This window comes from Lissotriton vulgaris, chromosome 12 (genome assembly GCF_964263255.1).
Source record: "Lissotriton vulgaris chromosome 12, aLisVul1.2, whole genome shotgun sequence".
Lineage (NCBI taxonomy): Eukaryota > Metazoa > Chordata > Amphibia > Caudata > Salamandridae > Lissotriton > Lissotriton vulgaris.
In genome coordinates, this window is record NC_141700.1 from 309,016,681 (window position 1) to 309,088,769 (window position 72,089).

Consider the following 72,089-nt stretch of genomic DNA (forward strand, 5'->3'; position numbering starts at 1 on the left):
ATGCTAATGGTTTTCCCCTCCTGTGCTGATCCTTATCGAACCCCATTGTTCATGGCGAGCTCAGCTCGTCATAAGCACAGCTCATGAGGAGCTGAGCTCGTCATGAGCAGGGAAGGGGTTAAATATAGCAGCCTCATTTCTTTTACATACTATTATATACTAGACATTTGTTCATTTTCATAGATTTAAGTATAAGCACTTCAAAATATCAGCCTAATGAGGCTAAATAATTTTTAGCTGCTATCTCAGAAACAAAAAAAATGATGTTTTCTCTTTATAAAGAACTTTAAACTTGGAAGGATTTAGCAAAAAAGCTAGAGCTCCCTTAGCTTGAAACTGTGGTATCATGTGTCGTAAAGGCCAGTGCTGTTGAACCGTCGCCTGCCAGTAGTCAGGGCGAACAAAAAACTCAAAGCCCTTCCTCTTTCTCTTTCTGTCAGATCTGGCTAAATCATACAGAAGTTCTAGTAAGAGAAAATTATTTAAACAAATCAAAATCGCCCTAGGTTTCTCTTCACTAGGATTACTGTCAGTGCGTTTATGAAAAGGAAAACGATGGACTCTTTGTAGTTCTCGTTCCCAATCCCATTGGGTTAGATCAGGAAATGCCTCTAAAAATAACTCCTGCACAAACTTTCGAATATTGTTCCCCTCAGAACCTTCTTGAATACCTAAAACTTGGAGGTTATTTCTTCTTCCTCTGTTCTCCAAGTCAATTAATTTCCAATTAATGTCATCTCTAAGGGCAGTTAGTGCTGCCACCTCCGACTTTTGTTGCACTATTTCATCCTCGACTGTGGATATTCTAGTTTCTGCTTCGGCAACCCATGTAGCCAGTTCAGTTGTTGTCTTGGTATTCCGACGCACTGTGTTCTGAAGTTTGCAAATTGCCCCATGTACACGTAGAGCTTCTGCTCTTGTCTCCTCCCGATGTAATGTAATCGCTTGGAGAATGGTTGCAAGAGTGATTTCAGATTCATCTTCCAATACCAACTGACTTCCTTGATTCACTTGATGGACTTTAGTATCCTCCATGATTGCAGCGGTATTATCATGCAGCCCTGCAGGCTCTCTAAATGTTAAAGTTGCACCATCCTCTCCAACCAAAGCAGAATCAGAATGAAGGGGGGCCAATAAAGGGGACCCATCATTAGCAAATTGCTGAGTAGGAGGTGTTCGTGTCACCGGAAGGCAAGTTGACAGAGAGACCCTTCGAACCGTATTGACTCCCGCAGGGCTACCCCCTTCCTCCTCCAATGGAACAGAGCTAGTTAAGCTCCTATCATCAGCCCAGTCATTATCAATACTATCAGTGCCTGATAAGTTGGATAAATCAGACATTGAAAAGAGTTTACCTGCAGAGTCCCCAGAGTTTGGATCTGTAATGACTTGTCGAAAAATACCTGAATCAGATTCGTCAGTACCCAGTTGTGAAGATATCTCACCCTCCTTCCTGACTAGCGCAGCCTTCATTTCCTGTTGTACCATTGCACACTGTTGAGGTTGGGTAATTACAGCGGGGTACGTAGTTACAGCGGGGTGATTTACTGCTTCTACTGCAGGAGTTTTGTCCTTAAGCTGAATTCTCCTTTTAAACATACCCGGTATTTTAGGATTGATACCGTCTGTTTTATTAAAGTTGCTTGCTGAATTACCAAGATCCAAAGAAGAAGATCTACCTCTTTGAAGCGGATTGCTGGTTGCCGCTACTGGGGTATTAGCACTTACTTGGGACTCTCGAGTATCCAAATCCAAGTCTGCCCTATCAGCAGCTGCGGCAAGCACACCAGGAACTGATACTGGAGGTAGAGCTGATGTAGCTGCTGTTACCATCGCTGTTACCATGGCAGCCCGAGTACATGGGCCCTTCACTCTGCTGGTCAAGACAGACCCGGTGGCGCTCTTAGGCGGCATAGCTCGTAAAGCGGCAAAAAACAGAAACATGGTCCAGGCCTGGTTTTCTGCGAGCCCAGTAGCTGCTTGCCTTAATAACTGTCTGCAATCCACCCGAGTCAAAGCCAGCGGGAAAAGCTGTAAGAGCCGTGACCCACTACAGCGTCCCAAAAATTAAGGAAGGTCCGAAGAATGTAGAAAAGTGGATCGGAGCACCCAGCGCAGGTAAGTCTGTCGGGTCTGGTGCAGCCGCCGGCAGCGCAGAATGTCGTTCAGCATCCCTCGCTAAATCTCCAATAAACTCAAATTTAGTTCAATTTAGTTCAAAGTCCATTCAGAATCTGTTCTCTTCGATTTCTCCGTTTTCTCATGGGTCACAGCATCAGATAGCCAGTGGGGGGGGAGCGGACGAGGAGCAGTGGAGAGTCTGTCTTACTCGGGCAGAGAAGCGTCCTCCATCTTGCCTCTGTAGCATTCCTTTTTCTGATCTGATATTGAATGGGCCTATGGATCTCCTGAGGATCTAACAACAGGTAGGTTTAATTATCTTGGAGCCTCAAAAGCTGGAACCTAAGAACAGAGCAATGTTTTGCTGTAGGGCGAGATTGTTGTGGTAGGGGATCAACAAGAAAGAGAGATTGGTAAGGAAGGTGAGACACGAGGAATGGGCAGCTTTGAGGGAGAGTTAGAATGATACTTCAACTTCTTCAGGAATATGTGCTTGTGTTCCTCTCACAGAGTTTGCCACATGGCGAAAGCAGTAAAGAACAGCTCAGTATGAAAGGACAAAAAAACAAGTCTACTTTTGTATAAAAAAAAGTTAAGAATCATAGAAATCCCCTTTTACCATTACACTTTGATTCTTCTTTGGTCAGGGTGGTGCATACATTCAGAAGGTGTAGGTCAGTACATCTATCAGAACTTTTAAAACATTTCAGAATAGAACTGAGAGGGGTCAATTTTCTGGAGGATATCAGTTTTTTCTTCTGCATTTTATCTCCATGTGTTTTATGTTTTGTTTGACCAGTACTATTTTGGGCTTGCCAATTTTTGTCGCTGGCCTTAATTTCCCCTCCCCTGAGTTTGCTGAAATGTACATCTAGAGATCGTAAAGATAATTGAGAAAGTTATACAGAGGGGATCAGAATTTTCTGGGTTTAGAAAGTATGAAAAGAGGAATCTCCTTGCAGATCATTTAGTAGATAATAACAAAATGGAATGCAAGAAAGGTGTGTTTAGGAAAAGAAGAAAAAGAGGAAGAAGATGGCTGAGAGGAAATAGTATTCAAAGAGAGAAATTACATGTATAGAAGCAAGGTGCAGGAAAGAACTTGATCTCCACTTACGATGAGGCCCACTGGACTGTGATCTCAGAAATAGCCTGTGGAGATAGATAAGAGATTAAAATGGAAGAGCTTACAGTGTCAAAGGCTGTGGAAAGTTGAATGAAAAGAGAGCAATAATCTGTAGAGAGAGACTTAGGTGAGGAAATTAGTGGGTAAAAGCAAAGCAATTTCCATGAGGTTGGCAGAAAAGCAACCCAGACTGAAGTGGCTAATGGAGAGAATTATTTTTGAAGTAAATGTTGATTGAATACAATCAGTTCAAGTAGTTTAGAAAGAAAAGGAAGAAGGGAGTTAGAGTAGTTCTTTGAAGGAGAGGATGGGTCAAGATAGAACCGGTGCCATCCAAGGCCTTAGTATTTGTTGAGGAGCCGGTACCCGTTCCGACAGGAGCTGAAGCATCCTGTGGTGGCTCTAAGACTGCAGACCTCAACATTGGAATACGCTGAGGACACTGCAGAACATGGGCCATTATTGGGTCCAGTAAAGCATCAATGTCCCGTGGCACTACTGATGAAAGTGTTAGACAGAGGTCCAACATGCATTCTTGTCCACAGAAAAGGCATCGGAGGACAGGCAGAATACAGTCAATCCAGACTGGTCTGAAGGACAAGAACCAAGACTCGCTCAGTTCTCGAAGATGAGGCATGCCCAAATGGATTACCGTGGGATCTCAGTATTGGTGCTCCAAGAGCGTTTTTTCCTTCTCATTGGTGACTGCGACGTATATTGCTTATCAGAAAAATGACAATCAGGATACCTGCTATTCGGAAAAGGATCGGAGGAAGCCCTCCGAATATGCTTCCAAATACGGAGTTTATGAAGTTGGGAATTACTCTGAGGATTGTCTGAAAGATGCTTAACAGTCCTGAACCTATGGTCTTAAATAGCATCAAGTATCTCCCATTTGAAAGGAACCTGAACACTGGATTAATCACAGCAACTGGGGACCCTTTCAAGTGACAGGATAAGTTAGCAACTGAACCATTACTGTCCTGTGAGGCATCATATCCTGGCATATGAGAGATCCACTTAGGAATTCTCGCAGTTGGTACCGCTAAGGAACACTTCCATGTCCATTCCTGCATCAACATCTGTATGGTAATTCCAAAGATTCCTTAATGAATTCCCGACCCATTGCTTCATATCTGCCTGCCTGTTGTTCTAGGCAATACTGAAACTGGAAAGTTGTGACCGGTAATGGTGTATGGCCATGGATTTACCGTTCTGTTAATAGTGACTCTGCCACAGTAAAAGGTAATTTGTCCAGTTTTTCAATTCTTCAGCATTGTATATTTTGCTCCCCTTTGTGCCATTGTTATCTGCTTCTCAGTTAGATTGTATGCAGAAAATATGGACGTGCTGTTGATATATCACCAAGGCACATAACCACTGCGCAATGATTGTGCATCCAGTTTAATAGCATAATAACTGGGATTGTCCATGCTGTAGTATGGACAAGTCTTGTTCTAGTATATCTATAGCAGAATATACAATGTTGCCCAGTGAATAAATCCTGGATGTTAATGTAGTCATACTGTTGTCAACTACCGCTAAGGCCTTTTCTAAGGTTAATTTGATCTGTTTCACAAAGTCTCCCCGCATCTTCTTGTTGAGAGATTTTCAAGATTTCATTATAGACAGCGTAATAGAAACATTTCTGACGTGGCTTTTGTGAACCTAGTTAAAAATCCTTAGATGCACCTCATCTGAGAATGAGGATAAGTGCTGTTTCACGTGGGACAGTGTTGAAGCTTTTAGGCAATTGAGGCACAGTTCCCCAACTGTTGTTGTAATCCCTGCTTGTGCAGAACCTAGAAACTTGTGTGCAGCTAGTAATAAGCCTAATCTGCGATCCATGTTTGGTATTACTCTATACCCCTCTCCTAGAATCTAAACATATGGAATGTTGTTTGCATCTAACTTGTAGGAATACTTGAGTGGAAAACCTTTCAGTAAAGCTGGGCTGTTGTTGCTTGAAGCAATGACAGCTACCATTATCTGTCCGCCTATTCTTGTTTTTGAACGAGTGATTGCAGCTACAGCAGCTGTACTTACTGCCCCCTTTGTGGCTTCATTGGCCAATGAATTCCCATCAATGTGAACGCCATCACGTTGGTGACTCAGCGTGTGTATTAGGTGAGCTCTTGGAGGATCTGTTTCCAATTCAGCTATCTCTTCCCATAGCATTGTATGAATAATTGTGCCACTTTTTGAGTCTTGAAACCCATTTTGTCCCCTGTAGTGAAAATACTCATTGGATGACTGGACACAATAAAGAGAATCACACACAATCATTGTGGGGAATCCTCGATCCGTATTTATTAGTGGCAGTAATAGTGCTTTTAGTTCTGCCAACTGAGCCATGCAGTCTCCTAAAGAATGTGTCTTCATATCGCTGGGATAGAACTTGCGATCCTGCATATGACCTTTCACAATCACACAAGCTGCGCTGTATTACTGTTTACTTCCTATGACCCGCTGAGCTGATCCTTCACTGTAAATAATATATTCAGACTGACCTAGAGGCATTGTTTCATTTGGTATGGGATATTCTTGTTCATACTGCAGAAATGCTTGTGTCATATAAGGCTTTAGCTACAATAGGAACTGTTTGTCCTTCAAGCTTAATAAACCCTTCCCACTTTAGATGTCTCTGGGGAAATATGAGTAGGGGTCTCTGAGAATAGCTTTGACTGTTAAATAAGTACGAAACCAACGTTGGCGGTGCCATGTTGTGAAGTTTCTATAAACCTATATAGGATCTGCGTGTTTAGACACCATACACTGTAGCATTGGTGTCCAGACTGATTCTAGACACCCCCACCGGGTATGTTAGCCTGTATACCAGCTAGCTCACAGTACCACAAGAAACCCATCTTACCGAGGAGAGATTAGTTCTTGGCAACTATCAAACATGACAACCCTGATCCCTCAGGATTGTGGAAACAGTATTTTACTTTTTGCTCAGTCCCTCATGCTCATTTCATCTCAGAGAGATACACAGAAATTTTTCAATAAGCATTTATTGAACCAGCAAAATTCTATTTTAAAATAGGTGTGCTGAAACAACAAATAGACAATAACAGATATAAATGATCATAAGCACTAACAGAGTAAAAGGATGGTAGATTTCTACGTGCTAAAACAACGAATACAGACAAGAATATAAAATACATGACAGTAGAATACGTACTCCTGCGATGCAACCGTAAGTACATGTACCTAAGTGTACCAAGCATGAATGTGAGTTTAAAGCCAAGAATCCCTCTAGGATAAAGTCAACCCCATTACCTGAAGTGAGAGACTGTGGGACCCCATCTTGGTCTCAAGATGAACACCCCGCGAGGGATGTCAGATCACTGCACGCTGGAGTGTCTGCGTGCAGGAACCTCAGCATCTCGCGTCAGTGTGGTGGCATAGAAGTCCCTTTCTCCTCTGACTACCTTAACAAGATATGGTGTTTATATACCCAAAGTGGTACCCTCAGGGGTTCTTCCTTAGTGTGTCATATCATGACGGAAGGAAGGACCCTTGTACATAGTTATTATGCAGGAGATGGTAGTCCTTCTGAGTTTCCAAGAATCCTCATGCATAATGGATGAGGTTAGTTTGCAGGGAAAACCCTCCACCCTGTAAGCAGTACCGTAACTAGGTAAAAGCGCCGTCCAAAGAACCGTTATGTAGAGTAATGGTAGGTGAGAATATAGGTGAAAGGTTAAGTTGCTACCCGAGCCTTTATTGGGGTTCTTATATGAAAAATAACAAGAGAGCCTTTTTTTCAGAATGAAGAAGACAGAAGTATGTTTAACACAACTATGCAAGGTGCCAGAGGACAGGGAAACATTAAAGATTGTTTAAAGTGTTGGAAGTACAGCTGTGCAGCCATGGAGGAGAGTAAAGTTATAGTGGAGTGAAAAAGAAATAGTGAAGAAAGGTCACTAAGTGAGCATAACTTTTTTCACCCCAGCTTAGCTTTCCAAAGATGGTTTCAAGCAAACGAAAGGCAAATGTAAGCCAAGACTGGAAGTTTTAAATAGGAGTGCTACATGACAGGATATATGCTGAGAGTGCAGGTATTATACAGAGTTAGGATTGGGAGCAAGTGGGATGATAGAGGAGGTGAGTGAGGGGATGTTGAGAGAGTGTACATCCTGATGTGAAAAATGTTGAAGAAATAGTGTGGAGAAAAATGCCATTAGAATGGAAGGATGAAAAGTAACAAAATAGATGGCATGATGATCAAAGGCAAAATGTACTTGTCTGTTTGCCCTCCCGTATATTAAAAAGAAACTTTGTGAGCTAAAATACCTTATTTCACCATCAGAATGTTTTTGTCTGCTTTGTCCTATTGGATAGCAAAGATCTCATTAGGTACCAAAGGCTCACCAGTTCTAAAAGACGTTATCAGTTTTTGACACTGACAACCTTTTAAGTCCCAAATCTCTCCATTTACCTCCCGCATACAATATAAAGTGAGCTGGGGTGGCTTCACAGATTGGAACTTCTCTGCTTTGAGGTGCCTCTTTAGAGTGGAATTGATTGGGCTTAAGTGGATTAACACCGTTTAGTCCATTTACAATTTTTAGATTACACCATGTCAGGCAGATGCCAGACTCAGTTTTGATCTATTCATTTTTTAGCTATGAAGAAAGCAGTTGAATATTGAGTCCCATCCACAAAGTTTAACATCTTGCCATCAGGCCATTTGATGGGTGCATGTCCTCTTATTCTATAGAGGCACGAAGATCAATAGACACACTTCTAAAGGCAAAATCCCAAAGCAGCACATTTGAGCAAATACAAACAATGCTAGAGAGGGGAGTAACCATCCTGTTAAAGGTGTAAATGCTGCTGGGCAACAGATCAGTCACTTATGGGCCTTTAGCTACGTAATATATGGATATATGTGTATAGAGAATAAAGAGTGCTGTAATATTTATTACGCTCATATATTGACCTGTAGAGTACGGTGGAAATGTGTTCAGGATGTCAACAAAAAGACCATGAATAAGCAATGGTTTTCAGGTGACAGTCTGAAAAGCTGTCATACAAATTCACCATTTACACCCTTCTTCAGGCTACCTCTTGCTAGGATTGATCTGACTTGCCAAGCTAATAGAGTTCTTTCTATTGTAGCTGCTTCAACACCCTCCGCATCCTCTGCTCGACTTCAAATGGAAATCCCTGGAGTCAAGGTAGAAAGTCACCCACGCACTCATCACCAGCAGACTGGCCTATGGTAAAGCACTCTACACTGGCATCAACAAATCCCTACTCCTCAAACTCCAGACAATACAGACCACCGCCGCCAGACTTGTCCTCTGCATCCCCTAGCATGAACACATCAGCGAACACCTACGAAGACTCCACTGGCTCCCCATGGAGAAAAGATCACCTAGAAAATTCTCACTCATGCCTACAAATGCCTACACAACAACGGACCCAAATACCACAACGACAGAATCAACTTCCATGTACCCAAAAGAAACCTCCAATCCACCAACCTTGCACTGGCTGAAACCCCACGCATCCACTGAGTCAGAGCAGGCAGAAGATCCTTCTCTCACATTGCATCCAAGACCTGGAACGAGCTACCAGCAGACATCAGATGTGCCTCCTCCCTGAACACATTCAGGAAGACCCTCAAGACCTGGCTCTTCAGCTAAAAGATCTGCGCCACCCCCTCAGTGCCTTGAGACCCTCATTGGTGAGTGGCGTGCTTACAATTCCCTGATTGATTGATTGATTGATTGCATTGTTTTGTGGTTCATGCTGGGATCTCCCTCTGTTGTGCCAGAGTCTCAGTTGTTTTACAGCATAGGCTTTACAAATGGATCTATGGCACATTTCCCCAGAAAACCTGATTTGACATTTGCAGAGTGGTACTCCTCTTTCCTGAAAAAATAGCTAATTGTCCTCACAGGGGCAACTAAAGAGGTGAGCTAGATCGCAATTGGATTTATCACAGACAGCACAATCCAGGCTCTGCTCAGTTTAGAGTGCAATCGGATGAAGACTCATCACATGCTACAAAACGAATTGTACACCGATGCCTAGGTCCTCCATGAAGCATCGGTGATTGGGAAAATAAGGGCCTTGAGGAGATGCAGATTGCCAGGAAAGTGGTGCAGGTTTTCAAAGCACTCTACCATGCAGCACTTTTAACTGCAAAAATGACCAAGTGGGGCCGGAGATGCATGGGTAATAAGTAGTAATACATGAAATTCACCTAACTTTCTTTTGAGTAATTATGTGAAAATTCAACAAAATGAGGCAAAATTAAATGTAATTCTGCAATATAAAAATCTGAAATGTTGCAATATATTTTTCATGAAATACGTCCTTGCCTTAATATTTGATTGAAAGGTGAATTTTGCTCTAAAAACCAATAAGACAAAAACACAATTGCCTGAAGCAACAGCTGCTCGTAATCTTGTCATTTGCATTTTTCTTCCACTTAAAGTCTGCTGCAAACAGTGACATAGTTATGTGCTTTGGCATAATGGCATAACATCGAGAATTTTGTGTAACAAACAACACACATTTTCTAAACATTCTGAGAATTACGCGGAAGTAATTTACATTTTGCCTGGGCCTACTTAGAAGTGTGGGCCATTAGTGTTAAAACACCCCGGTATATCTTGATTAGTGTTGCTCCATACAAGCCTTCCACACTTCAAACTATACCCCCACAACATTTGGCTGCATAGGACCATTGAAGACATATGAAGAAAACCACCAACCAGAACGGGGTTAGAGTCTCTGGCGGACGAGGTACTCTACCACAAATGTAGTGTAATACATTGTTCTCCAAACTGATGTTCTACCCCCTTTGTTTAGAGTCGGACAGACCATCATGTTTCGATGACTCAGCCAGCAGAAACCTTACACTTTCAGCCTGATGGACTTGGGGCTGTCAATGTAAGTACATCAGAGTGTTCACCCTATTTAGAGCATGTGGTCTGATATACGTTTTTCTGTTTGGAATCACCAAATAAATACTGAACACAACAAGGAAAATTAACTTGAGAGAAAACTTCTCCTTTATTCAGAAACATTCTCCTGATTTGTCAGCTTGTTTTAGGAAACAAAGGGGCATATTACCAAGCAATAGCGATAATTATCGCTATTGCTTGGTTAGAGACAAAAATTTACCGCTGAGCTGCGGCGATTTTTACCGCAAATAAACCTTGGTATTACCAAGGTTTATCGCAAATGCGATAAAAATCGCCGCAAATGAATGAATATCGCTGAAAAGTCAGCGATATTCATGCATTACCGAGCTAATGCTCTTAGCCATGTTATCCACCTACCATTGGATAACTTGGCTAAGAACTGCTCAGGGCAGGTGTTAGCTTTTGGAGATATTCACGCTTAGCGCGAATATCTCCAAAAGTTGGTAATAGGAGATAGCGATGTTAGCGACTGTTTTCAGTTGCTAACATCTTGGCACGCCCACTTTGCATATCATTAGTGATAATTATCACTGACATGCAAAGTGGGGCCCAAGATGGTCCCTATCTCCTACTAGCTGTCGCTAACTGGTGTTAGCGACAGCTAGGTAATAGGGAGATAATTTTATCTCTGCTTTCTTGGCTTTTAAAGCCAAAAAAGCGGAGATAAACCTCCTTGATAATATGCCCCAAAGTTTACTGAGTGTCTGCATAAACTTGGCATCCCCTCACATTCTTTTAATACCTGATGAGGAACTGCCCTTGTGGCTACTCAGCTGAATGGAACGAAATCGCCACCAGACAGGCATAGATCTCCGAATATAGCAAATTACAAGCCACCTGCCATAACTCTAAATGAGGCCCACATTATTTTTTCACTACTGACATCATTTCCTTCAGAAATGAACAGTCAGAGCTTACTGTCTGACCTGTTAAGGGTTCATGACACATGGCTCACGGTTGATCCTGGCTTTACCTGCTCATGATGTAATGTACTGCCCTCCACAGGTGCAATGGGATAAGATGATGATGGATACAGTGACGAAAGGAGGTAATTGGAAGCTTACTGCCATTACGTTGCAGCAGCTACTGGTGAATTGTGTTCCTGCAAATATAAAGATTGGCCCTGGGACTACATTGCAGAGCAATGGTGGCCATTTTAGCATCAGTCAGCTTCACCGTAGCCATCTAACAATTATGAGTACTACCTGCAATCAGGGATGAATTAAGTGACAAACAGCTAGACATCATCCATTGTAGAGTGTTGTTTGTGTTGCTATTGCACACTTTGACACCACTAACCACTACACTGTTAGGGGAAAAGTCTCCCCCATAAAATATTTCAGGTCCAAGAGGAGGGGGGAAAGACAAAGACAAACTAATATAATACCTCTATTCCGACCTATTTACTTTTAGTACGACATGAACAGGTTCTAACAAGCCAGTACCCCACATTGATTCTACAGGCTTAACAAACTAACCAATTTTATTACTTTCTTTATTTTATTTATCGCAAATTTTCTTTAAGCATTAAACACTTTTTATGCCTGTTATTATGTTGATATCTTTTTAAATACATGTCAATAAAACTTTACGCAAGCATAACGTTTTATTGGCATATATTTAAAAAGATATAAAAATAATAACAGGCATAAAAATGTTTATGCTTAAAGAAAAGAAAATAAGGAAAGTAATAAAACATGTTCTTTGGTTTGTTAAGCCTGTAGAATCAATGTGGGGCACTGGCTTGTTAGAACCTGTTTAGGTCACCAGTAACCACTACATGCACTGACTCTTGGTTACCAGCTTTCACTCACTCATTCATATAACGAAATGACATTTCCAATATTTCAACCTTATTTTACATTTTAGAAAATGCAAATGATGGTGGAGCGGAGATGGAGAGAGGTATGGGAGGTAAGAGGGTGGCGCTGTTGCACTTGTAATCCCTTCCAGTGATTTTTTTCAAAAGAAGAGGTGTGATTTAAGGGACGATCATGTTTGATTTTTAAAGAAATCAAAATAACTTATGAAATAAATAAAATGTACCTTTATGAAACTGTATGTGTTACAAAGTGGATAAATACATCATCTATGCATAAAAATCGAAGTCTTTTTGTGGATCTTAGGAGAAGAAGTTTGCAAACATAACATGTAATTACTCCAATGTAAAAAAAAGTGTAGTGTTGAACCACAAGCAAAAACCTGCTCGGGCAAAAATGCCACCTCAAAGCTGTCCGTGGAAATTTACTGTTTACCTCCAGCATAAATGTGGGCAGAGGGTAAAACCAATATTGGAAAAGAATGGCGATGCAAACTGGGAAAATGTCATAGCTTATCTTTGAAATAAAGTGCATCATTGGTATTGTGGTTACCACATCTCTCGCTGTACTGCAGTTTAAGATAATTATAGTGACACACAAAAAGGAAAAGCGCCTTTTCAACAAAGTAAATATATGTTAAGAGTCATCTCTGAAATATGCCTTATAGTCCCACAGAGCTTATATGCTTAACGAATAAAAAGGTGGCAGACAATATATTTGGGAAAGTGTGTCCTCAAATTCGCTACATTTTTAAAATTTATTTTCATTGTGTAGGTTTCTCAAAATGAAACCCTTCATTTGGAAACATTCTAGTTAAACAATTCAAAGTTATTTTCCATTAAATTTTAAAAACCTAATTTAATAGTGAAATCAGATTTTTGAGAACATTAGTGGAAAAGTGACTAATAAAATATACTTTCTGTTGCCTTAGATAAATCTGACTCATAATCAGTTTTGCTTATCACCTTACCTTCAGAGGACAATACACATGCTTGGCTATAGTTGATGATCCTGCTCTCGAGAGGACAGTAGTCTGGTCTCTGGACCTTTGAAGAAGGGGTTCTGTCTATAACTTGCCAATTAACAGGCAGGGATTACCCATCTATGAGAGGGGTAGGATTAGTTGTTAGAACAATGGGCAGCCTTCACACTACGGCGCTTATTTACAAGCCCCTTGCGCCATTGAGGCGTCATTTTTCATGTGGGAAAAGGTGATGCACCGGTGGCGCAAGAGGCTTGTAAATAAATAAATAAGCCTCTACATGTTTGGAACTGGATAGTTAAAATGGGGCTGAAAGGATCTGCTCTTGTTCATTCCTAGGGCACTTCCAGACTCTCAGGACTGAGGCTGTGTTAGGGGATAAATAATTATTGGCCCCGCTAAAGAGAAGAGACCTCATCTTAAGCAGGGAATGGTTTAGGAAGAGGCAGAGGCACTACTGATGGAAGGGGTAAGATATTTGGATTATAGGGCTTGTTTTTACAGTAGAGCAAAGAGGCAGAGGCGTATCTTCTTTTAACTTGCTCCAAGCACACAAAAAGCATGAGCTTTCCTGAGTCCATAAAGGCCTGCCTGACCCCTGAGGACTGGCTGCTTGATGAGCCCTGAATGGAGACAGACCTGGTACCTATCCCTGAAGACACAGGGCTGCAGGAGTGACCAAGAGGAACCTTCCAAGCAGATAGATACAAAGATACAAATGGTTCATAGATTTATTTCCACTTCTGGAAGACCAGTACAATATGTGGAGTCTTACATAGGGATGTCATGCCCTATGCGGGCAGGAAAACTAGGTTTATCCGACTTGGAGTTATTTTCTGAACTGAAAACAGATTCACTTTGTAGTAAAGGGTTCCAGCCTTGTGGAGCAATACTAGTCTACAGCTTCAAGCTTAGCCCTGCTAAATGATTTTGAGAACCGAAAAGTGACTGAGGACCTGATATAGAGTTTTGCTGAGTGTTACTCAGTCACAAATGTAAAGGCTATCCACCTCCACCTTATTACATGTACCATAGGTTGTTAAGCACTTATGTTATGGTAGATGGGATAGCCATCACATTTCTGATGGTGTAATCAGACCTTAAGTCTGAAGGTGAAAACTTGGACCAGAAGGAGAAAGCAAATACATCTGAGCACCAATGCAACTTAAGTGGATAGGAGATACAACTCTGATCCTCTAAGAGCTTTTGGAAACCAAACCAATGGCTTCAGTGAAAGCTCAACTATGATGTATCCATACTCAAGGAACCCTCACAGTCTTCAGCAATGATGCTTGACCCTGAAAGACCCTGACCTTTAGAAAACCAACCAAGTCTGAAGGTAAACGTTTGGACTTGGGCAACCTGCTTAGTGTCTCTGCAACCACTCCATCGCGTTCAGTCTGAAATCATAGTTAACCAACAACACATCAAGTTTTTACATTGGCACTTTACATTTTCTAGGCGGTTCTTGTCTTAAAGAATTTTTTTTAAAGATATACCCCAATCCCCATATCTTGCTTTAATAATTTTGATGTCTTTTTGCACATTATATTTTTTCTCTATTTTCATTAATTGGTCTGCCCATTGTATTTTGTTGTATTGTTGACTTTGAAATTGTTGCTACTTCTGAAACTTAATGTGCATTTCTCTTGGGGACTGCCTTTTGCTTTTATCACAGCTATCTAGGGTTTAGCAGAGATTCACAGTGACTTGGGCTGGGACTTAACTTGGGTGTGTTCAGTAAGCTGCAAAGCAATATCCCCTTTTCCCAATTAATAACCCCCTTCCTGACAATCTGGCATGAATTTTGTAGTAGAGGGAAGAGTGGAGAAGTGTGGCTCACTGGTTAGAGGAAGCAGACCTGGAAGCAGAAGTCAGCCCGGGACCAGGGTTCAATTCCCGCCTCGGCGGGGTCTTGAGTCCTAAAAAAAACTGTCCATGGACTCGACAATTCTCGCTCCGGTGCCTACTCGATTCACGGGTTCACACTCTGAGACTATGGGCAATAGCTTGCTTAATCTCCACAACTTAATCTCCACAACGGCCCCTCGCAGCGGGGATGCCTGGCTTTCACCTTGCGGATACCCTGCCGGGGTTATCTCACAGGGGAATACCAGGACGGGTTCCCTAAGCAAGCGCTTAGAAACCGCTCGGTGATTTGCGCTATATAAATTCCTGTACATTTACATTTACAAACACTGTCGGACAGGCTAATTTGAAAAGGAGGTATTTCTTATATAATGCAGTAATTTCGCCAGGTAGGTAAAAGGGACTGCAGTTTCATATAATGTGATGACATTAAAACAACCAGGCCAACTAGCCTGATCCCCATTAACTAATTGTAGCACTTATAAACACCTCTTAATCTCAAGCTTTACCCTGGCTGACCCCCAACTCTTCGCACTCTTTGTGAATTGCCGGTGTTTCGAAACTGTATTTCATTTGTATTTACCACTTTCACATTTTATCCGTTTTCATTTTTAATATTATGAATCTGTGTTTATGGTTCTTGCCAAACTGGTTGACATTTCCTGAGAGGATTCCCACCATGACTGCAATTGTTTCACAGCCTCCCCAATATTTCGAGAAGAGACCGAACCTCTCTGTATGACACTTCTTTGGAGTTTCTAATTGCAAAAAGTTTAATTATGCAGGACTCGAAAGCGTGGCATCTGATTTATTTTCACGAACTCATTCTGAATACAAATGTCAAGGTTTTCAGTGCAATTTATTTCGTTTTTTTTTTTATAAAATGGGACAGTACATTTATTTTGCTAAATGTGAGCAGTAGTACCATTTTTAGCATCATGAACATCTGAAGGAGGTGGCCATTTCTGTTTACTCCTTTAATAAGCCAATTTTGAGTTTTCTTTTCATTTTTTTAATAAGCAACTGCCCGGCAAATTGTTAAGAGACCTCTTTAATTAGATCATTAGCTTGTACTGTTAATGTTCCATGTAAAGGGCCAATAAAGCATAGTAGAATTAATAAAAAATGCCCGCTTCTCATTTAATTTAGTCTCCCCAAAGTCATTTGGAATTCCTAGGCAGAGGGGACGTGGCACACCCTATCTGAGAAACCAAACAGGATTGACAGGTTGATTAAAAGGGCATTGTCGCCTGGTCTGAAACGAAAACCAGTTGGCAGGAGAAAGCTACATTTTTTTAATCAACTTCCTTGCACACACCAGAACTGTTCTGAAATGTTTCTTCAAACAGGCACAGGCTGATCGCGCAGGCAGCTACCTCTGGATGACTCCATCATTGCACTGTTTATCTCCAGCTGTCCAAGACATTTTCTGAGGATTTTTTTCTTCTTTTCCACTCCCCTTCATACGGATGGATTAGAGCAACACACGGTTTACATGCTGCACATCATTAGCCACCCTCCCTCACTACCAGGCGAATAACAACTGGGCTCTATCACCAGGACATTCATAACACCTTGACACTTTTACAACTGTGCAGCATCCTTGCCAGAGCAATTTTCTCTTCTAACACATGGAGCTAATTCTTGGAACACCGGCTGGAAAGCTTTGCATAGAAAATGGCCCCCACTTCCCCCACCCTCTACCCTCCCTAAATGATTCAGGGGTGCATCACAGAGCCAAAGCTGAAATGAGTTATCTCTAAAACCTTTACGTTCATCATTTCGAAGGAGTGTTGCTCTTATGGAAACCTTTTCTCGCTGTCATTTGCAGGCAGATGTTTATGCAGCGGAATCTGCGCGTGGAGCGGGTACCAGAGCGCGGCCATTTTAAGACCGCTGCTTGCGCTAGGTTGGACTAATGCGCCCTGCTTAGGAGTCTCTAGGGGATTTTCCTAAAGAAGCTTACCTCAAAGATGCTAGATCCCCAATTAAAATGAATCTTATTTAAGCACCCTATTTTCGGGAGGATTATCCTCGTCTGTTCCAATTTTCTTCCTATATTCTTTTTTTGCTTTTTGGAGGGGAAGTGTGATAGCCTCAAAAGAGGAGCACCCTTCATGGATCTTTGCCGCCACTCTTATGTTTTTTAGGTCTGATTGGTGGATTATTATAAACATGGCGGAAAATACAAAGGGTCTCATTTGCGAGGCCATTGTGCCACCGTTGTGTCACTTTTGTTTATGTCCATATTTGCAAGGCCATGTAAAGTCACCCTGCATGACTTTTCACCGCCTTGTAAATTGTAAACATGGGCCCCTTTCATGCATTGCTCTGTGTGAAAGGGGCTTTCCTGCATTACTCTGCATGAAAAGGCATTCCACAGGTGTTGTTGTGGGCGTTCCCAAGAAACATCCAGGGAACCTGAGACATTCCCAGATTTACAAAGTTTTGAAAAGCTGGGAATTTGTCAGAATCCTACATCTCCCCAGTGGAGGCATAAGAGTGGCGCACAGGAGAAATACTTTTAGTTTGCGTTGTTCTTCCCATTTCAATGCTTTCTGCATTCTGCAGCATGCATTGAAAGAGGAAAATGCCATCAAAGATTGTTTTTGTGCAGGAAGGTGTCCCTTCCTCCACGTAAAACATCATCCCTGAAACACAGCCGTCCTTGTAACATGACGCAAGGCTGCCCGCGCTGGCGCATGCCGGCCAATTGTGATTCAGCGCAGGGCAAAGCACACCGATGCATCATATTGTTGTTAATACTACACATCCCAGTGCTTTTAAAATGACGCAGATCAGTGCAGCAAAATGGCTTGCAGCCCCGGGATGCATCATTTTTTTGTAAATGAGGTCCAAATTGTTTATGAAAAAAGAATTTAAATAAGTGTGCACCTGTGAGCGCCCAGCTGCCCTATTCTAATTCTCTTAGTATTATAATTAGCACTTGGGATCAAAGTCACTATACTGCGATGCAATGCGACATAGCAACGGAAGTTATTGCACTGTGTTGCATCAAAGGAGAAAGCAGTAAAGCAATATATCTACTGAGATATGGCACAGTTCTCCTCTCTGGTAGCACTGGCATACTTCTGGATGCCTAGCACCAATGTAGGCACCCTTGTGCCGCAATGCAAGCGTACCTGCAATGTGGTCAGAATAGTATTCTTAGAGGATTATGCTTCTTTAAATGTGTTCTGCAAATAGGGAGAAACAGGCAAAAATAAAGATATTTCTCCTTGTCACTCCAGTCTCTGGTAGGAACATTATTTTAATGCAAACCCATGTTTACTGGCTTTAGGAAATATCGGCTTGCTTCAAAATATATGGGTGGATGCATGGGAATGCCCATGCTGCACTGATGAATTGCCCCCCGATGCAAGGTAACGCAAGGCAGTACTATGTGTTGTATTTTGTAACTCTTGGGATAATATCCCATACAAAGCCACGCAAACCTTGAGCTACGTGGCTTGATAAATCAGAACATGGATTGGCTTCTGGGCCTCGAAGCATAAGCTTAGTAAATCTGGGCTTAAATGCAAATTGAAGAATTCAAGCAGTGTAAATAACAGTACTAAAAATATTCAGGTCAATAATATTCAAGTTTATCCTTCGCAAAAGGAATAAAAAAAAAATAAGTCCTTTTGTGTTTTTGAAGTGTCCAAACCCTTTCATAGGGCCATGGGGCAAAAAGGAGCTAGCGGGCTTCATGGTGGAGGACAAGGCCTTTTATTTTGATCTTCCAGGCCCTGATTAATATTGGTCCTGAGCAACTGGGCCAAGTACTTGACTCTCAGTAGTACCGTGGGTTGAGCAGATCAAATGTTTTGAGGGGGTAGGTAGATGTGGGGGTTAACATAGGTGCACAGCTCAAACTCCATTCAACACCAGTATTAAATGATTGTCCAGCAAAATACTTGCTTTTAAAGCGAAATATTCACAAACAATATACATAGTCCCCCGAGGTCAGTGATCTAGTATTCAATCTCACTTGACACACTGGCTACAGCCCGATCGGCGGAGCAGTAATATACCTAGTGGCCCCCCTCTGGCACAGGGGGTTGCTGAGTTCACTTCACACATGGTCTTTGGCATGATTGGCACAGCATTAATCTTTACTGTTGCCTCCTCCGGCATATGGTGTAGTCGACTTCAATTTGCACACAGGTTAGAGACCTATTAGTGCAACTACAGCTATATTCAAGGGGGATCTCTCTGGTGTACAGGGTCATGAACTGAGAACTGCACATGGCAGCAGACCAATCGGTGCATCAGTCATCTCCTCACACCTCACTATAGGGATCCAATCACCAGGACTCGCTACCTCCAAGCGCTTCCCCTGTTCCTCACTGGGTACACTGGTCTAGGCAAACAGGCAGACGCTTGTGCTCCAGACTCCATGGGTAGGTGGTCTTGGTTTTCCCTGAGTGATGTCCCCTCACACTGCTGGGAGACTGACTGGCCTTATCCTCCTCTCCAGGTCACAATAAGGCATTTTGCAGTACTTCTCATCCTTGTACAGCCTGACCGGTTGCTTGACAGTTGAAAATTTTGGAGGCCTTGAGCTCCTCTTCCTATAGTCCTTGTTCCGACAACAAATGTGATTTAGGTTCAGAGTCTTTCAGGTTTGTGATCGGGGTCTGCTTTCTATTGAAGTGCCCACTTCTCTCTCTTGCTCTTTATCCAGAAAGCAGTCTCTCACCGCAGAGGCAATTCCAAATCTGATAGCCCCACAACATGGAGGTGAATATATGTTCACTCCAGTGAAAGAGGTAAAAAGGCCTGTTCACTTCTACTGATCACTACATAGTATGCTGCAACCATCACACTCATGACATTTAACTCCCAGCAAAGGCAGTAGCCTTGCTCCACTGTGATGGAAGTACGTTGGCGCCCCACCTGGTCCCTTAAGACCACAATCCATGAGATGACAAACCTATGTCTTGGGGTACATGCATGATTTTTTTCCACCAAGGCAACAAAAATCAGCATCAGGGAGCCAGATACCATTGTAGCTGGGGCACTCAGAGAAAGGGACTTTTCCATCCCAATATAATGATTAAGCGTCAGGTTTCACAATACGGTCCTACCCTGTACCCCAGTTGAGGGGGAAATGATGAAGAACTTTCAAATATGACTACCCATGTTATAAAAAATAACAGTAAACCCCCTTGAACATGTGGTCAATAGGCTAAGTATTATGAAGATCATGGAAGCTGATGCATCTCAACTATGCAAGCTCTACTCCACAGTAAAGGTAGTGGGTTTCTAACCAGGCAGAAGAACAGAAACTTCATTAGCAGACTTTCAAGAAGATCTCCTTCTCTTCTTCCTTTTCTGAAGGTGATTGAAAATCCTTATTTTAGTCGGTCAACTGCTTATGATGCTTTGAGCTACATAAAATGGCTGGAGTGACAAAAACAATGGTCTAGAATATTGACAAGCTTTTTGGCAGCCAGCATCGAGCAAACCAGAACTATCTCCTCCTCATTCATCGTACATTAAATTTACCTTAACCAGTGCTCCCAGGGATCTCCTTGATCTCAATTCGTATTCAATATCTGCATGAGACCGCTAGCTCACACTGTTTTTCAGTTTTATTTCAGTTCCAGTTGTACAGAGATGATATACAATTCGTTATCCTAACTTAAATAAAAATACTTAGAAAAGAAGGAGAGCTACTTGTGTCTACACAGCAGTAAGATTAAAACTCTCAGAGTCTAAGATCACATGAGTCAGTCTTTCATTTAATTGGCTGGGAGAACCTAAAACAACATTTATCCTAGCAGAAGGAGTACAGAGCATTGGGGAATGATTTGAAGAACAACTTGCCATTCAGTAACAAATCACATCAGGGGCAAAAACACCATGCTTTGCCCTAAACTGGGGGAACATTTTTTTCTTCTACACCAGTTACAACATTGATTTGGTGAAATCTAGGCTTAGATACTGTAACACTGTCTATATTTCCACCCCTGTTGAAACAGAAGAAACTACAAAAGCAAGCTGATTCACTGTGTCTCAAGCCTAATAAAACTGATTGCATTACACCAGCCCTAAAAAGTCCTTCACTGTCTCCCTTTGGTTCACAGAATATAGTTCAAACTTATCTCTGCTATCTTGAAATCCTGAAAGTCCATTCACCAGAATACATGTAGGGTGAAGCCCAATGGTTGAACATTGCCTTCTCTGCAGATTCACCCCCAAACATTTTCCTTCTTTCGTCTTTTTTTTATTTCTTCATTTGAGGTGTTATCATTGATGTCATAATAATCCACGGTTCAAGTCTTAAGTGAGGTCATAAGCATTGCATGGTGGAGGTGCAAGTAACAGTTAGCTCTTCTAATTATCACTGGTGAATTTCTATGTTTTTTTAGTGCAAAATGTTAATGTTCTCACTAACGAATTCATCCAACCATTCAGATATACAACTATTTTTTACCCTTAATTTCTCGAAAACTACTGACTTATACCAAATCACAAAAACCATAATCTGCAGACCAAGATCCAACTGCCCGCCAAATTTGGTGTAATTCTGTTAATCAGTTTTTGCTCCAGCCTGTCTTAAACAAGTATATGGAAAATGTATCCGGATTTTGTGTTTCAAAACCTTTTCTCTCAACCCCTGCTTGACATTTCACCTCAAAACTACCCAGGACGCAGCTGAGGTGGATGATCTCTTTTTTTGTGTGAATGTTTTGTGAAGGTTCGTCAAACAGGGCCAAAGTTATTAGCAAACTAAAAAATTTAACCTAGTGGCAACAGCCACTAGGAAATATATATAAATGTATATATAGGCCACCAGTAGGTAGTTATAGTTAGGACATAGTTTCCATAGAAAAAGCGCTTTTTGATTTGCCTATAACTTTGGCCCCGTTTGACAATTCCTCGTGAAATTTCCAAATGTAATAGGCCACTCACTGCATCTGTTGGGTTGTAAGTTTGGGGTGATCCATAATGCGGGGGCTGAGAAAAAGGGGGTGTCCCAAAATGCTTTTTCTCAATGTTAATTTCTATAGGAAACTTTAAACACTGCTACAGACCAAACTGCTGAATGGAATTACACCAGATTTGGCAAACAGGTAGCTCTTGGTTCATAAAGCACTCTTTTTGTTAAATGGCTCAGTCCTTTATTTTAGGCCCTTGGATGGGCAATATGTACAAAAAAAAGCAAGGGGGCTCCCACCCCCATGTAGTCTCAGGGACTGCCCCCTCCACAGTGCTCATAGTGTGAAATGCGGGGGGCATGAGGCCCCTCCGCAACCCCGGGGACTGCCACCTCCTCGGGTCTATGTTTAAAAATAATGTTTGGGTGGCTCCAGCCCCTCACACAGTCCCGGGAACCACCCCCTCACTAAGGCTATTTCAAAGATGGGATGGGGCCACGCAGCTCCTCTCCTGGAGCCATGAATGGCCCTGGGCCAGCTCCAGCAATGTCCTGGGGTGCCTACCAAGGACATCCTTGAGGTCCAAACTACCCATCCTGTTACCTTCAGTAGGTTCCACACAGCAGGATTGCTGAGAAGTTGTCAGAGGCCACACACCCTTTCTTCACCTCTCTGCAAATGTATCTCCCGGTGCACTACTAGTTGAGGATAAAATCCCCTTGGCTCCAGAGGGACCTTGGGGGGCAATAAACCCTCCTGGTACCTCTTGTAAGTCCTACACAGTGGATTTCCTTAGAGCTGGAGGGAGGCACAGCCCTCTTTCTCCTCAACTCTTCAAACGTGACTACTAGTTAAAAAAATCTTGGAAATTCACTCAAAAAAACAACGGTTACAGGGACATTATAGTTAGCAAATAGAATTAAAAAAACCATAGAACTTCACTAAATATCCAAATGTTGCAGAGACGTTATAGTTAGGATCAGATTTTAATCATACAAAACCAGAGAAATTCAGCCTTTATAGTAAGCTGAGTTAACTATAACTTGCGCTTCTGCAATGCACTGCTTATGACCTCACATATTACATCAGTCATGACATGGTCAGTGACATCACTGATAACATCACTGATGACATCTCAAGCATGTGTATCTTAGTGCATCAACGTTCGCATGTGTGTGCCTGGTTGTGTTAGTGAATGTGTCAGTGCGTTTAGGTGGGTTAGCATATGTATTAGTGTCTGCCAGGGAGTGTAAATGTATGCATCAATATGTGTCTAGGTGTGTCAGTGTATGCATCAGCATGTGCCTGTGTGTTAATGCATGTGCCTGGGTGTGCAGGTGTGTGTGCCTAGCTGTATCAGTGTATTCATCAGTGTGTGACTGGGTGTTTTAGTGTATTGATCAGTATGTGCCAGGGTGAGTCAGCGTCTGCATTATTATGTGCTTGGATATGGCACTGTATGCAACTGTGAGTGTCTAGGCATGTGAGCATATGGATCAGTGTGTGCCTAGATGTGTTAGTGTATGCATCAGTATGTGCATAGGTGTGTCACTGTATGCATTGGCGTGGAACTGGTTGTATCAGCGTATGTATTAGTATGTGCCTGGGTGCGTTAGTGCATGCGTCAGTGTGTGTCTGAGTGTGCTAGCATAATTAATTATGAATATAACGTATATGTATGGGTAGTGTATGGATGGATACAAATTTAAATAGTTACCTAACTTACTGCCAAAAAAGAGGTCCTTTAATCTGTGAAAAAAGAGAGAATAAAAATAGAAGTTAAAGTTGCATATTATACATTTCTCTATTAAAGGATATTAATTTGTAAAAAAGAAAAGCTAGTGTTAATATCAGAACACAAGACATTTATATAATTCATAACAATTTTACATATTATTAAATCATGCCATATTCCTTCCTTTCACTGTTTTCAGGTTCCAAATGTTTACACTATAAATGTAGTGTGTATAGATGCTCCTTACTGAACACTAGGGGGAAAAACTGTCATATAGACTGTTAAAAAAAAACCTTAAGTACATAGCACGTTATTTCAAATTAACATTACTCTGCTTCACACTCACTACAAACATTTACCTCACTGTTTTGCAAATATCTGTAAAATAGTATAATGTTTGATCTAGATATATAATACAATTAATGTGTTTGAATAAAAGTGGAATATAAAAAGGCATATGAAGACATCACTCTCCGTAGGCCGAGTGAAGTCCTCAAATCTGGTAATCCATTCATCAACAGTGAAGCATATCAGTGCTGCAATTTTTTAATAGTTTTCCAACTGTTCTTCAAACATATGTTCTAAATATAATATTCTATGGATCCACTTAAAGTTTTTAAAAATATATAGAATATCCCAAAAATGTTTTAAGATGAATAAGATTAGCAGTGCTCCATTTTCTCTTCAGCATATGTTTGCCCTGGATTGTAGTTTTTCATCTGTATTTCCAATTTAGTGCTATCTCTGTTATTTTCTTGCACGAGTAACTACATCACGATATTTGTAATTTATTATAAAGATATTTCACTTATTAGGCCAAATGATATCTTAACTGGTTGTATTAGAAGTTTCTGAAGAGTAGCATTCCATTGTTTTAGTAGTAATCCTCCTTAGAACTTTGGTTCAAGAAAGCGAAGGTAAGAATTTGGTAGTTTACACAGTAAGCTCTGCTTGAATATAGGGTCTCCATTCTCTGCTTTGCTGCCTTACCAGACCCCAGGATTATCATTGGGGGCTGACCGCTGTGATCCCGGACCGCGGAGGGGGCTCTGTTCCGTGTCCTGTGACCCTTGCCTGCCGCACCGACTGCATGTGGGGGTTTTCCTGAGGCCTAGAACTACAACTCCCGGGCTGCCCAGGCTGCCCAGTGAGGCGCGCACCACCAGCGTCAATATCAAGCACCCTGAGGCGCTTAAATCATCATCACGCCTCCCGCAGCGCGAGGGCGTGCCCGTCAAAGCCCAGAAAAGACCGGGCTGTGCCCCACATTTTTTGATTTCGCCGCTTTACCTCACAGTGCTGAGAATAGATCCAAGTAGCGGTAAGGTTGATTACGTTGAAGTCATTATACTGCAAAGGACATACTTTTACTTTTCAATAGAAAACTTTTTTGGGACCTTCAATCTTAATACTGGAACATCATCGTTTCACTTTTTGGCTTTTCTTCATGTATTATGTAAAATGTATCTTTGTTTGATGTTTTAAAATTTAAATCCTTCTTTGTGAAGCACTTATTTGTTGTTCCTAAGCTTGTAAAGGGGGTGTAATTTACTTACTTGTAACCTACTTCACAAAGGAAATGGGGAAAAGGAAAGCTGCTGAATTAGCTTCAGGAAAGAAACAGATAGCAAAGCTAGCAAAACTAAAGAAACCACCATAAACAGCAGCTGAAAACTGCAATTTAGACGCAATCGATGAATTGATTGAGGAGGTTGAATCCATGTTGTCAGCAGGGAGTGTGAACAAGACAAACAATAGAGGTAAAATCTCCTCTTCTTATGAAAAGAAAGATAAGGGTGTCACCACGTAGCCAGAAACCCCTACAGTCATAGTGCACCAAATAAATGGTGTAGACCTAGTTCAAACACCCCACACATTGTTTCACAGAAACCAGGCCAGAATACAGGTACTACTCCCTCTCCTGCTGTAATAGATAAAGATGGTATGGAAATGGTTCGACATAACTCATTGGATAATGGGGTAATAACTGTTGACTGCTCTAATAGATTTTCGCCACTAGAGCTTAATGATGAAGAACCTCAGGGGGATTGCTTGAAAGATACTGTTGTAACCTGTATGAGCGATTTACCTGTAACAGAGGAGCATCTAAAGGATGCTATAGTGCCCACCCATAAACTGGTAAAGGCCCTTTTTGAAAAACTGAATATAGTTCAAGAGGAGGTCATGGTTATAAAGAGAATGATTGAGGCACTTACAATACGCCCTCTCCTATTTCAGATACTATTTCAATAGTTAACCTTGGTGTAAATTTATCAATGGGGAAAAAACTCGACCCCCCCCCCCCCCCATTTTTAGTAAACTAACAAATAAAATTACCAAGGAACAATCTGTGGATATCCCATACAAAGGAAAATCACTGTTACCACAAAAAGCCAATAAAAGATCATTGGAAAAGGGTGGGTTGAGAGAGAGCACAAGTTTCCGGGAATCCCAACAGTTTCTCAATAGAACACCATCATCTAGGTTCCCCCCTAATGAGAACCAAAAAAGAGATGTCACCAGGTCCTTGGACAACCGATATTTACCAACTTTCGGTTCCAGGGCAGATAATATGAGAAGTTACCCTGGGGTAAATGAGTTGAATATCATGAAGCACCATAGTAGTTATAGTAGAAGGGATGAAAAGCAAAATGTGCACAGTATTTTTTTAACTAATGTACAGAGAGAAGATAAGGACTCTCTTGTCAATAAAGTTACCCACTGGTTTAGAAAGGTAAGGCAATGCTGGTCCATTATTAGATCAGACATAAAAAATGTAGAAAGGATCCCCCAAGATATAGGGAACCTAGATGATATAAAAGTATCTTTCTGGTCCAAAAAAATCCCTGAAAATGTAATTATCATGAATTTAAGATCCCACCTCCTTTTCAAATCAAACATTTGTATTAGACAGTGTAGAACTGAGGGATATGCTGACAATTTCCAATATTAAAATATACAACCTTGTAGTGACCTAGAGGCAATAGATTGACTATCTCAATCTATAGATAGACATCCTGAGCCAATTGAATTACTTTGTTCATCTGCACAAGTTAGTCGGTACCTGCAACAAACTGATGAGCCCAAAGCTCCCTCTTTAGGTTCCAACACATTAAATGAAAGTAACCAACAAGTTGTAAATGACCATAGGGATGTTGTAATTTGTACATCTGATGTTGATCCCACAAGAGATTTAGGGCCCGATGTAGGTAAACGCGATTTTCCGATTTCAAAATACCGAGGCGGGCCGAATCGGTATTCTGAAATCGGAAAACGAGATGTAGGGGAAAAAAAGCGAATGAATACCGAATCGGTCGGCATCGGTAATGAGAATCGGTACGTTCCGATTCGGCACGGTCTGAATCGAAAAGTACCGAATCGGCTAACAACGAATCGGAAATTACCGATTCGGCTACCACCGAATCGGATAGTCCCGAATCGGCGAATACCGATTCGGTAAAAGACGAATCGGTAAAATCCGATTCGGCAATCATAGATTCGAAGCCATGAAAACACACCCATGGCGAAAAAGCCCATAGGAATGCATTGAAGGAACCGATTCGGCTTTTACCGATTCGGATAATACCGAATCGGATTTTACCGATTCGGCTATTACCGAATCGGTAAAAGCCGATTCGGCAAAAGCCGATTCAGCCAATGAGGTGGCTCCCCCTCCCCCACCCAAACAGGGAGTGGCAACCCTGGCAGGTGCAGCTAATTAAGAAGTTTCTGGAGAGTCAGCCTGAGCTCAACACTCACAGTTAGCAGCAGTGGGAGTAGGAGGTTGCCAACTGAACTGGAGAACATGGCAGAGCAGTCAGGAAGCCAGAAGTCCTCCCAGAAGAGGAAGCCGAAGTTCACCACCACCGAACTTCAGGTGCTGGTCGAGGAGGTGGTGAGGGTGCACCGCCAGCTGTTTGGCAAGCTGTCCCTCAACGTGCCAGACAGCACGAAGAGGAGGATCTGGGCCGACATCGCCCAGAAGGAGAATGCTGCGGGTGTCACCCCCAGGTCCATAGAAGAACTGAAAAAGAGATTCTATGACATCCGCAGCCTCACGAAGAGGAAGCTGGCTGACATACAGAGGCAGGCTGGACTCACTGGAGGAGGCAACAACCCGGCGCCACCCCTCACCGAGCTGGAGGAACTGGTCTCCAGCACCATTGAGAGGGAGAGTGTCAGTGGAATCGGACCCTGGACAGCTCTGCGAGAGCTACAGCTACAGGTAAGAAGCATGCGCATCATGACACACCCTACCAGACACCTCCCCATTAGACACAATGCATAGGCAAACCCCAGCACAGTACCGTCACCAACATACAAGAGACAAGCATCATGGTACATGTAGTCAGCAGAAGTTAGCTAAATATGGCAGTGCAGAATCACAAGACAGGAAACAGTGTGACACAGTGTAAGGAGATGCAAGGACATGTGGAATGCTATAATTGTACTGAATGTAATACATCGGCACTCAGTTTACAAATGCTTCTTTGTACCTAGGGGCCCCATCAGGCGGAACAACAGTGACAGCAGAGGGAGCAGCACCGTCCAACACTGCAGTCGCAGGGCCGAGCACCAGCCAGGCTGGCCAGGAGGAGGAGGAGGAGGAAGGAGACACCACAGGGCTAGGTATGGAGGGAGTCCTGGTCATTGACTACGATGCACTGCACTCCCCAGTAATGGCCAGCACACCCCCCTTGCAGTTCTCCCCCGAGAACTCCCCTACAAGGGACACCATTCCGCCTACACCAGCTCCTGCCACAACCGTGGCCTTGCCACCTGTTCAACCTGTCCTGGGAGCAGGGGCTCAGGGACCGGCCAGCTTCACACCCCCACCAGTGGCACCCCAGCCCACTCAGCAGGCCGGAAGCAGCGGTGCCCGGCGCCGTACCATCACCACCACTGCTGCACCAGCACGGGAGGGCAGTGTATTCCTGGGCCTGGAGGGACAGATGGTGAAAATTCAGAGGCAACAAGCAAGATCCACTATGGCCTGCCAACGCCAGCTCCTGCAGCACAACATGCAGATGGGGGAGTTGGTCAAGGGATTCCAGGCCGTCGTGGAATCCAACAAGGAGGTGGCAGCAGGGTTAGGCAGGCTAACCACTGCCATCACCCACTCATCAAGCAGACAGGAGGAGCATGAGCTTGTGCGCAGGCGGGATGCCCGGGTTTTGAACCGCGCCATGGGCCGCCTTGCAGCGGCGACGGCACAACTGTGCCATCGCAGCGCCAACCAGGAATCTGTCCTTAGTCAGCATACGGCTGAGCTAACTAGGGGGATGGCCCGGATCACCACTGCCATGGAGGCCATGATAATTTCAAACACTGCCTCCAATCCGGCCCTGGACCTGGGTGATGCTGGGGACAGCAGCAGCCGCAGCAGCCCGGCCAGCGCTGCGTCTGAGCCACGGAGGAGCACCAGGCGCTCCGCTGATGCTGCAGGGCATTCAGAGGGGGCTGAGGGACACCCCAGTGGGTCTGGCAAGCGGGCAAAGAAATAGCCTGGCAAGGGCGGGTGAGGCAACCAGTACCTTGGACTTTATTTTATTTACCACACTCCATTTTTTGTTGCACATCAGTGCTGTAACTGTGGTGCAACACTATTAAAATTTGTTTTTTCCAAGCAACATTTAGCTGTCTTTGCATCTGTACTCAGTCAGAAATAGTTCTCAGTGATCTCCTCACGTCTGTATCTGCCATCACTTGGCGTACACACCCCAGCTGGCTGTGTCAGTGGCACAGCTTCGTCGTCGTCATGGTCCTCGTAGTCAGACAACTCCACCTCAGTGCCCTTCTTCACCGCAAGGTTGTGTAACATTGCACATACAGCTATGATCTTGCAGCAGGTGATGGGGGTATACTGCCTTGCACCTCCACTCTTGTGCAGGCATCTGAATCTACTTTTCCAGATGCCAAAGGTCCGTTCAACAACATTCCTTGTGCGTATGTGGGCCCGGTTATACCTCCTTTGGCTGGGTGTGGAGGGGTTGAGGTAGGGGGTGAGTATGAATGAGCGGAGGGCATATGCACTGTCGCCTGGAAGAGAAAGGGGTCACATTAGACACATGCATACATGTATTCCACCTACCTACTATGTGTTATGGGGGTCTGATGATGTGTCTCACCTAAGAGGTATCCTTCTCCAAATTCGCCAGCCATCAGCCGTGCATATATGCCGCTCTGTTGGAAAATATAGGAGTCATGGGTACTCCCTGGAAATTTTGCTACCAGGTCTGTGATGGTGCACTTTGCATTGCAGATCACCTGCACGTTGATGGTGTGTGTAGACTTGCGATTGCGGTATATGTATTCGGTGTCCGCTGGTGGGCAAATCGGAATGTGCGTGCCATCTATGCAACCGATGATTTGGGGAAATTGTGCCATCTGGTAGAAGTCAGCTTTGGTTTGTAGCAGTTCTGCGTGGGTTGCAGGGAAAGAGATGTATTGGTCCATCCTGTGTATCATGGCGTCAAGGAATGTGTGGAAGAACCTTGACAGGCTGCTCTGGCTCACCCCTCCTGCTGCTGCTACACCACTTTGATAGCTGCCAGACGCTAGCAGGTGTAGGCTGCATAGCACCTGGATGTGCGCAGGGATGGCGTGTGCCCTTGGGGTGTGGTGGTCCAAGAATGGCTTGAGATCCCTGATGAGCTCAAGTATGGTGTCAGAGTCCAGCCTGTATCTCTGTAGTATCTCTGCCTCTGTGAGCATGAAGAGGGTTATCCTCTGTCTGTAGACCTGTTCATTTCTTAGCCATTCCCTCTGTCCTTCCTGCTGTAGCCGTAGCCGCCTCGCAATGACATAGAAAGCTGCCATCCTGCAAGTTGCAATGCATTTTGGGACTGTTTATATGGGTTGAAGTTGGTTACCACCTGATTGCAATCCATGGTAAATACCGAGTGAATTCTACCGATTATGAGCCGATTTCGGTGTTTCTGTGCCTCCCTACATCTCCCCAACTGTCGGAATCGGGGAATTTCCCGATCGGCGATTCCTACGAATCGGCATGTTTTCCGATTCGGCTCATGTCCGAATCGGTCTTTCTACCGATTCGGTACATGGACCGAATCGGTGATTTTCCGATTCGGTGTCACTAACGATTCGGTACATGGACCGAATCGGTGATTTTCCGATTCGGTGTCACTAACGATTCGGTACATGGACCGAATCGGTGATTTTCCGATTCGGTGTCATTAACGATTCGGTCAATGGACCGAATCGGTGATTTTCCGATTCGGTGTCACTAACGATTCGGTCAATGGACCGAATCGGTCTTTGCATCCGAATCAGTGTTTTTACAATTCGTTACATTTCCGATTTTCGGTATGTACGTATCGGATTCTTTCCCATTCGGTACTCATTCCGAATCGGTTTTCACTCCGATTCTTTATGTTTTTCGTTCCCTACATCTCGATGGCTGTTTACCGATCGGTAAGGGCAAAAAATCGGTATTTTCGGCCGTTACCGATCGGTAACGCCCTACCTACATCGGGCCCTTAGTGAGGGAAGTTGCATTAATTCAAAACACTCCTCAAGCCCCCTCACAATCTCTATTCCATCGTAGACTTAAAAGTATATCTTGGAACATAGCAGGACTTATAAGAAAAATGCAAGATATGGATTGGCAAACTTATAGTGCTATGTTTGATATTTGTTTGTTTCAAGAATCGTGGGCAACAAAATCCTTATTTAAAAATGGCTATAGGACCTTTAGCATTGAAGCACGTCAATCGGCTAAAGGGAGACCTTCAGGTGGGCTGCTAGTCTGGATAAAGAATGAAGTAAATGTCTCTGTAGATATACTATCTACTGGCTCTGATGATGTTTTGGGACTAAAACCTAACAACTTAAAAAAGTATTATTAAACATATACATACAAAGTAAGTATTGTATGTATATGTTTAATGTTTATGTCAGACCGAGAGACCCATCAAAAGAGTTAGTAATCTTTACTCGATTAGAGGAGGTACCCTTCAAAAGACCTAGTCCCAATTGGCGGCGATTTTAACTGCTGCTACGAGCCGCTACAGGGAGTGAGTTCGGTCACTGAGGTGCAAGATCTTGTAATCGGCATTCCCCTATTGGATACACTGGAGACGATGAGACCCATTGTTTCTGCTCTACAGCTGTTTAATTTAGTATTGAAAAGGGATTAAGAGCGTGTAATGGCAGAAGCCAGCTAGATATCCAGCGCTCACATACTTTTTTGAGGGGATTATCCTCCTGTAGAATTGATTACATCATGATAGGTATTGGTCATTGGGATAACGTTGAGGGATTTATTGTGGATAGTGTCAGGAAAGATAGCGATCACTTTCCTTTATGCCTAGAATTTTCAGGGAGTCTTATTAAGTATTTTTTCCATCTGGACCCGTTATGGTTCCGGATGTAATCCAGCCTCAACATGCTAATAATAGGAGGGCTCTAAAATGGCCGTCTATTTTGGGCAATGCTTATCTTTTAACATTTTTGGCCGTCTATTTTGGGCAATGCTGATCTTTGAACATTTGCATATAATACTTTTGCTGATTTTTAACACAGTATTTAGTGGGGTCATTAAATGGCCCAACGATAACTCAAACCCATCAGATGTTGATAGATACTATTTGGCCCCACTTAACTAAACCAGCTTCTGGAAGTGATAAATCAAAAACCAAGGATGGTTGTACTAATCTTTGGTTTGACTCTGGCTGTTCCCTTGCTAAGAAAAACTTGTGTAAGGCTCTTGACTCTAAAAACATCATGTTGATTAGGAAAGCAAGGGTTATCTTCACTAGCGTCCAGAAAGCTGCACATAGGAAATGGGAAGATGACTGTTGGGCTGAATTGTTATTAGCTTCCAAAAATAATGATCAATTCCTGTTTTGGAAAATTTTAGTAAATGGCTAAAAGGCAGAAAACCCGGTGCAAGATTATCATCTGGACCCTAAGACTTGGTATAATCATTTTGCCCATCTTTATGCACCTCTTGCTACTGCTAATGAAGATTCTGTAGCTACTGTTATAGGATTTTTGTCACTGAGCCAAGTACCTGCTCTTCAGTTTTCCTTGTCAGAAACCAGAAGGGCAATTGATGCGATAAAATCATCCAAGTCACCAGGCCCCAAAGAGATCCCGGGGGACATATTTAAATATGAGCCAGATGTATGGGCCCCTTATATAAATCTTCTCTGTAACAGTATAGCCAATGGCCAGCCTGTCCCTGCTTCATGGAAAGGAGCAGAGTTTGTTCCAATCTACAAGAAAATTTCCAAGAAAGAACCTACAAATTATAAACCAATCAGTCTTCTAGATATTTTACAAAATATATCCTAGATAGGCTGACCGATTGGATTATGGATAAAAATATCCTCTCCTCCTGCCAAGCAGGTTTTAGAAAGAAAACTAATACGCTAGACCAGGTACTGAGACTAGTAATTATTGCCTGGAAGTATACAAGGCTGCGCCGTGGGAACTTGTATGTGGCCTTCATTGATTTGAAGGCCGCTTTTGATTCTATTCCTAGGGATTGTCTTTGGACTAGTCTTCTGAATATGGGGGTCGCAAGCAATATTGTATTACAGCTCATCAGACTACATGAGAATACATATGCAAAAGTGTGTTGGGGGAAAGGGGGTGAACTGACAGAGGAGATACCTGTAAAAAGGGATGTGTGCCAGGGCTGTGTCCTGGCGCCAACCCTCTTTCTCCTGTATGTCAATGATATGACTACAGCACTTAAAAAAGCTAACCACAATTCCCCGAAATTGGGAGGTGAACATATCTGTGCATTAACTTTTGCCTACGATACCATCCTGCTATTGCAAACCCCAAGGGGACTGCAAATTTTTTTAGATGCATTGGATGGATATTGTAAAAAAAAGGGGCTCAAAATTAACGCGATTAAAAACAAATATATGAGTTTTAGACCACACAGATGTTTCAAAAATAAAATGCAGTCAAGTGGAGTTAGCTTGGAACGGGTGACAACCTTTGTTTATCTTGGGTTGCACATAAATTCTAAACTTTCCTGGAACCCACAGATCATGAAATCTAAAGCTGTCCTTAACCAATACGCTGGCCCAATTGTAAAAGAAAACTTTTATCAACTTCATCAAAGGCTGTGACACCTGCTTTATTAGTCTACAAAGCTAGGGCACAATCAGCTGCCTTATATGGCTCAGAGTTATTGGGAGGTGGGACCCTTGCCCCATTAACTTTAGCAGAAAATAAAATTATGAGGAGATTCACTGCCCTCCCACAAAATACCTTAGTGATACCTCTAATGTTGGATCTGGGCCTTAAACGGATTGAGCACAGAGCCTTATGGATGTCTCTTTCCTATTGGATTAGAGTATGGATAACTGAAGAATTGCAGACATATAGAAATGCGATAAGTGAATTGATTAGTCTTGATACCTCTGTCACATTTCCTTGGTTGATCCATATCCGCACTTGATTTTTGCGACTAGGTTTGAATAGATATTGGGAGCATCTGGAACAGCTTTCCCCTGACTCGAAACTGGAGTGTAAAACTACTTTTTGGAGTTATATTGATCAAAATACTGCAGTATGCCCCGGCTATGGATCGCTTACTAATCGGTTTTTAAGTTTTAAAATAAGTCCCTTCTTCGAGCCGTTTATGGATGATATTGAGCCCCTCCCAGCTAAAATACTTTACCTAAAATTTAGATACGGTACATTGCAAATTAAGAAATTCACGTCTAGGTGGGGGGAAAATCCCGAAGAGAGCAATGATTCTTTTTGCACTGAGTGTGCCTTGGGTAGACAATAAGACCTAGCTCATGTTCTATTTTTCTGTACTTGTTATGAAATCCCAAGGAGAAAATGGATTCGCCCATTGGGTAGGAACTTGGGCATCAAACAGTAAGTTGAAATGTTACGTATTCTCAGAACAGACACCTCTAAGTTGGTCGTATTTGGGTTGAGCAGATTCCTACTAGCGACCAATTCTATTAGATTAAAACGAGGTTTAAAATTCTGAAATATGAGGGAATATGAAATTATATGATTCATGGTCTTGCCTAAGTGTTGTAACCTACTTTTAACTACATCTGCTTAACCACGTGAGAAATGCTGTATAGCAGGATTTTGTAGATGTTTTATCATCTATAATGTCGCATGTAGATGATTAGTAATGGTCCTAGGAATTATGAGTTAATAAGGGTTTTTATTGTTTGACTGCATTTTTGCGAAAAATATTCCCTATAGGTTGCTGGAACTTGGGATTAATTGAAAAAGTACTTTATACTGAGGACTTTTAAAATTGCACTTTGTAAATATTGAATTTATTACTGATATTATATGTAATATATGTCGTTGTTATCCTATTTATATATGTATTCTAAATGTTATTGTTATTTTTTTTGTTTTTGCTTCGATGATTCAGTGAATCGAATAAAGATGTTTTACATAATATAAGGTCTCTATCATCACACTCTGTCCACCCAGTTGTACTTTTCATTTAGATGGTATTGTGTTCAGATGTAAAATGTACTCGTTCATGAAAGATAACAGCTATACTGGTATATGTTTTACCAGAAACTAAGATTTATGTACCTTTAAACTTTGCAATTTGTGTTTCTAATTTGTGGCCTGATTATGATGTTGGCCGTCTGACCACTGATAGCCCTTTGGTCCAACTGCCATATCATGGTACTGGCAGCTGGACCCACAGCTGTCGGACGCAAGACCACCACCTCCACCAGGATCATAAATCCAAGGATAGGGCGGTGGTCGGAGGAGTGCCTCATTGTCATTACGATATCCCCTTCCAGCAGCCTTTTCATGGTAGGAACCCAACCATGAAAAGGTTATCGGAAAAGTATGGGGGCACCAAACACTCTCCACTTACGCTTGATGCAGTCTGAATAGGAATTCTGAAGGCCTTGAAAACCTGGCTCTTTAGTTGGAATGACTGGTTTTGCGCTGTCCTCTACCTTGTTTACTGTCTGTTATAGTGCTGGGACACCCCATCTTGGGTAGCTGCGAGCTCTACAAATGCCTTTTATTATTATTATTATTATTATTATTATTATTATTACTATATGTATAAGTGAGTCTCAGAGTGTCTCATTGTGTGTATGACTAACTGGGTGAATATATCAGTGAGCACATCAGTATATCTTTGCTGTGTCAGTGTATGTGCCAGTTAGTCCTAGGGTTTCTCTATGTGTGTATGATTGAGTATCTGAATGTGTTAGTCTACGTATCAGTGAGTCTATCGATATATCAGTGTACCTATCAGTGAGCACTAGGGTGCTTCAGTGTCTGTATTAGTGAGTCTAAAAATGTGCTAGAGAATGAATTGGTGTGTCCATTATTGTTTCAGTTTATGTATTACAGAATTCCAGAATAATGCAGTGTGTGTAGCAGTGAGTGAGTGATTGTGCTAATGACTGCATCATTGTGTGCATAGATGTCTCAATATATCTAGCAGTGAGTCCCAGAGTGTATTACTGTGTAGTTTCATCGTCATTCAACATCTTGCGAAAAATTAAGAAGCTTTTGCCATACCTTCCTACCACCGCTGGCAAAACTCTTATTTCAACCCTAGTGTTTTCTCGTACTGATTATTGCAATGCCCTTTTCCTCAACGCTCAAGAAAAAGTAATTTCCAAATTGCAAATGATTCAGAACGCCTCCGCCAGAGTTCTACTTGGTATCCCAATATTTACCTCTGTCTCAAGACAATTAGTTCAACTGCATTGGCTCCCGGTGAGGAGCCGCACTAAGTTTAAGTCCTTGTGTATTGTATACAAGGCAATAAACAACATGGGACCCAAATTTCTTAAAAATTCCCTTAAGCCTCTACCAACCCCCAGAACGCTTCGTTCCAACACCGCCCACCTGCTTCAAATCTCTAGAGCAAGGAAAGTCAACTGGGGAGACAGACGTTTTAGCATTGCAGCAGCAAGATTGTGGAATTCTCTTCCTCTCAACATTAAATCTAGCCCCACACTGCTTATCTTTAGAAAGCAACTTAAAACATGGCTGTTTTCGCAATGAACTAACGAGCAACCTTAGATACAGAGCTCTGCATCTGTTCTCTGAAACACTGGTAATAGATCTAGCTCCTAGCGCCGAGACACCCACGGGTAATTGTTGCGCTTTAAAAATTACATAAATAAATAAATAAATAAATATGAGTAACCGGGTAAATATGTTGGTGAACCCATTAGTATATCTTCCTTGTGTCAGTGTATGTATGAGTCAGTTCTAGGGTGTTTCTAGGTGTGCATTACTAAGTGTCTGAATGTATTAGTGAATGCATCATTGTGTCCATGGATGAGTCAGTGTATGTATCAGTCATTCCTAGAGTATATCAGTGTGTGTATAAGTCACTGGGTGAGTATGCAAATAACTGCATCAGTGTGTCCATGGGTGTGTCAGTGTACCTATGAATGTTTGACAGAATGTTTTAGTTTATGCTAGAGTGACTGACTCAGCATGTCTGTCAAGAAGTATGAAAAGAGAGAGTTCTCCCAAATATTTTGAGGCCCAGAGGGGGGAGACAAACCAAGCAAAAGGTAGACAGAACCTCTAGAAGGGCCTATATTTCTTTCAACATTGGATATATCCAAATAATTAGTAAAAAGATGCCAAAGAGAGATCCTTGAAATATTATTCAAACATGAAAAAATTTTATTAGGCTATTTTGTCATTTTTTTAAAAATTGGTTTTAGAGACTCTTATATATAAATACATTTCATTGCCAAAGAGCATGCAATCTCTTTTAAAGTCCTTTTACCATGTTCCGGTTCACAACATGGTATTAGTCCTATCTCTGTGTTCACGATCTTTCACCTGGCCCTAGTTGCTACATTATATTTAAATAGCCACACATGCCTGCTCCTGCCATATGGCGGAACTTTTCCAACAGAACCCCCGGTCGCGTTAGCAGCATCTCAAGAGGAAGGTAAGATCCGCTCTTCCAACGCGCTATGCATAAGCTTCCAACCGCATTTCGCTGTTACGAGCTCCTTGTGATGTTTAACAGCATTATCGGCGAGTCTTAAATCACTCTCCCGATTGCATTTCAGGCTTTGTTGTAATAGCCCGCGTGTACCTCTGACCGACATGTCTTTCTCACTCTAGACACGGTCATTCACCCGAACCACAGACGAAGAGTCGAACCCTCGATAGCGCCGTATGAGGGAAAATAACGCTACTAAACAGGTACGATAAACCGCCCACAAGTTCCATCGAACATAAAAAATGCCGCATTTACGTAAAAAGCAATAGCTACAATCTAAACCAATGTCACAATGTTTCACTGTGAGCGGAAACCGCCTTAACTAGCGCTCAGCTTTCTCTTTAAATCCCGTAAGTGTTTTTATTGCTAAATGCTGCACTAACCCATAAAAGCCATAGCTACATGCCACAATGTGTCACTGAGAAGCGGAAATTACCATAAATAACGCCTAGCTTTTTCTTCACGATAACAACAGGAAACTAAATACCGTAAGCGTTTCTTAGTGTAAAGTCTCTCCACATTAGAGCAGCCTCAATCAGGGAACAGCTAATGTTATCACTGCGTGTCCCGTAATTTCTGTCACATTTTTCAAATCGTCACCTATATGTGTAATTATTTTATTATATAGATCATGGCGCCTTAAACCAACCAACCCAAGTTTTTACTATCAATACACCGGTTACTCGCTAACAGGTAATACAGCCACCATCAGTCATAACCTTACTTTGAGCTCAGTTTTAGCCTATTGCTCACCCTCATACTTGTATTTACACAGAAACTACTCCTCCGCTCACAAAAGTCCCCCGGTGGCTCAAACAATAAGGAAACCGACAGGCATCTGCCTCTCTTTATGAGGTAATTGACAACCTATAACACCAGCAGTATAAATATAACCTTTTTTGTACCATATAACTACAGAAATTCTCTGTATTCTAACTTTGCAGCACAGACTCCAAAGAATCCGGCCAAACATCTACATATGTAGATTCTCTAAATCATAGGTAATCCCTATATATATTGTTTCTCAAAATGGGATAACAACACATTACCACAGATCTTAAAAGCACTGCATGCTCTAGGCATTTTGCCAGTCACCACTCTAAGTGAACTAGACCTACTGGGCTCACATCTTTGGATTTTTTCTTTCTATCTTCTCACTATGTGGACTCACAACGTCTCTGGTCTACCTTATCTCTACTTAGCAAGATGTCTAGCTAACTATGAGCTTGTATTAAAACCTTTAAATTGCAAAGCAGCTATGTGTGTATATATGATGCCATAGATTAAAACTAAGATGTAAAAATGTAAATAAGCTAATGAGATCATGATACTTAAACTTCTTTTACTTCTCTGTTTTTCAGAACTTTGTGTGTTGCCCTCACATTTTTAAGATCTTGTATCACTTGTTTGTTAGTTTTTCTGTCTTTGGCCCTGAGGAAGGTGATTTTCACCGAAACGTACGTCGGCTCAACATCTTTGTCCTGGATACGATTTGGTCAATTACATCATAACCAATAGAACCACTCCATCTAGGTTCCTATACGTTCCCTCTTAAGTACACCTTAGAGCTACCACTTGTGTCAGTCAATGTCTTGTATAATTTTGCTTAGTTGTATATATTGTTAGGAATGCACTATATTCTTTATTGATACTGTATGATGTATGTGTGAGTTTGTATTCCTGATCTATAGGATCAACTGCTACTAGAGGGCATTTTGAATGATAAGATTATCAGCAAATGCATGTAAATATGTTGATTTGCACAGTGACAATGAAATGTATTTATATATAAGAGTCTCTAAAACCAATTTTTAAAAAAATGACAAAATAGCCTAATAAAAATTTTTCATGTTTGAATAATATTTCAAGGATCTCTCTTTGGCATCTTTTTACTAATTATTAGGATATATCCAATGTTGAAAGAAATATAGGCCCTTCTAGAGGTTCTGTCTACTTTTTGCTCAGCATGTCTGTCAATGTATCCATTAATATGTACTTGTATGTGTTACTATGTGAATGGCTGTGTAAGTGTTTGTATCAGTGAGTCCCAGAGTATACTAGTGTGTGTATGAATTTGTGGGTGAGTATGTCGGCGAATGCATCAGTGTGTCCATGGTTATGCATGAATGTCTCACAGGATCAACTTTTAACTAGAAAGCATCCTCCTCTAAAACAACAGCCTAGCGCAGTGCTCTATTTTGTGTACTACAATGTTAGCCTTTCTAATCACAACATGAGCTAATAGTCAAACTAAACACTAACACTCTGTAGTAGTTCTCAACTATGTTTAAAGTAATTCTGTGGATGCATGAGCAAGTTCATTCAGTTGTTAACTGCCATTCTGCCTCAGGAATCAGGTCCTTTATCAGTGTCACCCCAGATACTTAAGTATATATACTGAGTGTAGCAAAATGATAGTCTAAGCATTTATAAATAACCTTTTTATGGCAAATCAATCTGACACTTAAAGCTGTACACTCATAATCTACAGTAAAAGCACTCAGGTATATTGAAAGTAGTACTTGTTTGGGTAGCCCAGTAGGTTCTGTTACTATTGGCTACATAATTGACTAGTGCATCAGTACCTCTATGAGTATCCCACCAGATATTTTAAAAATATGGTAAAATAAAGAGATATGTAACTGGTTTGTGCAACTGATTCCAATACTGTTGTAAACATACCAGCTGACTTGGTGTTGGCATGAATGTATAAGCAGCCCCCACACTGTCTGAATGGCTGTGTCACTGGCTCATTCCTTCTGTTAATAGGCATATAAGTTGCTGTATGCATGTCACAAGGCATACATATGTGGGCATAGGTGTCTGCAAGTCCACATCAAACTCAGTTAAACTGAGAACAACATCTTTCACCTCTTAATAACAAAGTACCCTGCTGTAAGTACTACCTATTGCCTACCTAAGGTTCAGTTTTGTTTGCTAAAAAGGAACTCTAACCTTCCTATGCTGAATATTCTACGTTTCCTTATTGTTATTACATAGTTATTATTTATATTCCTTTTTAGGTGTTATAAACATGCTACTGACTTTCATTCACCTTATACACAATGATCCCTGTAGTAATACTCATTCAATTAAACTAAATTTTTTACACAAACCTGTTAATTGTGTTTATTGGTCTGTATATTTCCCTCTCAGTATCAGTAAGAATTTCTACTCACTGAAAATGCACAAAAACCATGCAGAAGAATTTTACACCACTCTCGTACAAGGCAACAATTAATGGCAACTTTTTCAACTTTGCTTTCAAGGATACTCAATCACAAAGTGAATCTCTCTTTCGTATTTAACTTATGCTATCCATCTTCTTACTGGATCTTATACTAAACCCTATCCAACACTCCTCAAAACATAGCCCAATTCCATACCAGTTTTTGTTGGATTTGCATATCCACCGTGGATCCACCACGGTGCTCAGCACACTCCTGTGTAACTCCGTGGCTGGATACGTGGGGCTCAGTGCAGCCCCTGTATAACTCTGTGGGCAGATCTGTGAATTCATCCAGGAGTACAAAACTAATTTTTGCAAGTTATTATCAAATAATCCCATACACTCTTCTCTTTGAATAAAAAAAAATCATCTTTGGCACAAAAACCCCTTTTACCTGCCATCACTGTGCTGACTCCCTAAATTTTATAGCACCTCTCAAAAATCACAAGAGCCACAGAAGCCGCCTACCGAATTATGGTTCTCAGTGAGTCCTAGACTACAGAAGCAGACCTGTTGCAGCCTGGTAAGACAATTGAGATTCAGCTACGGCCCCACAGAAAGGGAACTATACAAGTGTTCACTAGCAGTCTACAAATAACTTATCCTCAAGGAGAAAACCTGCTTCTATAAATCAAATCTTCTAAAATCTCTTCCAAAGAATTCTTTGCCACAGTTAAAAAAAATAAAAAGCCTTGTAAAAATAAAAATGACAACATTAGTCAAGCCTTTTGCAAATCCTTAGCATCCTTCTTTCAGGCTAAGGTAAAGGCAGTCTACAGCTATTTCTTGGCAAATCACATATCCTGACATGACTCTGCTGTAGACACTCCATCAAGCAATTTTTGCTTGCATCCCACCAGTACACCTCTTGAGCTCATTACTGATCCCGTAGGAAAAGCAATCCCCCATAAGCCCGCTTCTGCTGGTTAATCCGCTATACTGTCTACTTTCTTGCCTATTTTACTAGCACAAATCTAGAATCTACTTAGCTTAACAAAATCTGTCTGCAGAACCAGAAACCATTTCAGAGCACCTTACTGTCATCTTTAATCAGATGTTTCACACGGGCTACTTCCCGATGAAATGAAAATTTACATTTGTTCCTCCTCTTCTGAAAAAGCAGAATCTTGACAGTGCAGAGCCTATTATCGGCCCATCTCTCGCCTCCCATTTCCGGCTACAATTATTGGAAAGGCCATGAATGCAGAACTAAGACCGTTTATTGGGAAATCCAAACACTTTGACCCTACCCAGTTTGGCTTCAGAAACCACCATAGTATGGAATGTTCTCTCATCACACCATCAGAGAAAATCAGGCCGAATGCCTTTGCAGGAGGCAATGCTGCCCTAGTCCTTTTAGATCTCTTTGCAGCTTTCAACATGTCCATCATAATATTCTCTTAGACCGTCCTATCTCCATTAGGATCAGGGGTAGAGCACTCACTCGCCTTAAAACTTTTCTTACTGTCTAGAACGGTTTGTTGCTCTTGAAGACTTTAACTCACCTACCTTCACACTACCTTGTGGCATTCCACAGTGTTCATCCTTGACCCCTTGTCAGTCAAATTGATCCATTCCTTTGGGTTCTCAGTATTGTTCTATGCCTATGGCATCTCCATTTTCATATCCATGGCCTGCGATCCAGCTGATACACCCACTCGCTTTCATGACTGTTTTCTTGATTAAAAGAATGTCTCAGAACTGCCTAAAGTTCAACTCCGGCAAACATAGGTCCTACTTTTCAGCAAAAATACCTCCTCCTTGTCCCCAACCTGGTGGCCGCAGGAACTTGGCTTGCTTCCTACACCTGTAAACAAGGTGAAAAATTTAGGTGTCATTATTGATAGCAAACTCTCCTTTGAGGGCCACGTCAACACTATCAGTTCTGACACTAATATACTTTGAAACTCCTCAGAAAAATCTTTCCTTTTATTCCACTTAATTTACGAAAAGCTGTGGCTTCAGCTCTTGTACTATCTAAACTTGACTACTGTAACATCCATAAAAAAATGTCTCAACACAATCCAAATCCTACGGAATTCAGCTTCCCGCTTACTTTTAGGCATTCCCAGACATGTCTGTCTCCTCTGACTCGAATCTTCTTCATTGGCTTCCAGTCAAGAAGCACATTGATTTTAAAGCTGTATCCATTGCCTTTAGGGCACTCCACAGCACTGGCACTGACTTTTCCAGGCACACCTTTCAGTCCTACATGCCATCTAGACCACTTTGTTCTGCCTCAGCTTACAATCTCATAGTTCCTACATTCAAAAAAGTCCTGCTGGAATGGAAAAAGATTTCTTGTGGGCACAACAAGACTCTGGAACTCTCTGTCCTTGGAATGGAAAAGAAAAACTGATATTTTGGTTTTCAGAAAAGCTCCTAAAACATGGCTTTTTACCCAATAACTATCCTTTTTCCCGTCAGCAGTTCACCTTTCTGAGACTAGCGCCTAGACACATCCGGGTATAAGTGTGCTCTACAAATACTATTTTCATTTCATTTCATTCAGACAATTATATACCCACTCACAGACCCGATCAGACACATACACCCACTCAGACACTCATGCACCTACTAATAGAACCACTCGTACTCTCTCACACCCACTCACAGACATACTAAGAGACCCATGCACTGACTCATAGACCCACTCAGAGACTCACACACCCGTTCACAGACTCTTGCACTCTCTCAGACACTCATGCTCTCACTCACAAACTGACTCACATGCTCATGGAGACACTCACAATCCCACTCAGACACTCGCACACCCACTTAAAGAGCCAGTCAGATACTCATGCTCTCAGTGAGACACCTATGCAGCCACTCCCATACCTACTCAGACTTGAGACAATCATGCACTCACTCACACACACACTGAGACACTTATCCACTCACTTGCATAGGTTACAGGTTACAGATAGGAAATAACATTTAAAAAACCTTAGAAATTCATTTAAAAACCAAATGTTATAGGGACGTTACAGTTAGGAAATGCCATTAAACAGACGTAGATATTCACAGAAAAAACAAAGGGGCAATATAGTTATCAAATAATATTTTTAAAAACTTAGAAATTCACTGAAAAAATGAAAGGGTACAGCGACTTTATAGGTAGGCACAGATTTCACTCATGCAAAACCATTGACATTTAGCAGTTATAGTTACCTGAGCTTACTATAACTTTTACCCCGCAATGCACTGCTTATGACCTCACATATTACATCACTCATGACATGGTCAGTGACATCACTGATGACATCTCAAATGTCATCACTGATTACATCATCCAGTGATTGTGAATGTTTTGTAAATGTTTTTGTGTGTTAAACGTATATACTGAGGTACCACAAAAGTTAAATTAATATACTTTGTATAGTACTAATGAGAGATTTCTTTTTTTAACATAGTATAGTTGAGTTTCTGTGTGACTGTGTGTATCTGTGTGTAAGTAGTTGTCTGAGTGACTGTACAGGTGTTTGAGTGGGTATACAAGTGCCTGTATTGGTATATAAGTGGGTGTCAGAGTAGCTGTGTGGGAGACTTATTGGCTGTGAGAGTGACTGTATTGGTGAGTGAGTGGGTATGGCTGTATGGGTGGGTGAGTGAGTGGCTTTGTGAGTGGGTGTATGAATTGGGAGTGGGTGTGTCAGTGACTGTATGGGTGAGTGAATGGTATCTGAATGGCTGTATAGGTCAGTGACTGGGTATGCAAGTGACAGTATGGGTGAGTGAGTGGATTTTTGAGTGAGTGTTTGGTTAAGTGACTTGGTGTGTGAGTGACTATATGGGAGAGTGAGTGTCTGTGGGATTGGCCATATGGGTGAGTGAGTGGCTGTGTAAGTGGCTGTATGGATGTGTGAATGGGTATGTCAGCCATTATGTGGGTGTGTGAGTGAGTGTGTGAGTGGTTGTATGGGTGAGCAAGTAGCTCTGTTGAGAGGCTATATGGGTGAGTGAGTGGATATATGAGTGGCTATATATATGAATAACTGAGTGGGTCAGTAGCTTTATTGGTGAGTGTGTGGCTGTGTGAGTGGCTGTATGGGTGAGTAACTGGTTACATGATCAGGCTCGATAAGTGAGTGAGTGGGTGTGTGAGTGGCTCTATGGATGAGTGATTGGTTGTGTTCCTCCTACATGGGTCTGGAAATGGGCTTGTGAGGGATTGTGTGGCACTGGGAGTGCGTATATGAGAGATTCTATAGGGGTGTGAGTGTTTCTGTGGATGATGTCATCAGTTATGTACTTTGAGATGTCATGAGAGATATCATGAGTGACATCACTGATCATGCCATGAGTGTTGTAATATGTGAGGTCATACGCAGTGCATCGCAGGGGCATGATTTATAGTTATCTCATGTAACTATAACTACTGAATTTGGTAGTGTAGGAGTGAAATGTGAGCCTAACTATAATGTCCCTGTAACATTTGTTTTTGTCAGTGAATTTCTAAGTATTTGTAATTTCTGCTTCCTAACTATAACGTTCATGTAATCTTTGGTGTTTGAAGTGTGTGTGAGTCAGTCAGTAAGTGCATGAATGTCTAAATGGTTCTTTCAGTGGGTGCATGAGTGTCTCATGAGGTGTGGGAGTGGTTGTGTGAGTATCTGAGTGGGTCTGTGATTGGTGCATGAGTCTCTGAGTTGGTCTGTGAGTGGGTATGTGTGTGTGAGTGTGTCTGTGAGTGGGTATGCGAGTGTCTGAGTGGGTTTGCAAGTGTCTCCATGAGTGTGTCAGTCAGTCTGTGAGTGACTACATGAATTCTGAGTGAGTCAGTGAATCGGTGCATGAATCTCTGAGAGTGGGTGCATGAGTCTGAGTGGATTTGTGAGTCAGGGTATGAATCTCAGTAGATCTGGTGTGGGTTAGAGAGAGCATGAGTGATTCTGTAAGGAGGTTCATGGGTGTTTAACTGGGTCTGTGAGTAGGTGTGAGAGTGTCTGAGTTGCTCCGTGAATGGGTGCATGAGTGCCTAAGTGGGTTCTGCCCTCTCTCTTCTCATTTTCTGCCATTTTTATGCTCACTTCTGACCTTCATATTGCCCCTTTCTGATTGTTGCTACCCCTTTTGTCCTTCTTCTGCTCATTTATGACCTATATCTTGCCTCTTTCTGATCATTACTGACTTTTTTGTCTCTTTCTCCTCACTAATGACATTTATATTGCCTCTTTCTGCTCATTTCTGACCTCTATTTTTCCTCATTCTGCTCTTTTTTGATCCCTGTTTTGACTCTTCCGCTCATTGCTGGCCTTTATTTTGCCTCTTTCTGCTCATTTCTGTTCCTTATTTGGAGTCTTTCTTCTCCTTGATGGCCTTTATTTGGCCTCTTTCTGCTCGTTTTTGACCTCTATTTTGCCTCCTTCTGCTCGATTCTGACCTCCATTTTATCTCTTTCTGCTTGTTACTGATCTCTATTTCGCCTCTTTTTGTTCCTTGCTGGCCTTTATTTTTACTCTTACTGCTTATTTCTGATCTCTATTTTGCCTCTTTCTGATCGTTGATGGCCTTTATTTTCCCTCTTCTGCTCATTTATGATCTCTATTTTGCTTTCTTCTGCTAGTTGCTGGCCTTTTTTTACCTTTATCTGCTAGTTTCTGACCTTTTAGTTTGCCCCTCTCTGCACATTGCTGACCTTTATTTCCCTCTATCTGTTCGTTGCTGATCTTTATTCTGCCTCTTTCTGCTTGTTTCTGACCTTTATCTTGCCTCTTTCTGCTAGTTGCTGGCCTTTATTTTCCCTCTATCTCCTCATTGCTGACCTTTATTCTGCCTCTTCCTGCTCGCTTCAGACCTTTATCTTGCCTCTTTCTGCTAGTTGCTGACCTTTATTTTCCCTCTTTCTGCTCATTTTTGACCTTTAGTCTGTCTCTTTCTGTTTGTTACCTTTATCTTACCTATTTCTGCTTGTTGCTGACCTTTTTCCTGCTTTTTGCTGCTCATTGCTGACCTGTATTCTGCCTCTTTCTGCTTGTTTCTGACCTCTATCTTCCCCCTTTGTGATCAATGCTGACCTTTATTTTGTCTCTTTCTCCTCATTTCTGACTTTAATTTTGCCTCTTTCTGCTCATTTCTGACATCTACTGTGCCTCTTTCTATTCATATCTGACCTCTATGTTACCTCATTCTGCTCAATGCTGATCTTTGTTTTGCCACTTTCTGCTTGTTGCTGGCCTTTATTTTGCCTCTTTCTGCTCGTTGCTTACCACTATTTTGCCTCTTTCTGCTCATTTCTGACCTCTTATTTTATCTTTTCTGCTCATTTCTGTTTTATATTATGCCTCTTTCTGCTCATTGCTGGCCTTTATTTTGCCTCTTTCTGCTCATTTCTGACCTTTATATTGCCTCTTTCTGGTCGTTGCTAGCCTTTATTTTACCTCTATCTGCTTATTTCTGGCCTCCATTTTGCCTCTTTCTGCTCGTTTCTGATCTCTGTTTTGATTCTTTTTGCTGGCTTTAATTTTCCTTATTTCTGCTAATTTCTGACCTTTATTTTGGCTCTTTCTGCTCGCCGCTGATCTCTATTTTGCCTGTTCCTGCTAATTTCGGACCTTTATTTTCACTCATTCTGCTAATTTCTAACCTTTATTTTGTCTCTTTCTGCTAGTTTCTGACCTTTATCATACATCTTTCTGCTTGTTACTGATCTTTATCCTGCATCTTGCTGCTCATTTGTTACCTTTATTTTGCCTCTTTCTGCTCATTGCTGATCTCTATGTTGCCTCTTTCTACTTGTTGCTGGCCCCTATATTGTCTCTTTCTGCTATTTGCTGGCCTGTATTTTGTCTCTTTCTGCTCATTGCTGGAGACTAATTTGCCTCTTTCTTCTCATTGGTAACCTTTATTTTCCCTTTTCAGCTCATTTATCCCCTTTATTCATTTAATTGTTTACTTACCTCGGTTCATCCATATTCAGGTATTTACTACCCCCTACCCTGCCCCTCCCCAACCTGCCCCACTGCCCTAAGGAACTCCCTCCACAGGCCGTTACTGGTGCAGAAAGAGGCAATAGAGGTGCAGTAATTTGCAAGAGGGGTACAGAAAGAAGTAAAAGGTGCAGTAAGAAGCAACTGTGGTGCAGAAAGAGGCAATAGTATTGCAGAAAGAGGCAAGAGAAGTATAGAAAGAGGCAACAGAGGTACAAGAAGAGGAAAGAGAGGTGCAGAAAGAAAGAAGACAGATGCAGAAAGAAGCGAGAAAAGTACAGAAAGAAGCAACAGAGGTACAGAAAGAGGCTAGAGAAATACAGAAAGAAGCAAGAGGGATGCAGAAACAGGAAAAAGGTGCAGAAGGAGGGAACAAGGGTGCAGACAGAGGCAAGAAAGGTGCAGAAAGAGGGAAGATGGGTGCAAAAAGAGCCTAGAGGGGTACATACTTTCGCAAGAGAGCTGCAGAAAGAAGCAAGAGCAGTGCATAGAGAAGCAACAGAGGTGCAGAAGGAGGCAAGAGGGGTGCAGAAATATACAAGAGGGGTGCAGACATTTGCAAGAGAGGTGCAGACAGAAGTACAGAAAGAGGCAACAAGGTGCAAAAAAGCTAAGAGCAGTGCAGAAAAATACAACAGAGGTGCAGAAGGAGGCAAGAGGGGTATGGAAAGAGGCACAAGAAGTACAGAAAGTAGCAAAAGAGGTCCAGAAAGATGCAAGAGGGGTGTGGAAAGACAAAAGAGAGGTGCAGAAAGAGGCAGGAGAGGTACACAAAGAAGGAGGAAGGGTGCAGAAAGAGGAAATATGGTTACAGAAAGAAGCAAGAGAGATGTAGATTTCAGCAAGAGAAGTGCAGAAAGAAGCAACAGAGGTGCTGAAAGATGCAAGAGAAGTGTTGTAAGAGGCAAGAGAAGTACAGAAGGAAGCAACAGAGGAACATAAAGAGACAAGAAAAGTGCAGAAACTGGCAAGAGAGTAGCAGAAACAGGCAAGAGATGTGCAGAAAAAGGGAACAAGCGTACAGAAAGATGCAAGAGAGTTGCAGAAAGAGGGAAGAAGGGTGCAGAAAGATACAAAAGGGGTGCAATAAGAAGCAAGAGAGGTGCAGAAAGAAACAACAGAGGTAAAGAAAGGGCAAGAGGGGTGCAAAAACAGGCAAGAGAAGTACAGAAAGAAGCAATAGAGGTACAGAAGGAGGCAAGAGATGTGCAGAATGAGGCAGGAGAGTTGCAGAAACAGGCAACAGAGGTGCAGAAAGAAGCAACAGAGGTGAAGAAGAAGGCAAGAAGTTTGCAGAAAGATACAAGAAGGGTGCAGAAATGTGCAAGAGAGGTTAAAAAAGAAGCAAGCAGTGCAGAAAGAACCAACAGAGGTGCAGAAACAGGCAAAAGGGGTGCAGATAGAGGCAAGAGAAGTGCAGAAAGACCCAACAGAGGTGCAGAAGGAGGCAAGAGACCTGCAGAAAGAGGAAAGAGAGTTGCAGAGACAGACAAGAGAGATGCCGAAAAAGGGAATAGGGGGTGCATAAATAGGCAAGAGAGGTGCAGAAAGAGGAAAGACGGGTACAGAAAGAGAAAAGAGGGGTGCAGACAGAATCAAGAGAGGTGCAGAAAGAAGCAACAGAGGTGCAGAAAGAGGCAACAGAAGTGTAGAAAGAAGCAACAGAGGTGTAGAAGGTGGCGAGAGAAGTGCAGAAACACCTATGTATGCATCGATCACAACATCTATTAAAAAACTCCACCAGTCAGAAAGCGCACCCAATTTAAGGCCCTGTGTCTGGTTTTCAAGGCCGTGCATGGATCAGGGCATGACTTTCTAAAGCAACAACTCTGCTGGTACTCACCAAAAAGAATACTCCGGTCATCGGATGCAAACTTGTAACAATGCCCATTGTGAAAAAAAGCTACCTAGGGGGCAGAAGCTTCAGTGCTAAAGCGTCCAGGGCGTGGAACATACTTCCATTACATCTGAGATGCATGAGCAATCTGCTGGTCTTTAGGAAGGCTTTAAAAACCTGGCTCTTCACAAACTAGCTTGTAATACACACAATTACATAAATCTCCGGTAGGTCTTCACCGAAGCGCCAGGACACCTTCGGGTAGCAGCAGCGCTTTACAAATGCAATTATTATTAACATTAACAAAACAGGCAAAAGAGATGCATAGAGAATCAAGAGTAGTGTAGCATGAACCAACAGAGGTGCAGAATGAGGTAAGAGGGATGTAGGAAATTACAAGAGATGTGCAGGAAGAAGCAAGAGCAGTGTCAAGAGAACCAACAGAGGTGCAGAAGGAGGCTAGAGGTGTGCAGAAATATGCAAGAGGGGTGAAGACATTTTCAAGAGAGGTACAGAAAGAAGCAAGATCAGTGCAGAAAGAACCAACAAAGGTGCAGAAGGAGCAAGAGGGTTGCAGGAAGAGACAAGAGGGGGCATAAATGTGCAAGAGAGGTTCAGAAAGAAGCACACAGTGCAGAAAGAACTAACAGACGTACACAAACAGATAAGAGGGGTGCAGAAAGAAAAGAGGCAAGAGAAGTGCAAAAAGAAGCAACAGAGGTGCAGAAGGAGGCAAGAGGCCTGCAGAAAGAGGCAAGAAGGTTGCAGAGACAGGCAAGAGAGATGTAGAAAAAGGGAACAGGGGAGCAGAAAGAGGCAAGAGAGGTGTAGAAAGAGGGAAGAAGGGTGCAGAAACAGAAAAGAGGGTGCAGAAAGAAGCAAGAGAGGTGCGTAAAGAAGCAAGAGAAGTGCAGGAAGAAGCAACAGAGGTGCAGAAAGAGACAAGAGGGGTACAGAAAGAGGCAGGAGAAGTGCAGAAAGATGCAAAAGAGGTGCAGAAGGATGGAAGAGAAGTGCAGAAAGGGGCAAAAGAGTTGAAGAAAGAAGCAAAAGAGGTACAGAAAGATGCAAGAGGGGTGCAGAAAGAGGTAAGAGAGGTGAAGGCAAGGCAAGAGCACTGCATAAAAAGGAAAGAGAGATGCAGAAAAATGGAATGGGGTGCAGAAAGAGGTAAGTGAGGCACAGAAAGAGGGAAGAAGGGTATAGAAAGAGAAAAGGATGCAGAAAGAAGCAACAGAAGAGCAGAAAGAAGCAACAGAGAGACATAAAGAGGCAAGAGGGGTTCACTAATTCCTGACGTGGTCACACTTGGTTTTTTCTTAGTTTTATATCTACTATACCTAGCGGTCCAATGATTATGAATCTGCTCGTGTGGCCGAAATGTTGGGAAAATAGCCAAGGCTAGGTTGAATGGCCGATTAAAGATGAGGAGCCCTGGTGATCACGGATAAGCCCTGTTGAAAAAAGTGTCCAGGGGTCAAATTTTCCCATCCTTCAAGAAGAAGTGACCAGGCTTCTTCTTTTTTCATGGTTACATTGAGCTGCGGTATATCGGACCGACCGGCTCTACATTCTTGAATTTCGAGCATGTTTTGTAGAATGAGGACTTAAAGAAAGAGGGGTGCAGAAAGAGGTTGTAGAAGTGCAGAAAAAAGCAACAGAGGTGCAGAAGGAGGCAAGAGAAGTGCAGAAAGAGGCAAGAGAGATGCAGAAACAGGCAAAGAGGTGCATAAAGAAGCAAGAACAGTGCTGAAAGAAACAACAGAGGTGCAGAAGGAGGCAGGAAATTTGCAGAAAGAGATAAGAAAAATGCAGAAAGATGCAAGACAAGTGCATAAAGAAACAAGAGAAGTGCAGAAAGATGCAAGAAAGGTACAGAAAGAGGCAAGAGAGGTGCAGAAAGACGCAAGAGAAGTGCATAAAGATGTAAAGGAGCTATAGAAAGAGGCAAGATAGGTGCAGACAGAGGCAAGAGAAGTGCAGAAAGAAGCAAGAAAGGTGCAAAAAGAAGGAAGGTGCAGAAAGAGGAAGAGAAGTGCCAAAAGAGGCAAGAGAAGTACAGAAAGCAGTAGAAAGGTGCAGCATGAGATGTGCAGCAAGAGATGTGCAGAAAGAGGAAGAAAGAAGCAAGAGAGGTGCAGGAAGAAGCAAGAGAAGTAATGAGAGAGGCAGGAAATGTGCAGAAAGAGCTAAGAAAAGTACAGAAAGATGCAAGACAAGTGCATAAAGAAGCAAGAGAAGTGCAGAAAGATGCAAGGGAGGTATTTAAAGAGGCAAAATAGGTGCAGACAGAGGCAAGAGAAGTACTTAAAGATTTAAGGGAAGTATAGAAAGAGGAAAGATAGGTGCAGACAGAGGCAAGAGAAGTGCAGAAAGAAGCAAGAAAGGTGCAAAGAGAAGGAAGGTGCAGAAAGAGGAAGAGATGTGCAGAAAGAGGAAAGAGAAGTACAGAAAGCAATAGAAAGGTGCAGCAAGAGATGTGCAGAAAGAGGGAGAAAGAAGCAGAAAGAAGCAAGAGAAGTAATGAAAGAGGCAAGAGATGGGCGGAAAGAAGCAAGAGAAATGTGCAAAGGAGCAAGAGAGGTGCAGAAAGAGGCAAGAGAGGTGCAGAAAGACACAAGAGAAGTGCAGAAATAGAAAAGAGAATTGCAGAAAGAGGCAAGACAAGTTAAGAAAGGGGAAAGAAAAGTGCAGAAAGAAGCATGAGAGGTGCAGAAAGAGGAAGAAATGTGCAAAAAGATGCCAAAGAGATGCAGAAAGAGGCATGAGAGGTGCAGAAAGAGGCAAGAGACGTACAGAAAGAAGAAAGAGAGGTGCAGAAAGAGGCAAGAGTGGTACAGACAGAGGCAAGAGAGGTACTGAAATAGGCAAGAGAATTACAGAAAGATGTGGAGAGGTGCAGAAAGAGGCAAAAAGGAGAAGAAAGTAGCAAGAGAAGTGCAGAAAGAAGCAAGAGAGGTGCAGAAAGAAGCATTAGTGGTGCAGAAAGGGCAAGACAGGTACAGAAAGAGGAAGAAAGATGCATAAAGAGGCAAGAGACATGCAGAAAGAGGGAGAAAGGAGCAGAAAAAGCAAGAGTAGTGATGAAAGAGGCAAGAGAGGTGCATAAAGAGGCAAGAGAAGTACAGAAAGAAGCAAGAGAGGTGCAAAAAGACAAGAGGGTACAGAAAAAAGAAAGAGACGCAGAAAGACACAATAGGGGCACAGAAAGAAGCAAGAGGTGTAGAAAGAGGCAAGAGAGGTGCAGAAAGAGGCAAGAGTAGTGCAGAAAGAAGCAAGAGAACTGCAGACCAAGGCAAGAGGGGTGCAGAAAGAATGAAGGAACACGTTTTTGAGTGACTGGGCCCTAATGCTTTCCTCAAAGAGATACAGCAGGTATGGTTTGATAGTAATGGAACTAAGTTGACTTGTGCAATTATGGTAATTAAAATAACCACTTTTTTCATTCCTTTTTTCTGATTTAGATATACTTGAAATGCAGCATGGAAAAGTGAGACATGAATATGCAATGTGCAATACTATAAAGAGTACTGCATTTTACAAGCAAAATACACATCAACCACTTATCTCTTTTATATGAAGTTATACTTGTGCATATTTAATTTAATAAAGTTGCATAAATTGTCTTTTACCGACTTCACAGTGCATCTTGGTTTGAGAGGTAAAAAAACAAACGCAATTGTGGCCGGGCAGTTGCCCACAATCATACCACACGATTAACTGTACAGCTGGGATTGGAACTAAACTCCTGGATGTTCTGTGGTTTCCTATGAGAGAGACGGTGGCTGTTGTATTTTATACAGTACATTTATTACAACTGATCTTGCCTAGAGAGAGAGAGAGAGAGAGAGAGAGAGAGAGAGAATGTGTGTGTGGTGAGAGAGAAAAGGTGTGTGTGTGTGTGTGTGTGTGGAGAGAGAAAATGTGTGTTTATGTATGTGGATTGTGTGTTTGTGTGTGCAAATTCATCTTTGAGGTGAAGCAAGAGATTGTCTGTGTATGTGTGTTTGTGTGGCAAGAGAGAAAAGGTGTGTCTGCTTGTTTGGAAAGAAAAGGTGTGTGTATGCATGTGTGAGTGTGGAGAGAGAGAAAGGCTCTGTGTACATGTGTGAGAAGTGTGTGTGAGGAATGAGAGAGTGTGTATGCAGGCATGCACATGTGTTTGTCTGTGTGTACTTTTTTCATACCTTTTCCCGCCTGGAATATCAAGTGAATGCTGTTATCAAATAAAAAGGAGGACAGATACATCCAAAGCCATGAGACAAGTTCACCACAAAACTTCACACGTGGGGAGCATGCACCTGCCTTGTTCTTGATCAATGTTCTGACAAAAAATATGCAGGTCTTGCAGCTGTGGGCTGGATTACTGTGCACTGCAGCCGACCTCCCAACAGAGTAGGTTAACTATTGGCACTCTGTGTACAACAAGCTAGGAGTTGGCTGGAAACAACAAGACCAGCTGTATTAGGCTATTTAATTATGATTTTATTCAATTAGCAGTTGCCTTCTAGCCAGAGGCTACTCTGCACTACATGGTTCTCGTGCACATTCCCCGGCCATTGCTGCACCCCAGTTAGTCCTCGATGCGATGCACACTCGGGGTCATGCACAGAAATTAGATGTTTGCATGCCCGACGTTCAAGAGCCAGCGTTACAGCGCAGAGACACCGGCGTGAAAGCTCCGAGGCTCTAATTCATGTCCTCGGCTACAAGCATTAGAGGATAAGAGTGGGGGCCGCAGCCTCCATCCTCTGGAGACAGAGTCACCGTGGCTGAAATCAGCTTGGGGAGGGGTCTCATGCCCCCTTCTTCCTGAAATATGTTGCAGGAATCTGGGGGATGGCCTCCCCAGTGCACTTCCAGCCTCGGGGACCCTGTCCCCAGGGGCCAGATTTTCTGTGTCCGAGGGGTCATATGCTCCCCACCCTGGGCTGATTTTAACCCATGGGGCCACTGTTTCTCTTATGCTAGCCTGGCACTATGGTTACAGAATGTTCATGTTTGAACTGCCAGGAACGGTTGCTCATTCCCTGGAAGCTGTGGAGACAAACAGTCAATAAACTGAACGTTTCCTCACTTTTCCTCACTTACCTTGTTCAGAGTGGTCACTTCAAATTGGCGACGCGTGTAGCTGTGGCTGTTTTGTCCTGGATTGTCAAGTGCATATGGAAGCCATTGGTAGCTGTTTTCCTGCTTGCTGGTGGATACTACTGTCTTCAATCTGTCTTGAGCTCTGGACCTGGAAATTGCCACATTTGCCATTGTGGATGTAGTGTCTTGGTATAATCGTGTGGCTGTCTTTCAGCGTGCTGGCTGCCAGCTCTTTATTCTCCTATGCTCTCTGACTGCCAGCTGGAAAAATATCTCTGAATCGTAGACATTGTTCTGGTGCTTACAATCCTGCTGAGTGTGATCGCTGGATTTCCCCGTGTGCCAGGTAGGCGGGTGTCCTGTTGCCCCTGCAGTTTTGGTTGTGTGCCCTACGTGTTGGAGTAGGTTTTGGAGTTTTCTGCGGGCTGTAATCCTCCGACGCAGGTTCCTTGTGATGACAAAATAGAATGATGCCTGTGTGACGTGTGCCATCAGCTACAGCATCACGCACATTTGGAATACAAAATGGTGGGCAGTGCGATTAGAGATGGCGCAGAGGGACTAAGGTGCAGAGGAAGATCTTATACCATTGCCTGACAAGGCGTCTTGTCTTCGTTGATTTTCTTCCTAGTGCTTTCCCCTAGGAAGATTTGGGGTATGTGTACTAGCATGCCGGCAAATTGGTGAGCTACGCTATTTTTTTGGTTTAACTTCCTGATCTCTTGGCAAGGGTAGTTCGTGAGAGTGGGCTTCATCCTGACATTTGTCTTTATGGAACAGTACTTTACCTTTTGCATGCTGCTGAAGAGTTTGCGAGAGTTGGGTTTTTCTTTGACATTTCTGTGTCTCTCCATATCTTCTCTGACAAAGAAGGATATTTCCATGTTCCTCCAAGTGTTGTCTACACATTTAAGACTGTGCTGACCATAAAATGTGTTTATAATCAATTTCAAACTTTTTTTATTGAAATATAAGGCAGCAAGTTCATCTTATCTACAAGTTTGACATTGGTGTATTTCACTGTGGTGTATTTACTAGTATCTTTTTGTCACTAGTGTTGTGTATACCTACAAGTATTGCATTCATATCCAATATGCAATGTGTACAAGCTCCTCCTCCTTTTTTATAGGTGAAAAGTATGGTATAGGGCCTTTACGAAATATTTAGGTGCCATGGGGGGATAAAATTCAGTGCAGAGCAGAATTTTTTTACTTTAGAACATAATCTTAGAATAGAGTGGCAAGCTGTGTAGGAACACTTACCACCTCTCGATGTTGTTGATGGCGAAGAAACCCTTAATGAGTTTGAACAAGCTGTCCCTATGCTGGAAAAGCAATTTGATGTTGATGGGAGTTTAGTAGTGGCAAGGCAAAGTTCTTCACTAGAGAGCAAGAAGCAGACGAAAGTATAATATCATATGTGGCTGCACTACACATTTTTGAGTTGGAATGCAAATTTTGTAGCATTTTACCTCACCGTTGATCAGGGATCAGGTTGTGGTGTGTTGCAGAGATAAAACAATTCAAGAGAAATTTCTCACATTGAAAAATCCTTCATTGCAAGAAACAATGTCTATTGTTAAAAGCATAGAATTATCACACAAGGCTTCTAGACAGTAAAAACCAGACAAAGCTGTTGTTGGTGGTAGAAAGGAGGGCAAAGACAAAGGGGAATAAGAACTTAGGGCCCCATTAGGATGGTGGGCGTAAAACCACCCCGACCACCATGGAGGCGGGAAACAACCACCCGCCGGACCGCGGAGAAACCGGCGGTCAGATTAAGAACAACCGCCAAAAAAGACCTACCGCGGCAATAGCGGGTCTACAAGAAACGCCCGACGTGGGCGGTGACGTACAAAAAACGACCGTAGTGGTCGGAAATGCAGTGGAAAAGCTACAATTCGCTGCAAGCAAAGCGGAGACACCGCACGGGAAATTAGTATATCCCCGATGGTCCCGCAGTACGAACCACTTTTTCCGACCGCTGCGGTCGCACACTGCAGTGAATGGGAGAGCCAACGGGAGAGCCGCAGCATGTCCACAACTACGGACAATCCTCATAAAACATGGTGGACGATGCAAAAACACCAAAACAAATGCAAACAGTGCACACACAAAATGTAGCCATGCCCCCTAAATACACAAAACACTTCCAAATGATAAAAATCTCTAAATTCCAAACAAAAACATACAAATTCCAGGATAACTCCCACAACACACCTGACAGCAATACCCCATTATGACACAACCAGACAGCTGAGTATAAAACCAGCCCCTTCAATGACCATAATCATTTGCAACACTCCAGAAGCGAAGAGCACACACCAGACCTGACAGGAGAGGCAAGACAACACAGAACACCCACCCACACTACCTCCACAACCACCATCACACCAGCATAAAAAATCCTGCAGCACATAACATACCTCACACAATAATACCACACCCACCACCTACACCCTTGCACCCACAAACACTTAAAACACCACGCACCATGGCATCACAGAAAATGCCCAAATTCACAGAGATTGAGTTGACAGTCATGGTAAATGAGATAGTCAGAGTGGAACCACAACTGTTTGGTAGCCTGGTCCAACAAACACCATGAGCAACAAGGACACAAATCTGGGAAAGGATAGTACAAAGGGTCAATGCAGGAGGGACCACTGCGCGATTCAAGAAGGAGATCATGAAGCGGTGGCATGATCTGAAGAGGGTTGTCGAAGAGAGGAGGATCAAGAACTGGGAGCTGGCTAACTGGACTGGTAGTGGCCCTTCCACCCCACAGAAAACATTCACACCATGGGAGGAGAAGGTGCTTGCCATACTGCATCCCGAGGGTCTCACAGGAGTATCCGTGGGAGTGGAGGCTGGTAAGTACAAACAAATGTTAACCAACACACAGATACGTACTGTCTTGCACAAACAAAAACCCACACCACCCAAGACAAATCCCACCACACACCCGCCAAAAACCTGTCTCACAGATCCAACCTTCACTCACTCCCATTTACCTTAAACATAGCCACCAATATTACCATGGGAGCATGAGCACAGGCAGCCTGTACCACTACTCCCACCATACTCCCTGGCCCACACCCCAGCAGAAAAGAGCACTCCCCCACCCACAAGCAGTTGGAAGCCATCTTGCTTGGGAGACTTGTATGTGGGAGGGAGGCCTGTACCACTACTCTCACCATGCTCCCAGTCCTACTCCCCACCAAAGAAACTTACAGGTAGGTAGCCATCTTCCCTGGGAGGCCTGTTTGGGGGAGGGAGGCCTGTACTACTACTCCCACCATGCCCTCTGTCACACACCTGAGTAGGATGGAGCCCTCCTCCCACACCAGCCAGGAGCACATGGAGGCCATTGCATTGTTCACCAAATAAACCTACAGGTAGGTAGCCATATTACCTGGGAGGCCTGTTTGGGGGAGGGAGGCCTGCACTACTACTCCCACCATGCCCCCTGTCCCAGTCCCCAGCAAGATGGAGCCCTCCTCCCGCACCACCCAGGAGCACATGGAAGCCATTGCATTGTTCACCAAACAAACTTACAGGTAGGTAGCCATCTTCCCTGGGAGGCCTGTTTGGGGAAGGGAGGCCTGCACTACTACTCCCACCATGCCCCCTGTCCCAGTCCCCAGCAAGATGGAGCCCTCCTCTCGCACCACCCAGGAGCACATGGAAGCCATTGCATTGTTCACCAAACAAACTTACAGGTAGGTAGCCATCTTCCCTGAGAGGCCTGTTTGGAGGAGGGGGGCCTGCACTACTACTCCCACCATGCCCCCTGTCCCACTCCCCAGCAAGATGGAGCCCTCCTCCCACACTACCCAGGAGCACATGGAAGCCATTGCATTGTTCACCAAACAAACTTACAGGTAGGTAGCCATCTTCCCTGGGAGGCCTGTTTGGAGGAGGGAGGCCTGCACTACTACTCTCACTACCCTGTCCCACTCCCCAGCAAGATGGAGCCCTCCTCCCACACCACCCAGGAGCACATGGAAGCCATTGCATTGTTCACCAAACAAACTTACAGATAGGTAGCCATCTTACCTGGGATGCCTAATTGGGTCAGGGAGGCCTGCACTACTACTCCCCCATGCCCTCTGTCACACAACTGAGTAGGATGGAGCCTTCCTCCTACACCACCCAGGAGCACAGGGAAGCCATTGCTTTGTTCACCAAACAAACTTACAGGTAGGTAGCCATCTTCCCTGGAAGGCCTGTTTGGGGGAAGGAGGCCTGCACTGCTACTCCCACCATGCCCTCTGTCCCACACCTGAGTAGGATGGAGCCCTCCTCCCACCCCACCCAGGAGCACATGGAAGCCATTGCATTGTTCACCAACCAAACTTACAGGTAGGTAGCCATCTTACCTGGGAGGCCTGTTTGGGGGAGGGAGGCGTCCACTACTACTCCCACCATGCCCTCTGTCCCACACCTGAATAGGATTGAGCCCTCTCCTCCTACACCACCCAGGAGCACCGGGAAGCCATTGCTTTGTTCACCAAACAAACTTACAGGTAGGTAGCCATCTTCCCTGGGAGGCCTGTTTTGGGGAGGGAGACCTGCACTACTACTCCCACCATGCCCTCTGTCCCACACCTGAGTAGGATGGAGCCCTCCTCCCATGCCACCCAGGAGCACATGGAAGCCATTCCATTGTTCACCAAACAAACTTACAGGTAGGTAGCCATCTTCACTGGGCTGGCTGTTTGTGGGTGGGAGACCTGCATCAGTACACACAGCACCAAATGCATACAATGCATCGATACCTGACATGTACGAATAATTGATGTTCCTCTGCACCATGTAATGATGCACAGTATTGCACTTAATAATAATAGTGAAGCTCTCTCAATTGTGTAGTGGACAGACAGCTGGATGACACGCAGCTAACAGAGTACTTGCACAGTGCCCAACACTGACCATTCCCCATCTAATTCACAGGTGATGAAGAACTCACTGCTGAGGACAACAATGACCAGCAGAGCCAGTCTCCATCCCCGGTACATGGATTCTCGGATGTTGACTCCCAGGTTAGTTTGGACGATGAGCTCCAGGCCGGCCCATCTGGCCCAACAGGTCCCAGGCCCCCATCTTCCCCACCACCATGTCTGCTGCAACAACAATAGCACAGCAGACCCCTGCAGTCATGGCCTGTGCCTCCACCGCTGCCACCATCACCACCACCACCAGTACCACCTACAGCACCCTCCCTGTCCCAGGGAATGACCAGGCCACACCAACAACTGTGGACGGCAGGGGGAGTGTGCAGGGACCCACTGTGTTGAGTCAACAGGTCCGTGGCAGCAGGACAGGTGGGAGGGCCAGGGTCACCCCCAGACCCTAGGAGGTTGGCACACCATCCCTGGACCACTTCACCAGAGTAATCGGGGCATATGAACAGATCCAGGGACAAAGTGGCCAGTCTGCCGAACTATTACGTGAGCTCATCCTGCTGATGAGGTCCATCGACACACGCATTGGACAAATGGTGAAACTCATGGCCCAGCAATTGGCGTTACTGAGGGTCAGGCCTGCGTCCCAAACACACCTCCGCCCACTCTGTTGTGCTACAGGATGACAGTGCGCCATCATCCCCTGCGGCCACAGAAAGGGGTGAGTCCTCAGACGCCGCTGGCCATGCAGCAGGCCCCCGCCAAAGCGATCAAGGTGGCATCCAAAGAAGAGCCTGGAACTCTCTGGATTCAAAGCACCAGCCACACGCCAGTCACGGAGCCAACCCTGATGGCAACCTTCTTCCCCACCGCATTGACTGTTTGGACTGTCCTTTCCCACACTGCCTTGTCAATGGCACCTATCTGTTGGACAGGGTCACCACATCCATGTGGTGTCCACTCTTGCATCTCATTTACCATGACTGTCAACTCACTGCTCCATCACCACCTCATGTAAATATGCCCGCACCCCTCACATGTCAACTTTGTAAATAAAATACCTTACACACTTCAATTGTTGCAGCTCTGTCTTTAGTGCAATATTTACAGTGTTCAAAATTTCCATGATGTATCCAAAAGATGTACAGTATGTAGGCCTGGATAATTTTGATGCACCTAGGGAGACACAACAGAACAACAGTCACTGGTGTTAGTGTGGCATCACAGACATAACACAACACCAAACATCCACATAAGTCTACAGGCATACAACACAATGTGCAACAAGTGTCAACAAACAGATTTCTGTATACGTTCACATGTGAAATGTCACTGCCACATTTCCACACACAGGTGACTCAACATGTGCCTGTCTGTACCATCCACACATAGCCCTTCGCAACAACAGCAATCACACCAGACAATGTACAAGTCGTACCTCGTCACCCACCTTCAAATGAAGTAGCGGGTGATGAGCTGTTGGCGCATGTCAACTCCTTCCTCCTCTTCACTGTCCTCATCACTGGACTCAGGGCACTGAACAGGCGCGGGCCTTGGGTCCTCACCATCATCCAGGAGCAGGGGAATCCCCTTGTGAATGGCCATGTTGTGGAGCATACAGCATGCCACAATCACCTTGCAGATCTTCCCAGGCGAGTATGACAGTGCACCTCCAGTCCTGTAAAGGAAGTGGAATCTTGACTTGAGCAGGCCAAAAGTCCTCTCAATGACACAACGTGTCCTGCCATGGGCCTCATGTGCAGCAGATCACACCCACAGCACGTCATATCACTAGGCATACTCACACACAATCCAAGCACGTTCGGGAATCAGATTAGGCATGAGAATGGGCACAATGCTGTCCTCAGGATGTAGGAGTCATGGGCTGAGCCAGGGAATCTGGCACACATATGCAACATGGTCATGTCCACAAGGCACACCACCTGCACACTGATAGAGTGATAATGTTTTTGATTCCTAAAAATGTGCTCAGTCGCCTGTGGTGGCACGAGACCAACATGGGTGCAATCGATGGCACCAACAACATTGGGGATGTTCCCAAGCAGATAGAAGTCTCCCTTCACAACGGCCAATTCTTCTCCCCTGGGGAAATGTATGTATCTATCCTTATAGATCATCATGGCTGCATGTACATCCTTCAGCACCAGGCTGAACATGGTTTGCGACATCCCTTCAGCACTGGCCACAGTCTCCTGGAAGGAACCAGTCGCAAACAAATGGAGAGCTGCCATCACTTCGTACGTTGGTGTGAAAGCAGTTGGGTAGTGGTGACGAGGCTGCAGGTGGGGTTCCAACAGATCACAAAGGGTCTTCAGGGTGGGTCTGTTGAGGCGGAATTTTCGAATGATCGCAACACCCTCCATGTCCTCTAGCAGTGTCAAGTGATGTAGGAGATTAGGCCTCCTCCTAGTTGCGAAGAACATGGACACATGTCAATGACAACCTTCATGAGATGCCCACAACACATCCCGTCAAGGAAGTCACAGAAAAAGAAAGACTGCCATGTGAAATGCGTGACAGTGGAGGAGTGGAGGAGTGTGGAGGAGTGTGGCTCAATGGTTATAGCGGCAGACCCTGATGCAGAGTTCTGGCCAGGGACCAGGGTTCGATCCCCTCCTCGGCGGGGTCTCGGGCTCAATTTCTTTGGACCTGATAATTCTCGCCTTGGTGCCTATTCTAATCACGGGCCCCACGCTGCAACTCTGGGCAATAGCTTGCTTATCCTCCACACCGGCCCCAACAGCGCTAAGGATGCCTGGCTTCACTCTGGGGGTGCTCCGGATAGGACACTTCACAGGGAAAGCCAGGAGGGGTTCCAAAGCGGTATGAGTATCAGCACCAGGAAGCCGAATAGGCGACACCGCAAGGTGACTGTCTGGTGACAGTGCGCGCTATAAGTACCATGACATTTACATTTACATTTTGACACTCCAGGTTACATGGGTGTACATTTGTGACACACAGAGGGCACACCTCTCCATTTACCATGCACAAGTGCTGCAAACAACACACAGGTCAATGTGAATGCACACATACTGAACCCCACATTTCACATGTGCACGCCTTGTAGCGTACCATCCAGCCAATGTGTTTAAATTTAACATGACTGTCTCATATTCATCTGCTGTACGTGTCACACCTCAATGCATCATGTAAACTTGGCACCAATGCACAACACAATGATCACAGTAGGTGACAAACTGTCATTTGTGTGCATGATCAGATATGAAAGCACAAGTAAGTAACAACACCATACAGTGAGACAAGCCTTGCCAAGGTCAGCAATGACACACAACACATTGATTTGTTACACATTATTGAGTCCACTACAACACTGCCACGCATCATCAACCATCAAATGCATAATTGACACGGCAGGGACCACAGACCAATGTACGTCACACATAGCCAACCCTGGCACGTGCGTCAACTTGTGGATTTGATGGAATAATGTCATTGTGTGCACAATAATGTGCCCTTAACCATGTCTCCGCTGTGTACTGTAGAAGTGATCACGGTGGACATTGCCATTGCATGTGACCAAAATCGCGGTAGCTTTCACCTGGCCCCAGCGGTGTGACACCAGCACCACCCCCTTCACAAGTGCGGTAGTCATTGGCATGGAGACATGAGTAGATGGCGGTTAGCATGCTCTGCCACCCAAATCTTGGAAGTTACCGCCTGGCCCCGGCGGTGTGACACCAGCACCACCCCCTTCACAAGTTCAGTAGTCATTGACATGGAGATATGGGTAGATGGCCGTGGGCATGCTCCGCCACCCAAATTGTGGTAGCTACCGCCTGGCCCCGGCGGTGTGACTTCACCATGGGGCATTGCCTACAGCCAATGGGAGCGACGATTGTGGTGGCAGGATGCAGTTTTGAAAATCGCGGAAGGCGTGCTCCGCCACCGCGGAGGCGGTCATTGGATGGGTTTGAAAGCTGCACCATAGCGGTAGTGGACCCCTGGCCCCTGCGGTGCATCACCACCATGGAGCATTGCCTACAGCCAATGGGAGCAATGATTGTGGTATTTATAGGTAACAAGGACCCCCTGAATATATGAATACAGTAATTCCTAGGTCAGGGAAACACAATATATGAAATATATAACAACCTAGGCAATTCAAAACTTTAAACTCATAGGAAGGTGACAAAGGACAAAAGAGTACCAAATATATCCAAAAGATCATCAGTGACATAAATTTTATTAACAAAAAGGGGAGATAAAAACCATTAGAGAAGTTGATTCTTAAATTACTTTAAACCAATTGCACAAATTAAACTAACATGAATTAAAATCACAATACAATTAAAAAAATCACAGTTCAAATAGGGAAAAAGTATAAAAAGAAACTAAAAGTGGCAAAAAGATTTTCTTGACGCGCGTTTCGGCGACCGGCGCCTTCTTCTGGAGTAGCCACAGGTTATCTAATAACAAAAAAATATTTAGAAACAACATAAGTGACCTGATTTTATAAGTTTCTATATTAACGTTTTTGACACTTGCTAACAGTTTATCATACAAAATATTCCTTGACTGAGATCGACCAGATTATAATAAACATCTCCTAATGTCACTTGGGAACGATGTAGCATATAATTCCTACAAACAGACTTATTATGATATTCAACATACTTATTTCAATTGCTCATTATAATTTTTACGTACAGATGACTCAAAGAACCCATCCCTTGGGAGAATGCTATTTATTGACCTTTTATATCCAGAATTGTTGCTGCTCACTACCATATTAATAAAAAAACTGAATGCCAATAGTCTGTCCTCTACGTCCATTGGTGCAGGCTTCCGATGAAATCCATAAAATAATTGGCTTCAATTAAACTTCTAAAGTAAATAGACCATAAAAAAACTTAAATATTGGTAATGGTTGCTTCTTGCATAATAACTGTGCACAATTACATTTGTAACTTAATATGCTAGTCACCATTGCTTGTATAGCCTGTATTTCCGGGTCTTATGGAGTGATTAACCACGTTTTGTACATATTGGGGCGTTTACTTTAGCAATGATTGTGGTGCCAGGATGCAGTTTTGAAAATCCTGGTAGGCATGTACCGCCACCGCAGAGGCAGTCATTGGATGGGTCTGAAAGATGCACCATCGCAGTAGCGCACCCCGAGGCCCCTGTGGTGCATCACCGCCATGGAGCATTGCCTACAGCCAATGGGAGCGATGATTGTGGTGGCAGGATTCAGTTTTGAAAATCGCCGAAGGCATGCTCCGCCACAGCGGAGGCGGTCATTGGATGGGCTTCAAAATTGCAGACCTGGACAACCAATTGTTGCAGCTTGGCACCTAAGAAACAATCCCAGGGGGGCTATAAATCTATGGGAATGAGCCTTTCCTGCTGCTGCCTCCAGAGCGTGCTGCCTTGGACCCTCTCCTGCTGCTGCCCCAGAGCGTGCTGTCTTGGACCCTCTCCTGCTGCTGCCTAGCCTGTGCTGCCTGAGACCCTCTCCTGCTGCTGCCTCCAGTGCCTGCTGGCTGGGACCCCTCACCACCCACTTCCACCACAGGTGTTCCATGTCCACAGGGATGGCAAGGACGTGGAAGATCCGTGCCAGTCCATTCACAAGCGAGGAGCTGGAGGTCCTTGTGGACGAGGTGCTGGCACAGTACCCAAGGCTGTATGGGGCACCCAATGTTGTGGTAAGTCATCGTAAAGGGAGGAGTTTGGCAGGGGGGTCAGAGATGTAGTTGTACTGCTGCAGTATATGCCTCAGGGTGTGGGGTTGTGTCATACACTGACAAACATGCTGTCTCCAGGGTGAGGGAGTGTGTGTGCCCCAAAGTCACAGTTTACCCTGCCTGCAGTTGTATGTCTGAGTGGAGTGTGTTACATTGTCAGCCATACAGAGCCACAGGATGTTGGACATGCAGGTGCCAGGGCAGTAATTGCTTGGGTGATCGTCTCAGTGTGCCCCTGTTGTCCGACTCAGCGTGAACCCAGAGACTATGACCAGTGCCCACCAACCAAGATGAGATGACATCACTGTACTTATTGTGTCCTTACTCTTGTTCCTTCACACTGAAATAAAGATATGCACCATTGCAGCCCTGTATAATTACACACGACCACACTTGTGTAGATGGCTATTTTGTTGGTGAGTCCATGTACCCCGATGCCACACACATTACAAACACATATGTTCACAGGCCATGCTCATTGAATGCTGCCCAGTCATGCACGCAGTGATTCTACACACAGAAACAGGTAGCTATGTGACGTATGTAGTGGCCAGACGTGCATAGGACTGGAGATGTGTGCAAGCCACTGAGGGGGTTCAGTGCAGTCATCCTGCATGTGTGTGATATTTTCAGGGACCCTGTACGCCCTCATAAATGCATGCAATCACATCTGTTTGGACCACGCAGAGTGCCCTTGTGAGGTGTACCCCAGTTTGGGATGGTAGGAGATTACAATTGGTAATGAGTCTGTGTCTTGCTACTGTATTGATAGATGTTGGTCCATGACACTGTCTCACTGATCATTTCCCCTTCTCTTCTCCCATGCCTGCAGCTCAAGGTACACCCGCGTAAGGCCGTGTGGAGGGCCATTGTAGCAAAGGTGTGAGCCCAGGGGGTATCCAACCGATGATGCACCCACTGCCACAAGAGGTGGGACCACATCAGCCGGCTGGCTAATGACATTGGGGCTGCTACCACGCACTGGGCATTTAGCATGGCGCAACATGACACCACTGATGGGCCACAAATTGGCAATGACTCATCCTGAGCTGGATGCATGTGTGAAGGAGCACCGGCAGCAAGGCAGGGGTGAGTATTTGGGGAGGGTGACTTTGCCTGGCAGCGGATGCATGTGTACACAGTCTGTGGCAGCGGTGGCACATGTGATGTTCGTGGGGTGGTGCTGTGCTGTGTCATGTGAGTGGCTGCTAGGATGGGTGCCAGTGTCATGCATTGTCCCAAACTGCCCTTACAAGGGTGAGCCTCCATGCTGTGCTTTCCCATTGATTGCCAGATGTGTTAGCATCTACATGGTCATTCAGCATTAGGATGGTGTGGGGAATCTATTAGGGGGTGAACAGCAGTGTCTAGTATCTAACTGTGACTGCATGTATGCCTACTTTGCATGCACCATAATTGGTGAGGCACAGGCATCAGACAAGAATGTGCCCCAGAGTACCACATGGTCTTTGATATGGCCTACTTGGCCAATGTGGACTGTCATGTCCTAATAGGTGTGTGTGTTGTCCCCTCCTGTTCCCTCAAGGTCTGTCAGTGGTAATAAGTGGGGTCCCCACATCATGTCCCTAGGTGTGTGAAGAGCAAGTTGTGTGTCTGGTACACTTCATACATGGGCAGGGTGTTGTGCTGTGTAGCCTCAACATGGCAGATATTCAGGGTTACGGGCACTGTTGTGGTCTATGTAGTGTGTAGTTGTAATTTGATTGCAGGGTGTGGTGGTTACAGTGTAGATTTGGGCATCTCCTGGACTGCATTGATTGTTTTGCTTTGTCCTGATGATGACACTAACACAACCCTGCATCTCTCACTCATGCAGAATCAACAGTGGACACAGAGGAACAGGAGTCAGAAACCAGTGGTGGTGAGGGTAGTACTACAGCTGCACCAGAGGCCAGTGACACAGAGCCCACCAGCGCATCTGAGGGGGACCGTAGTATGCAGGAGGAATCCCTGCCTGAGACACAGAGTACAACATCATCTGATGCCAGCGGGGATGCATCCATGTTGGAAGGCACAGGGAAAGGGGACTCTGCATCATCTACTACCACACAGCGACTAGTGCCCACCCTCCCATCCACTTCTGGTGCTGCCCGTGTCCGTTTCAGTAAGAGAGGACGAGTTACATTCACACATGGCACCGCTGAGCCTGCACCGTCCCCCCTGCTGCCCTCAGTGCTGAGTCTGTAGAGCTCCTGCGCCAGCTTTGTGTGGGCCAGACAGCCCTGCTCAATGCCTTCAGTGACTGAGACAAAAAATTAGGCCAGGTGGTTGCCTACATGGAGGACATACACTCTGACGTTGGTGGGCTACACAGTAAAGTCCAGGCTTTGTCGTCCATGGTGACATCTGCCCTTCACCAGGCACATGCTCCCATTCCTGCTCCAGTGCCTTTGTCCACCCCCAGTCAGTGGCCACATCAGATGATAGTGACCACAGTTCCCAGTCACGATACAGCACAAGAAGCACCCAGCAGAAGCAACCCAAGCGGTCCCGCCCACAGACACCATCCCCACAGAAGAGCAGAGCGAGTCCAGAATGCAAATACAAGAGCCCATCAGGGAAGAGCAAGGCAGAAAAAGCAAGAAAGCAGGCATCAGGCTCCCATGCCTCAGAGGCATCACCAGTCAAGGACTCTCCAGGCCCTAAAACTTCACGCTGAGCTAGGCGTGCTGTGTCTTTGTCCACTGAGGGGGTGTTGTCTGGCAAGGGTACACCTAGGAAGGGTTCAGGGCCACATTCCCCCACCACATCAACTCCAATTCCAAGCCCAGTCAAGCATGTGAAGGAGGGAACTGTAGGGGCTACCCCTGACAAACAGGCAAAGGAGGACACTGTAGGGGCTACCCCTGACAAAAAGGCAGAGGAGGGCACTGTAGGGGGTACACTTGGCAAACAGGGGAAGGTGGTCCAGAGGCGTAGCCAGACAAAGCGTGCCACAGGATCCAGCACGTCACCAGAGGGAGTGCCAGTGTCTGCACCTGAAGCAGCTCTGTTGGTGTGTGTGCCTGTTGTGTCCCAACCAGTTCCCATTAACCCCAGTACAGGAAATCCATTTTGCATTCCCGAGAAGTGGAAAGGTACCCCTCCAACCTCTCCCACCCACAGTGTGTCACAGGTCTGCATGACTCCGCCTCCACGTGCCACTACACCACCTGGTCCAAATAGCCCTCCAGCTTGCAAAGCCACTGATAGCCCTATATCACCTGGACCTCTGTCTCCCCAGTCAAGTGGTCCTGCTGTCCCGCGCACACAGCCAGCTCAAGTCTGCCTGACAGCCAAGAGTGAGTGTTAGTCCCCCTCATACACCTGTCTCTCATATAGGTGTGCTAGTCCTGCCCATTGATTACAACCTGGGTGTGTTGCTGGCCATGGAAGGGTACAGTCGTACACACTCACTGTGCAGCTTCTTATGTCCTGACTCTGCACTTTGCCATGCCCACTGGCCTTCCTGTTCGGGCCTTGCCTGTGCAGCTTCTCATGTCCTGACTCTGCACTTCTCCCTGGCCACTGGCCTTGTCATTCACTGCTGTTCTGGCCTTGCCTGTGCAGCTTCTCATGTCCTGACTCTCCACTTCTCCTTGCACACTGCACCTGTTGCTCTGCTGTGTTGTACTCTCACCTGTGCCATTAACACTGGCCCTGTTGCTCTGCTGTGTCATACTCTCACCTGTGCAGACTTTCATGTACTTGCTGTGCCACCTGCCCTGGACACTGGCCCTGTTGCTCTGCTGTGTTGTACTCTCACCTGTGCCATGGACACTGGCCCTGTTGCTCTGCTGTGCCGTATTCTCACCTGTGCAGCCTCTCATGTACTTGCTGTGCCACCTGCCCTGGACACTGACCCTGTTGCTCTGCTGTGTTGTACTCTCACCGGTGCCATGGAAACTGGCCCTGTTGCTCTGCTGTGTTGTACTCTCACCTGTGCCATGGGCACTGTCCCTGTTGCTCTGCTGTGCCGTATTCTCACCTGTGCAGCCTCTCATGTACTTGCTGTGCCACCTGCCCTGGACACTGACCCTGTTGCTCTGCTGTGTTGTACTCTCACCGGTGCCATGGAAACTGGCCCTGTTGCTCTGCTGTGTTGTACTCTCACCTGTGCCATATACACTGGCCCAATTGCTCTGCTGTGTTGTACTCTCACCGGTGCCATGGAAACTGGCCCTGTTGCTCTGCTGTGTTGTACTCTCACCTGTGCCATGGGCACTGGCCCTGTTGCTCTGCTGTGCCGTATTCTCACCTGTGCAGCCTCTCATGTACTTGCTGTGCCACCTGCCCTGGACACTGACCCTGTTGCTCTGCTGTGTTGTACTCTCACCGGTGCCATGGAAACTGGCCCTGTTGCTCTGCTGTGTTGTACTCTCACCTGTGCCATGGGCACTGTCCCTGTTGCTCTGCTGTGCCGTATTCTCACCTGTGCAGCCTCTCATGTACTTGCTGTGCCACCTGCCCTGGACACTGACCCTGTTGCTCTGCTGTGTTGTACTCTCACCGGTGCCATGGAAACTGGCCCTGTTGCTCTGCTGTGTTGTACTCTCACCTGTGCCATATACACTGGCCCAATTGCTCTGCTGTGTTGTACTCTCACCGGTGCCATGGAAACTGGCCCTGTTGCTCTGCTGTGTTGTACTCTCACCTGTGCCATGGGCACTGTCCCTGTTGCTCTGCTGTGTTGTACTCTCACCTGTGCCATGGGCACTGTCCCTGTTGCTCTGCTGTGCCGTATTCTCACCTGTGCAGCCTCTCATGTACTTGCTGTGCCACCTGCCCTGGACACTGACCCTGTTGCTCTGCTGTGTTGTACTCTCACCGGTGCCATGGAAACTGGCCCTGTTGCTCTGCTGTGTTGTACTCTCACCTGTGCCATATACACTGGCCCAATTGCTCTGCTGTGTTGTACTCTCACCGGTGCCATGGAAACTGGCCCTGTTGCTCTGCTGTGTTGTACTCTCACCTGTGCCATGGGCACTGTCCCTGTTGCTCTGCTGTGTTGTACTCTCACCTGTGCCATGGACACTGGCCCTGTTGCTCTGCTGTGTTGTACTCTCCCCTGTGCAGCCTCTCATGTACTTGCTGTGCCACCTGCTCTGGAAACTGGCCCTGTTGCTCTGCTGTGTTGGACTCTCACCTGTGCAGCCTCACATGTACTTGCTGTGACACCTGCCCTGGACACTGGCCTTCCTGTTTGGAGTTTGCTTGTGCAGGTTATCTTGCATATGATCAGCATTTTTTGCCTTGCTCTTGTCTACAGTTGATCTACTGTCACATCTGTGCAATATGTGAATAAAGACAGTTACTCCTGTTGTCTGTTTTGTCAGTGTCCTTGCTGATAAAAGTTATTTTGGTGTGTGCATTTGGTTGCCTGTGCCCCATGCTCTATGTGTCACTTCAACATTGCCAAGATCTTTGCCCGCATCAATTTTTTATACAGGGGTGACAGGGTCTTCAGGCCATTCAGACGCTGATACTAGTGTTATCTGTGATGGCTCTTTCACCAGTCATGCAGTTCTCTTTTTAGTGGTTTGCTATTGTTGGGTACATTGTTCAGATGTCAGGTTGGAGTACACTGCCAGCACAGGATGTGATGCTGTGCACAGGTTTACAAGCAGGCTGGGCACTGTCATAATTTATGTGTGTTATTCTTTTATGTGTGCCCAGCTGTGTATGTGTATGGTCATCCTGTGTTGGCCCTTAGTCTTGGTCCGACGGCCTACATAAGATGTGTGCTCTTGGGTAGTCAAGAGGTGTGCATTGTGAAAGGTGTGACTTTGTAGTGGGTGTGAATGTGTGTGTGCCCCTGGATTGTGAAAGAGACACATGTGTCACCCAGGAGTTATTTGCCTGTTGTTTGTATTGTTGTGCGCTGTGGATATGGTTGTATGAACATGTGTGAGTTGTCTGTTGTGCCATTGTTGTGGTGTTCGTGCTGTTCTGTGTGACTCCTCCATGTTGTTTTGGTCACTTATGAGTGTGCAAAGTGTGTGACTTGCACATCAGTGTTGTGTTTGTTTGATCACCAATGTGTCTTCAGTGTGTTTGTTTGGACTGTCATTGTGGTTGTGTTTCTCATGCATTGCATGTACATGGTGCCTTTTCTCCTCCTGTGTGGCATGGTGTGTGTGGTGTGATGCTATCTCCTATGTGTGCTGCTTATTGCTACCCATTGTGGGTCTGCACTCCCTCTTTTTGTGTATGGTACACCCCTTCCATGCCTACTGCTGACAAGCGAGTTCACTTTGATTTCAGCTGTCCCCTTGGTTTACATGTGTGTGTGCCTCCCCATCACTACATATGTGACACTGTGCTTTGTGGTGCAGTTCTTGGGCCAGGGCAAATGTTCAACTCTGGACATTGCCCCAATGGTTTATGTGTGGTGTTCGTGTGCTATTAATCAGTGAGGATTGGTCATGTGCACTTCAGCTGTGTGTGCTGCCCAGTGCTCTAGTCAAGATGGTTCTGCTCTTGTGTCCCGGAGTGGTGCATCTGTTGTTGTTGTGTTGGATGTATGTGTGTTGGCTGCGGTATTGCTTCACTTCCTGGCTTTGCTGTTGTGTTTGTGCTGTGCTGATTAGTGTTGTGTGTGTTGAGTTGTGTCAGTCATGTCTGTGTGTGACTGTTCTGCTTGTTGTGCACACACTGCTTGTTGTGCATACAGTGCTGTGTGTATGTGGCCTTGGCGTTGCCTGATGTGCGTCCCCTGATGTCCTGTGGTGTTTGTTCATTTTTATTTGATGTGCATCTGTGGTTGGTTTCATGTGGCAGTGTAGTTCGGTGCTGATGCTCTTCTTGTGTGATTTGTGGTATGTTGTGTGTGTTCTTTTCCTGTGTGATGAGGTCGTGCACTCCTGTTGTGTCTGTGGTTCCATTGCCATTCCACAGTTT